At 39.4% G+C, this 72,089-nt stretch overlaps 2 protein-coding genes across 2 annotated transcripts; both read right to left on the bottom strand.

Moving 5' to 3' along the window:
• Window positions 1-31,660: 31,660 nt before the first annotated feature.
• On the bottom strand, window positions 31,661-52,326 carry LOC140015172 (uncharacterized). Its single transcript, XM_072067075.1, has 3 exons — window positions 52,191-52,326; window positions 50,807-51,956; window positions 31,661-32,183 (listed from the first exon to the last, which is right to left on the bottom strand). The coding sequence occupies exons 1-3, from the start codon at window positions 52,324-52,326 to the stop codon at window positions 31,661-31,663; spliced, it is 1,809 nt and encodes a 602-aa protein (XP_071923176.1).
• On the bottom strand, window positions 52,327-52,947 carry LOC140015171 (uncharacterized). The gene has a single exon (XM_072067074.1). It carries the CDS (start codon window positions 52,945-52,947, stop codon window positions 52,327-52,329), a length of 621 nt encoding a protein of 206 aa, XP_071923175.1.
• Between the last annotated feature and the right edge of the window lie 19,142 nt (window positions 52,948-72,089).

Here is a 72,089-nt window from a genome sequence, read left to right as displayed (position 1 = left end):
CATTGTCAATCATCAAAAATAGCCACAACATCTCATTCATATTAAACCAGAAAATTCCTCAATAAAATAAAAACTTCACCAAATCACTTCAAATCAAGAAATAAATCACACATTCCATCACTCAAGTCACCATTAGGCACAAAATAAACATCATTAGCTATAAGAGGATGTTCAATCATCACTTACCTAGTAAACAAGAGAAGAGGAGTTGTAGACCACCTTAGCTCTTCCAAAAACTTCACCAAACTCACCACTAACACTAAATGGAAAGATTGTATGGAGTGGAAACTAGTTTGTGTGATTGATTTGGATGATTTGAGCTAGTGGAAAGCTTGAAGATTGAAGAAGTTTTCTTCCTTCTTGGCAAGAGAGAGGGCCGGCCACAAGGTGAAAGAAAATGGTGATTGTTTTGTGAAATTTTTAGATATTTAACCAATTTTGGTCAAAAGTAAAAAAAAATGAATAGTGTTCTTAAGTCAAAACCAATCACCAAGTGACACGTGGCACTCCATTAATGCATTCCTATTCTTTCTTTTCTCTCTCACATCAATCATTTCACACACTCTACTTATCTCTTAACACCCGATAAATTTTACACAGTATCCGGAATTTAACCAAATTGGCCGAATTTTTCCGAACTTTTCGCACTAGTGGGTCCCACGTCCATAATATATTCTTAATTTTCTCAAAAACTAACCGATACTAGAAAAATCATTTAAAAGCTATATTTACTCATAAAATTTATTTGCACAATTTTTCGAATAAAGAAAAGGTGGAAAAACGTATAATTAAAAGAAATTAAAACCTAGAAATTAAGAAAATTACGGGTCCTCACACTCTCTCTCCCCCTTAAAGAAATTTCGTCCTCGAAATTTTCTTATTAGCGGAATCCACCAAATCTAAGGTACCCAACGGATCGTACCTTCTACGTCCTCAGACGAGTCAGGGACCTGATGGTGCTCCAGGGAATATACTCGAGCCGGTACTTTCGCTCCAGTCCCTTCTCCTTTCGACTGTCCAGGGTTGGTCTTAGCTGGTTGCTGAGAGTTAGTCTTGGTTGGTGGCGGAGTCCCTCTCCCTTCGCGCAGTCGTGTTGGACAGTTAGCAATTCGATGTTCGGCGCTACCACAGCGCAGGCATTTTCCTTCTTTCTTCCAACAATTTGCCTCCGTGTGACTTGGCCCTCCGCAATATCCACAGGGACCTCGAGTAGCAGTGACCGATCCTCCCGGTGAGACACCACTGGTCACCCCCGGTTGTCGTACTCCCCCGTTTCCTTTTCCACTCTTAGGGGGTGTGCTCTTATCTTCCTGTTCCGAACTGCTCCCAGGAAAGCCCCTTTTGTTGGTTTGGAAATTTCTAACTTGTAGCCTCGCATTTTCAACCCGTTGGGCTTTCTCCACAGCATCACTAAAGGTATTAAGTTGGGCTACCGCCAGATCCTTTTGAATTTCAACATTTAATCCCTGGATGAATCGCCTTATCCGTCTTTGTTCGGTTATAATCAGTTCGGGCGCAAACTTAGACAACCGAGTGAATTGACTCTCATACTCGGCTACGGTTTGTGTTCCCTGGCGAAGCCGAATGAATTCATCTTCCTTCTTTTCTTGGATGAGAGGAGGGAAAAACTTGGCATTAAATTCCCTCATAAAGTTCGCCCACGTCCTCGGGGTTTGTTCTCTTTCCCATTTCATTCGAATAACATTCCACCAGGAACGGGCGGCTCCCTCTAGTTGAAAGACAACAAAGGTTACCTGTCTCTCCTCGGTATAGTGTAAAGCAGCGAAAATATCGATCATCTTCTCCAGCCACTTCTCAGCTACGTCAGGATCAGGGCCTCCAAGAAATTTGGGTGGGGAGAACTTCTGAAATCTCTCAAGGGCTCTATCCTCGCCCTCTATGTGATTACCAGGATTCCCAGGGTTAGGGTTAGGGTTTTGACCTTGTTGGTGCACCACTTGGGCTAGCAAAGCAGTCATTTGCTGCATAGCAGCAGCTATTTGGACATTGGGGTCAACCCTAAGTTCAGGGTTTGGTCCAGATGAGGTTTCCCCAGTACCCCTTTCAGGCGTAGGTTGCCTATTTTCACGCCCACGGCCCCGTCCACTACGAGTGCCTTCCATTGGTCTAATAAATCTAGGGTCGAAGCGGGAATATAATATTAAACATAGGTAGACCAAAGCAAGTAGCAAAAGGTACGTACAGATCAAAAGTATACATATATAACATAGCTGTACCAAACAAGCCACACAGTAGCAATCAATTAGATACAAATATGAAAAATCCATGAAAGTAGCGGGGTTATCCAAAAGTATTATAAACACACTAGGTCACAAGTACAACAATCACACTAACGAAAATCTTTTCTCTCTAGAGCTCCGTCCTTACTCTACGAAAACCACACCGTTTATATCTTAATCAAGAGTGATCATGCTTAACAATACCCGTATAGACCACACGAAGTTCCATAGAATTACATTTCTAGTTCGCCCAATTCCTTTTAACCTAGGCCTTCACATCTTTCGTATCCGGGCGTAAGAATCCCATCTAAGATAATTCACAACTCGAGCCGGCCGGTCCCAAGAGCAAACCATCCTTATTAAAGATTCCTACCCGACATACATACCTAGCTTCCTCGAGTCCCATGATAATGATTCGTACACTTATCACATGCCCGGTTCATAACTTATGCTCAAACGAGCACTTAGACATATTCATGAAATTAGGACCACAACACCACTTGGCCCAGTCTCACTCCGCGCAGAGACCACGCGAAGTGGCGCTGATACCACTTGTAACAGTTCTCAGGGTCACATTACAGGGTACCTATCAGCTTGCCACCCGCACGCGGGCATCCCCTACGGAGAGTTTCGCTTCGTGACTCTTCACGAACGAGAGGCTCGGGGCTTTTCCAGACGAAGGACGTAAAGTCCCAACTGTCGGCATATGGCTCTGATACCACTTGTAACAGCCCCACTTTCCCCTAAGGCGAACCAAAGGGGTTAGCGGGCTGCCTGCCCAGCTCTCTCCAGGACTAACGATGCAGACTAGAACTATCTATTGCGATCCGGAACTTACAAACGAGCGTAAACAAGTCAAAATGAAAAAATAACCCAAAATAAGAAAAATGAAATCCGGAGTCGGCCATGATAGTAACCGACCCGTCAGAACCCAACCGAAAGAGCACGCAAACATTCACATCTGAACTTTAGCGATTAGAATCCAAAATTTCAATCCAAAATGACATACAAAAGTTTTCAAAAGTTAATACATATACACGGTTTGCCAAATCAAAAGAGAAAACGCCCCAAAAGTACACTTAGGGTTTTAATACATGAGCTATACAAAAGATATGTTCAACTAGCTCAATTTGGCAGCCATTTGTCAAATCCAGACCAAAAGGGTTTATTTTCCTGTAAGGAAAACAAAAAGGAACAGAAAGGGGTGAGCTTGCGCTCAATGAGGTACCAAACATATAGCAGAAAAATCATGGCATTTCACATTTAACAAATCAGATACACATGCCAGATGTAAAGCAAAGGAACCAATGATTCAAATCAGAAGGATACGGGTGGCTCTCAGGAGCCAAATTTCCAGCGCAGTACTTGATCCAAACCGGTTGACTCTCCGTCAACGTATATAGAACCAAAACGTCCGTAGACCCCTCTTTACACCGAATTCCATCCACCAAACACCCCTTTACCGGGCCCGCTCACCGTAACCGAACAGTAATGGTAATACTCGAGTATACCGGAATCAAGGGTCTCAATACCCAAAAATCCCCGAACAGACTACCGTGGTTCGTTATCTAATCGTCCAGGCCCTTGCCGGCCCGACTCGAATAACTTAGCCACAGGATTGAGCTCATAGGTCATAGAAATCCGAACAGATGCAGACACAGATAACGGATTCAGATACAGATACAAAATAACAGATTCAGATAGCAGATTCAGACGGCAGATTCAGATAGGCACTCAAAATTGGCATATGAACAGATAGAAGAACGAGTGTGATAAAGTACACCCTCGTCTCAAACAAATTTAACAGATTGCAGAGCAGAAATCAAGTTAGACAGAAATGGAGGGGAGTGGTACACTCACCGGCTCAACTTCAAAAGTTTTTACTTCCGATTGGCCTTAATCGCCAAGAAACCCTAAAATAACCAAAATAAACCAATTGAAGGTTTCACATCCGTAATCGAGTAAACACAATGCACATGAGGCTCGACTACTAGTCGTATGTCTCGCCAAATAATTACTAATGCTAGGGTACAAAACATGATTTTTTGGGAACAAAAGATAGCATAAAGACCTAGGTTCAATAACCCAAAAGCCCTTTTATTTCTACCAAAAGGCAAATCCAACTTAAAAGAACCAAACGGCCTAGAAAATCGGGCAGCACTTCCCCTAAATTTCTTACATTTCCAGCCATTAAGGCTTCATTATTTCCTCGAATCAGTCCCAACATCTCACACAAAATTCACCTCATTTCCAAAAGCCATTCACTAGGCCCAAAGTAAAAGTTAACTAGGAAATGACCGGAATAAAAGTAAGCCTTAAAACATACAAACAAGTACAATGAGACTCGATAACGCGTCATAAAGCCAAGCCAAACATAACCCCAGTAGGGTTTCATATGCATATATAGACATATAAGCAAACCAGAAAATCAGGAAATGGAACTCATTTGTCCCAACACCAAAAACAGTTTTGGCCTCCTAATGCGGTAATGGCACACAATGCGCTACGCTTATCGGATGAGGGTGTAAGACCCACCATCTCGAAGCTAAAATACAGGGCTACAACAATGTAGAAGGCCACTCAGTCCAAATCCTAGTACAACTAGGTCAAAAATGCAGAAAACCAACCCAGAACCGTAATTGCAGGTTCCCAAATCACACAATGCTGTAATTCGTCCAACTCAGTCTACACAGGTCCAAATGAATTGATTCCAAAGGCATATGATAGCTAAGACATCAAGATACATTTCATCAGAAGACACCAACATCCAAATCCAAAGTAATTCCAGTCAAAACAGACGATTACAATCACAGTTCGCACATTCTGATCACCCAGAACAGCAACAGTAAAAACGACATATCTCACTCTACACTAATCGAAATGACCTGATATTTTGTAGTCACTTCAAAATCATCAATACCTACAACTTTCATGTTTTGAGCAAAGTCCAATTCGGCCTCTAACCCTATGATCCAAAACCGGACAGAATTAGGGGTTATCAACCCTAACTTTTCTCATTTCAATCCAAACCCAAAATTGATTGCAATTATCAATAATTCACACCTACTAGAGTCATTATAAGCCATTGTCAATCATCAAAAATAGCCACAACATCTCATTCATATTAAACCAGAAAATTCCTCAATAAAATAAAAACTTCACCAAATCACTTCAAATCAAGAAATAAATCACACATTCCATCACTCAAGTCACCATTAGGCACAAAATAAACATCATTAGCTATAAGAGGATGTTCAATCATCACTTACCTAGTAAACAAGAGAAGAGGAGTTGTAGACCACCTTAGCTCTTCCAAAAACTTCACCAAACTCACCACTAACACTAAATGGAAAGATTGTATGGAGTGGAAACTAGTTTGTGTGATTGATTTGGATGATTTGAGCTAGTGGAAAGCTTGAAGATTGAAGAAGTTTTCTTCCTTCTTGGCAAGAGAGAGGGCCGGCCACAAGGTGAAAGAAAATGGTGATTTTTTTGTGAAATTTTTAGATATTTAACCAATTTTGGTCAAAAGTAAAAAAAAATGAATAGTGTTCTTAAGTCAAAACCAATCACCAAGTGACACGTGGCACTCCATTAATGCATTCCTATTCTTTCTTTTCTCTCTCACATCAATCATTTCACACACTCTACTTATCTCTTAACACCCGATAAATTTTACACTGTATCCGGAATTTAACCTAATTGGCCGAATTTTTCCGAACTTTTCGCACTAGTGGGTCCCACGTCCATAATATATTCTTAATTTTCTCAAAAACTAACCGATACTAGAAAAATCATTTAAAAGCTATATTTACTCATAAAATTTATTTGCACAATTTTTCGAATAAAGAAAAGGTGGAAAAATGTATAATTAAAAGAAATTAAAACCTAGAAATTAAGAAAATTACGGGTCCTCACATACTCTCTGGGTCAAGAAACTCTTAGGTGACGACAAGTGTCGCCACCACCACCTTTCATTTTTCTCTTTCTTTTCCTTGCTATTTTGAGACCTAAATTTCGGTCAAACTAGCTGGCAAATGAGAAGATATTTTGCTCAAGTATTAATGAGCTTGTATGGTAAGAAAGTGGTGGTCAAGTGGTGCGGTCAATCGGTAGTGCACGGTACTCGTCGGTTCGCGCCGTTTTTCTTAAAAACACATGTACTAGGGTTTTTACTTCCTATTTGCTACCCTTGTATCATTACTCCTAAACACATATTATTTCTCACTTAAAAGTCACTTTTAATCACCAAATTTGATCCTTGCTCCGTACCGAAAATTCATCCGGCGAAAAAATCGTGAAAACCCTAAGTTTGCTCCAATCTTGAAACCAAAAGTGAAAACCTTTACTTTCATGGTTCAATTGCACTTATTATGGGGTGCTTGAGTAGTAGGGCCATAATAAATGAATAATTTCCAAATAAAAGGAATTTTAAGAAAAATGTGATGAATTTTACAATTCCATAGAATAAAATTAGGGTTTTGAGTCAAATATGAGGGATTTAAACATAGTCACAAGTAAACTAGGGTTTTTGATTAAAATTTTAGGGTTTCTAGTCTTTTAAAACAAAATAATGTTTTAAAATAAAATGAACTAAAGAAACCGTGAAACAATAGCATCTTAAAAGTTGGGGTGTCACAGAATTGGCCTTGGGTTAAAACATGAAAGTTGTAGGGAATGATATTTTAGAGATGCCTCCAAAATTTCAGGTCAATCGGAGCAACATAGCTTGTGAAAAGACGGAATTACCTTTGTTGCCCTGTTTCTACCCGAATTTGAGAATTGCTTCTGTACTGGGTTATTTTGGTTGGGAATACTTCGGAATTAGTTATTGAGGCCTTCTGATGAATTGTATCCCTGTTTCTTAGCTTTCGGATGGCTTTAGAATTACTGGATTTGGACTTAGGTAGCCTGATTTATGATGTTTGCACCAGAATGCGATTTGTGAATCTGTTTTTACGGTTCTGGTGTAGTATATTGCATTTTTTACCTGGTTACACTCGAAACTGGACTGAGTGACCTTCTATAACATTGTAGCCCTATCTCTTAGCTTCGAAACGGTGTCTCTTGCACCTCCATCCGATAATCATAGTGCCATTGGTACCAAAACCGCAAAATGATGTCAAAAACTATTTTTTTTGGGTTAACACTTAACTCCATTTCCGGATTTTTCTGGTTTCCTCTAATGCTTATGTATGCTTATGGAACCCTATTTCGGTAGTATTTGGCATTGGTTTATGACTTGTAATCGAGTCTTATTGTGCTTATTGGAATATTTTAGGGCTTGACTTTCCTTTCCGGTCATTTTCCTAGCTAAATTTTGTACTTGAATGACTTTAAGCCTAGTGAACGGCTTTTGGAAATGAGATTATTTTTGTACAAGATGTTGGGACTGATTTGAGAAAATAATGAAGCCATGACGGCTGGAAAAGTAAGCAAATTTAGGGGAAATGCTGTCCAATTTTCTAGGCCGTTTGGTTCCTTTAAGTTTGAATTGCCTTTAGGTAGAAATGAAGGGCTTTTGGGTTGTTTGAGCCTAGGTCTTCATGTTACTTTTTCGTTTCCAAAAATGATGTTTTGAACCCTTGCATTAGTAATTATTTGGCGAGGCATACGACTGGTAGTTGAACCTCACATGTGCATTCTGTATACTCGATTTTTGACAGTGGAACCTTCAATTGTTTTACTTTGATTATTTTAGGGTTTCTTGGTGATTAAAGCTCTCTTGTGGGCAAAAACTTTTGAGGTATCTGTACTGACACCGGTGAGTGTACCACTCCCCTCACTTGTTGTTGTTTAACTCGATTTTTGTACATGCAATCTGTTATATGAACGACTGAACTATCTGTTTATTCTGTTTGAGACGAGGGTGTACTTTATCACACTCATTCTCTTGTCTGTTCATATGCCAATTTTGAGTGCGTATCTGAATCTGCTATCTGTATCTGTATCTGTTCTGACGTCGTTTGGAAGCTTGTATCCAACGGCCTTTCTGGGACCTCTGAGCTCAACCCCTGTGGCTAGTTACTCGAGTCGGGCCGGCAAGGGCCTGGTCGATTAGATAACGAACCACGGTGGTCTGTTTTGGGATCTTTGGGTACTGAGACCCTTGATTCCGGTATACTCGAGTATTACCATTTCTGATCTGATTGGATTTCGGGCCCGGTGGGGGTATGTGAGGTGGAAGGAATCGAATAAAGTGGAGTCTACGGTATTGGTTACTTCTGTAACGTTGACAGAGTGTCAACTGTTATTTCGATCAAGTTTCGGTGAAGCAAATGGGAATTTGGCTCCTGAGAGCCACCCGTATCCTTTCTGTCTATGGTGTTTGTTCACTTCTTTATTTGATGCACATATGTGATTAATTGAATATGAAGTTCCATGTTTCTTATTTGCTATTATTTTGGTAACTCATTGAGCGTAAGCTCACCCATTCCTGTCATCTTTGTTTTCCTTACAGGGAACCAGTTTTGGGGCTAAGATGTTTTGACGCACGAGTCAAGCTAGTTTTATTATAGTTTTGTAAAGCACCTCGATAGTTGGAAAACCCTAAATGTATTTTGATCTAATTATCTTCTTTTGTTCCGTAAATTACAAACGTATGTGTATAAAACTATTTACCCTATTCATTTATACTATTTGGATTGGAAATGTTTTCCCGAGTCATATGGCCATATCTGTATTCGTTGGGCTCCTGGCTGGGTGGTGATGTGGCAACCACTATTCATTGTGGTGTTGCTTTTCGTTTTGCCATTTGGCGACTCTAAATCGTTTGAGCGCGCTATTACCTTCCTGAACGTTTTCGATTTCTTTTAACGACTCGACTGAATCCTGGCGAGAGCTGGGCAGGCAGCCCACCGAACCCTTTGGTTCGCCTTAGGGGAAGGTGGGGCTGTCACAGTTGGTATCAGAGCTTAGGCTTCCGATCTCTGTAGTGTATCCCAGGCTAAAGTTTAGGAGGCCGGACTGTGGGATTTGATTTGATTTGACAGTTAAGGACTAAGTGCTCGTTCGAGCATAAATTATGAATTGCGAGTGTTATGGGCCTTTAATCCTTTCCGTGGTATTGGAGGATCATAGATAGGTACGTTGGGTAGGAATTTCGATTGTAGAGAGTTTACTCTTGGGACTGGCCAGCTCGAGATGTGAATTATCTTATTTCGGATTCTCGTGCCCGAGTACTCTAAAGTTGAGGTGGCGTTAAGTACTTGGAATTTTGATTTTGGAAACATGAACAGGCTTTGTCTGACTAGAATGAGCACAAGAGGTCAATGGACATCTAGTTTGGATAGTAAGTGACGTGAGAGACCATACGGGCTGATACTGGGACGACTTCACCTTTTCCTTTTGGTTCGCCCGTATAGTACTACCACCTGACATTAGTATATGTGTTTGTGTACATGGTTATCTGTCCAACTTGATATGTATTTGTGTACTTGCTTATCCGTCTTTTGATATGGCGTGTTATGTGCTATATGTTATTTGTGTAATTGGTATGATGGATTTTGTTATTTTAGTCAATTTACTGCATTCATTCATTAAAGTACCCTTTTGGAAAGAAAAGAGAGAGGGAGGAAAAAAAAACTATATATATATATGGAGGGAAGACGTAGTCGCGGACATGGTCATAGCTGTGGAACAAAACGAGACCGAGAGTCAAGAGAAGAAAGGGAGGAAACAACAGCTGAACAAAACATGGACCGAGAGTGCCACTTGTATTCAAGACTTTATTATGACCCATTGTTTTGCCCGACAGGCTACCATCTGAGTTCCAGCAATTCTGTGAGATGACACATTGGGTTGAGATGTATAAGGAAATCGTGGTTCTTCGAGACGAAATAGAAGTCCAAAAGAAACTAGTCGCATACTGGGAAGGCCGATGGAAGCACGAGTATTCAGAGAAAATTGAGCTCTTGCACAAGAACTTAGAGCTAAAAAGGAAATACGAAGGGATTTCCGAGGAGGCCTTAGCAATGGCACAAAGCACTACTTCTATGGGGGTTGCAGAGAAAACTCAAAGGACAAAAGTTGCAAGGCCACAAGTGAAGACCTTTCATGCAAAGAAAAGAAGCGCATCTCTTGAGAGTCAAAGGCCAGAACAGGGTAAGCGAGGTAGGTCATTTGCTAAGAAGGGTCGTGGAGAGGGTGGTGTGACAATCTGTGGTTATTGTAGAAAATCCAATCATATTGAAGTGGATTGTTGGAGAAAGGGGAGGAGATGTCTGCGCTGTGGGAGCCCTGAGCATCGGGTTGCTAATTGCCCGGGTTTATTGCACGAAAAGAAAGGAACCCAGCAGCCAACCCAGACCGACCCTGGACCGTCAACTAGAGAAGGGACTGGAATGAAGAGGACGTAGAAGGTACAGGCTACTGATTACCTTAGGTTTTGATAGATTTCGTTGATAAGAAAAAGAAATGAAGGTGTATGTGTGTAAGTGGATAAAAATATGGTATAATGGTAGTAAATATATAAGTGCAATTGGGTGCAATTCGTGAAGTAGAAAATAAATAAGTGATAGGGAAATAAGAAAAATGTGGATTGAGAAAAATATAAGTAGTGAGAGAGTATGGATAAAGAAAGTGAGAATGTGATATAATAAAAATGAGAGTGTATGAACCTAGAGGAATGCATCAAGTCGGGTACGGGAATGACTTCTAACTTCATGATTTTAATTTTCCCTTTGATTAGAAGGAAGAACTAGCGTGCTAAGGCTATTTTGTAGCCACACTCGCTCGTTTCCCTTATCGAAAGGGGACTCTCAAGCAAATGTACCCTATAACTAGCATGAGGATAAAAAACCTAAGATGAAGGGGAAAGGATTGGAGAAGCATGCCAAATGCTAAAAAACTAAGAAAAATGTATGAAATGTAGTGAAACATGCAAGTATGTACTAACGGGAGAGGATGGCCTATTGGGTCTAGCATTGGACTAGCCCTTTTCTAAAAATTCTCTCACAAGCATTGGACTTGCGAGAGCTCAAGGGGAAAGACCATGACCAGCGTTGGACTAGCCACGGTGACGCCACACATTCATTATAAACCAAATAAATCCTGTAAAGGCTAATAAAGCAAATAAACACATAAATCACATATTGCACATAACACATAAGCATGGTATCTAGATGCAAGACCCTAAGAAAGCAAGCAACACGTAGCACGTAAGCATGCAAATCACACTAATGAACCTATTACATTGGCTAACTAAAACAAATGGGGAAGAGGAAAAATGAATAAAAATGCTCTCCAAGCCCTATCTATTACAAGCCAAGAGGTGTACACATACCCTATAAATAAATAAAAGAATGACTTAATAAAAGCAAAAGTAAATGAAATAAATGAAAGGAATTAAGGAAAAGCAAGGAAACCAAAGTAGACATGCAATTCTCACTTAGCACGTTGGATCACATAGGGTCAAATAAGCTCAAAATAAGGGATAGAGTGTACCTCCCTTGAATTGATGCCCTAACGAAGTGAAATTACTAATTTACCCTCCAAAACAATAAAATGGTCAGGGTACCAATTTAATTAAGAACGTTAAAGAAAATATGCAAAACACAAGCTCACTTGGTCATAAAGCTCTTAAAATCACGAATTAAATGCAATTGAGACAAAGCATACTCGTTAATTGAAGCAAACAAACAACGAAGTTGCAAAATTAAAACTACCAAGGGCCCAAATTGTGGAAATTATTCAATTGATTGGGTCCTAGTAGCATAAACCAAAAACCAAGGGGTTGAAATACAATTTTCGAAAGGAATTTCATGCATGCAAGCTACGAAGAACTCATTTTCTTCAGCCGAAAAGCATTCTGCAATTTTTCCAGCCGCGGCTTTTCTTTCCATTTCATCATGCAGACCAGATTTTGATTCAAATACACGGCTTTGATCAGATATTTTTCAACCCAACATCACAACCTTAAGCTAAGCAACAGACTACATAATGATCACAATCCAAATGACCAGAAAAACTTGGAAATATATCATACCAAAATTCTGAAAAATACATGCAGAAATGGTTCGGCAGCCTGCTTGTTTATTTTTTTTAGCAAGGTGTTCGAACATGATTCAGGTGTTTTAGACCCTAAACATGCAAACTCAAACACTACTTATCCAATTTCTTCCTTTCCAAAACAAGATTAACTAGCACATTAGGTGACAAAGCTCAATTGATGAGCTGTTGCAGAGAAGAAAACAGCAAAGACATAAGAACGAATGCAGCAGCTTTTTCTACCTTCGGCCTAGATGTGTTTGCGTGTGAGAACTCAAACAAACTCTACGCATTTGACAGCCCAGACCGAATGCAATTCGCACAAAACAATAAGTCACCACCTGATCTACTCACTTTACAAGGCAAACAAGAGAAATAAATCAAACAAAAGGAGCCTGCGAAGCAAATTTTCTGCTGCAACATTCATCCAGAATTTTCCCGCAACTTTAAACTTTCAAATGCAAGTTTCATAGAAGACTTCAAACAAAATCCAGCAAAGACCATCACTCAATCACCATTTAACAACTAAACACTTTGGTTAACACATCACAGCCGAACATGCAACAAAAGGAGCAAAAACGCCCCCAAAAGTTCATGCAACTCAGCCGAAGCTGTGCTGTGTTTTTTTTTACAAGATTACCAAACATTTCCCCTGCTGCTGTCTAACTCAAAAGCCATATCCAGTAAGCATTAATCACAACGCAGACAAGAAAAACAGCAAAGGGAAACGCGCGGGTGAACTTGCAACCTGCTAAGTTTGTTCAAAAACTTGCCATGGATGTCAAACTCGTTGCCCCCATACAAATATGTTGCATCCGTCCCCAACCCAGCAAAAACATGCAACTCACATGCATTACTATGGACATACAAAATGATGAAAGTGACAACCAACGAACGAAGTGTCGGAAATTCAACTTGCTGGAATTGCGTGCTATTTTTCTGGTTTTGCTTTTATTCCTCACATGGACAGAAGCCATAAACTCAAACAATAATCCACGACACTACCCTAGACTTCTACCTCGAAACTCAGTCTAAATCAAGCCGCCAACTAAAGTTGAAAACTTTCTGAAATTTTCTTTCGGCCAAGACGCAAACATGCAAGATACCGACCCAGTACCCAAACTCCAGATTCATCAATACCCAAACAAGAATCATCAGCCATATTGAAGCAAAACTAAACCAGTAAACAGCCAAGAAATGCAAGCAAACGACTAAAGAAAAGTGCTTTCAACCTTAAAGGAAGAATACGATACCTTAATCGAGGAACGGAAAAAGGGCTCGGATGATTCGGCCAAACCTTCAAAGGAACGTCCACGGAAGAGCGGTGATGGTGATGCAATTACCTCTTTCCAATCCCAAATACCTCTTCGTCCCCACGGCTGAAACCCTTCTGGCTTAGCTTTCCTTCAGCCGTCAACAACCTCCCTTTCTGCTCCCGGTCTCCTCCCTCAATCTCTCACTTTATTTCTTTTCCAGCCGCCACAAAGCTGCGTTCTTTTTCTTCTAAAACCCTAGTCGCTCCTCTCTCTCAACCAGCCGTCAAGTCCTCCCTTTCCTCTTTTCCAAAAACCCAGCTCTCTTGTTTCCTCTTTTTTTTCTTTTTTACCCTCAGCCGTCCTCCCCAAAAACCTCAGCCGCTGTTTTTTTCTATTCTCTCCCTTACTCCCTAACCTTAGCCGTCCTCGTTCCTTTTATATGGGACCTATATCCCCTCAACCCTCACCTCAAAGGTGAGGATGAAGGGTTTATCTTTACCTTAACCCCAGCCATCCGATCCCTCAGCCATATTTTCCTCCTGAAAAAGGTATTCATGCCACTGCATGTACGACTCTCACACACATTTTTTTTTTTTTTTTTTAGCATTTCACTTAATTAAAATACAAAAATGACAATTTAAATAAACTTAAATAAAATATACAAAATTAGTACCCAAAAGATAAAAAATAAAAAAAACTAAGATTTTCCTCTTTTTCTTTTCTTTCTTTCTTTTTTTTTTAATAAAAAGAAATAAAACATATTTTTACTTACTTTTCTCTTTTTTTGGCAAAAATCTATGCTAAAAGTCTTATAATAATAAAAATAAATAAATAAATAGCTAAGAGAGCCCAAAATGAATACAAAATGCAACTAAAAATAAAATAAAATAAAAATAAAATAATAGATAATAATAATAATCTAAAAAATGCTAAAGTGCTATATAAATGCTAAAAGTCTAAGAACCAAAAATCATGGAATTAAGAGAATTATTACTAAAAATAAAAAGAAAATTAGGATAAAAATTATTTAAAAATTTGGTGTGTACAGGAGAAAGTGGAGTCTACGGTATTGGTTACTCCTTTAGCATTGACGGAGTGTCAACTATTATTTCGATCAAGTTTCGGTGAAGCAAATGGGAATTTGTGATACGAACTCGACCCAACAAGAATCTGTCTTGAAGAACCGAATCGATCAGGCAGCGGAAGGATCTATCTTGATCAGGTTATGAATACAAAGATGGAAAAACCTTACGACCTCTCTAATCCCCGAGATTGCGAACAATCTTGATATTATCTCAACCCACAAACTAACGGATTAGGAACCAAAGGTGTTGGTAGAATGGCGCCACAATTCAACGTGATCTTGAATTGATAAGCCAAAACTTGAACAAAGGAGATACAACTCACTTTGTATCAAGGAACGCTCCCAAAGGAACAAGAAAGAGAAAACTCTCAATTTTTATTCATCTCATAATTGTCTCCCCCGAATAGTTAAATAAAGTTGGCTATTTATAGCCTTACAAGACTCAAAACCCTAATCTAAATTGGAAACAATACAAGTTTCCTTATTTGACTTGACTTCTAAACTTGACACAATTTCCTAAACAAATTTGGAAGCAATTAACTGCTTTCCTAAAACTCTAATTCAACTAGAATAGGAACTAACTAATTCAAATTGGCTTAACTATGGTCAACATGACCTTAGCCTTTATTCCCTAATTCAAGCAACTTACTTAACTCTCAATTTGGAAATCAATCAAGATATCAATCAAGATTTGGAAATCAATCAAGATACCAATCAAGATTTGGAAGCCAATTAAAATTTGGAAAATTTGGATCTTCAATGATTCTCGAGCCCGATTGCACCATCAACCATCATTGGAATGTGAGGACTTGTAAAATGAAAGGAATCCATGCAAATCTTCATGTTCTCATCATTCCCCTCCTCTTGAAAGACGATTTGTCCTCAAATCGAGTGCTTGTTTACAAAGGAGTAACTCGGAGAATGTCTTAATATATGTAATCCAAGAAGCATGTCGCCAACTCAACTTGATTTTGAACACAAACCATTGCACATGCTCCATTTGTCAAAGAATATCTTCACCCAATTGTACTTGGCTAGAATTTGGAAGTTCAGTTTGGTTGATTCTTGGATTCACTTTTGGAAAGTAAATTGCTATTTTGAGAAGGTTTCCTAAATGTATGTTTGGATTTTGGCAGCTGATAATATGAACCAAGACTAACAAGAATTAGAAATCAAGAATGTGGAAATAAGATTCCAAATCCCTCTCAATTTTCAAATCCAACGCAAGGCTGCCTTTTTTTTTTTTTTCCTTTTTTTTCTAACTTGCCAATTCAACAAAACAAGGTAACTGCACTTCAAGATTGAAGAGAATGACTTTTAAGGTTTTCAAAATCTCAAGATTTTTTTTTTCAAGAACCCACTATGCAATCCAAGAACTTCAAGAAATTATCAAGCCAACTACAAGAAACAAACACAAGGTATGGGGAAAAAAAAATTTTCGGATGAACAGTACCGCTACAGTGTGGTGAAGAACAGTACTACTACAGTAGTGAACAGTGCTGATGAACAGTACCACCGTGAACAGTATTTTATTATTTTTTTTTTTTTTACTTTTGACGACTCGATGCAAGGTTAGGACTTCACTTGGAAGAAATTTAATGGGAGTTAAACCCTTGAAAAACCTGTTTTCAAGAACGTAATCACACTAAAAAATTCCAACCTCGATCAATCAAGGAGGTAGGTTAGACTCAAGTGATAAAATAAAATAAAAAAAAAAGAATCAAATATTTTTTTTTCCTTTTTAAATCAGAAGGTGGCAAGGGTTTCGATAGAAAAAAATAGAAAAATAAGAAAAGAAAAAAGGATATTAACCTGAATCAAGAGCCGAAGCTCTGATACCAGATGATACGAACTCGACCCAACAAGAATCTGTCTTGAAGAACCGAATCGATCAGGCAGCGGAAGGATCTATCTTGATCAGGTTATGAATACAAAGATGGAAAAACCTTACGACCTCTCTAATCCCCGAGATTGCGAACAATCTTGATATTATCTCAACCCACAAACTAACGGATTAGGAACCAAAGGTGTTGGTAGAATGGCGCCACAATTCAACGTGATCTTGAATTGATAAGCCAAAACTTGAACAAAGGAGATACAACTCACTTTGTATCAAGGAACGCTCCCAAAGGAACAAGAAAGAGAAAACTCTCAATTTTTATTCATCTCATAATTGTCTCCCCCGAATAGTTAAATAAAGTTGGCTATTTATAGCCTTACAAGACTCAAAACCCTAATCTAAATTGGAAACAATACAAGTTTCCTTATTTGACTTGACTTCTAAACTTGACACAATTTCCTAAACAAATTTGGAAGCAATTAACTGCTTTCCTAAAACTCTAATTCAACTAGAATAGGAACTAACTAATTCAAATTGGCTTAACTATGGTCAACATGACCTTAGCCTTTATTCCCTAATTCAAGCAACTTACTTAACTCTCAATTTGGAAATCAATCAAGATATCAATCAAGATTTGGAAATCAATCAAGATACCAATCAAGATTTGGAAGCCAATTAAAATTTGGAAAATTTGGATCTTCAATGATTCTCGAGCCCGATTGCACCATCAACCATCATTGGAATGTGAGGACTTGTAAAATGAAAGGAATCCATGCAAATCTTCATGTTCTCATCATTCCCCTCCTCTTGAAAGACGATTTGTCCTCAAATCGAGTGCTTGTTTACAAAGGAGTAACTCGGAGAATGTCTTAATATATGTAATCCAAGAAGCATGTCGCCAACTCAACTTGATTTTGAACACAAACCATTGCACATGCTCCATTTGTCAAAGAATATCTTCACCCAATTGTACTTGGCTAGAATTTGGAAGTTCAGTTTGGTTGATTCTTGGATTCACTTTTGGAAAGTAAATTGCTATTTTGAGAAGGTTTCCTAAATGTATGTTTGGATTTTGGCAGCTGATAATATGAACCAAGACTAACAAGAATTAGAAATCAAGAATGTGGAAATAAGATTCCAAATCCCTCTCAATTTTCAAATCCAACGCAAGGCTGCCTTTTTTTTTTTTTTCCTTTTTTTTCTAACTTGCCAATTCAACAAAACAAGGTAACTGCACTTCAAGATTGAAGAGAATGACTTTTAAGGTTTTCAAAATCTCAAGATTTTTTTTTTCAAGAACCCACTATGCAATCCAAGAACTTCAAGAAATTATCAAGCCAACTACAAGAAACAAACACAAGGTATGGGGAAAAAAAAATTTTCGGATGAACAGTACCGCTACAGTGTGGTGAAGAACAGTACTACTACAGTAGTGAACAGTGCTGATGAACAGTACCACCGTGAACAGTATTTTATTATTTTTTTTTTTTTACTTTTGACGACTCGATGCAAGGTTAGGACTTCACTTGGAAGAAATTTAATGGGAGTTAAACCCTTGAAAAACCTGTTTTCAAGAACGTAATCACACTAAAAAATTCCAACCTCGATCAATCAAGGAGGTAGGTTAGACTCAAGTGATAAAATAAAATAAAAAAAAAAGAATCAAATATTTTTTTTTCCTTTTTAAATCAGAAGGTGGCAAGGGTTTCGATAGAAAAAAATAGAAAAATAAGAAAAGAAAAAAGGATATTAACCTGAATCAAGAGCCGAAGCTCTGATACCAGATGATACGAACTCGACCCAACAAGAATCTGTCTTGAAGAACCGAATCGATCAGGCAGCGGAAGGATCTATCTTGATCAGGTTATGAATACAAAGATGGAAAAACCTTACGACCTCTCTAATCCCCGAGATTGCGAACAATCTTGATATTATCTCAACCCACAAACTAACGGATTAGGAACCAAAGGTGTTGGTAGAATGGCGCCACAATTCAACGTGATCTTGAATTGATAAGCCAAAACTTGAACAAAGGAGATACAACTCACTTTGTATCAAGGAACGCTCCCAAAGGAACAAGAAAGAGAAAACTCTCAATTTTTATTCATCTCATAATTGTCTCCCCCGAATAGTTAAATAAAGTTGGCTATTTATAGCCTTACAAGACTCAAAACCCTAATCTAAATTGGAAACAATACAAGTTTCCTTATTTGACTTGACTTCTAAACTTGACACAATTTCCTAAACAAATTTGGAAGCAATTAACTGCTTTACTAAAACTCTAATTCAACTAGAATAGGAACTAACTAATTCAAATTGGCTTAACTATGGTCAACATGACCTTAGCCTTTATTCCCTAATTCAAGCAACTTACTTAACTCTCAATTTGGAAATCAATCAAGATATCAATCAAGATTTGGAAATCAATCAAGATACCAATCAAGATTTGGAAGCCAATTAAAATTTGGAAAATTTGGATCTTCAATGATTCTCGAGCCCGATTGCACCATCAACCATCATTGGAATGTGAGGACTTGTAAAATGAAAGGAATCCATGAAAATCTTCATGTTCTCATCAATTTGGCTCCTGAGAGCCACCTGTATCCTTCCTATTTGAATCATTGGTTCTAACGACTTTACTTTACATCTGGCATGTGTACCTGATTTGTTAAATGTGAAATGCCATGATTCTACTGCTTTATGTCTGGTACCTCATTGAGCGCAAGCTCACCCCTTCCTGTTACCTTTGTTTTTCCTTACAGGGTTCCATGTTTTGAAACCAAGATTTTTGGAAGAAAAGAGTTGAGCCAGTTGTAGGACTTCTTTTGTTTATGCTCTTCTGTAACTAAAACCCTAATTGTATTTTGTATAGCGTGAATATTCTGGCTTGTATGTTGGTTCATTGGTTCAAGACTCCGATGTAAATCTATGTATAAGTATTTAATTGACGTCCCGTACTTCCGTATAGTTTGGTAAGCTCTGTTTAACCCTGGGTGGTCTTCAATTGTACGTTTTCGTTGAGTTCTCGCGCGTCCTATCTAGGGTTTGAGTGGCTCGACTCCGTAGTCCTGGCGAGAGCTGGGCAGGCGGTCCGCTGAACCCTTTGGTTCGCCTTAGGGTGAGGTGGGGCTGTCACAGTACCTCCCTTGAGTTGGGGCCCTAATGGAGTGAAATTACTTATTTACCCTCCAAAAACAAAGAAAAGGTCAAGGCATCACTTTAATTAACAAATAATCACATGAAATGGTAATAAACAGGAAATTGAATCACTCAAAGTATCACGTTCAAGAAATTTTGATTGCAAAAATTAAAGAATTTTGAGGGGTCTATTTATTATCATTACAAGAATTAAGGGTCTAAAAGGAAATAAATTAAAATCAGGGACCTAAGGTGAAACGTACCAATCGAATGATAAAATTCATAAGAAATGAATAAAACCCCATTTTTACAATTAAACGACAAAAATTCAAACATTCCACTAAAAATTCAAATCAAAGCTATAAGTCTATAAAAAGTTATTAAACCTACAAATTCATCCTAAAACTCCTTAAGAAGCTATCCAAAAACAAGTCAAAACATATTAAAGAGAAAATGGCGCATTAAGAGGACAAAATTGATTAAGTTATCCAATGAATTGGGCCATAATAGCATTAGATAGAAGCTAAGGGGTTAAAGTGCAACTTTCAGAAACTATTTCATGCAAACTTCATGCAAATGTTACAAAGAAAGCTTCTGCAACCGAAAGCTTGATGCATTTTCGTTGACAAACGCATATTTCTGGTCCAAATGCACGGCTTTGATCTAAACTTTTTCACCAAACATCAAAACTCTAAACTAAGCAACCAAATACCATTGTCTACTTCACCGAAATCAACAAAGGAAACTGAACATAAAATCAGCAAAAGAAGATGAATTTGGAGCAGCGAAGGTTTTACTCATTTGCAAAACAATGTCTATGCTATGGCCTGCTGTTATACCACACTTTGCTGCAATAAATTTCAGCAGACGCATACTATGGCATCACCATCCAATAACAAACAGACCCAAAAGAACAATCAGACCAAACTAGAACCTCAGCTACCCAAAATCCAGTTTCGTCAACATCGCTGCAATAGATTGGCCTTGTTGCAGCCTGATGCTACATCGCAAATTGCTACTTTAAAATGCAGGCAGGCATAGACATGGCATCATCATCACACAGCAAGCAAAAGCAGAAGAAATCCTAAGCCCAGCCAGAACTTCATCAATCCAAACAAGCAAAAATTAAATCCCAGAATCGTAATCTTCTTTGCAGAACAAAAACACGCAGGACATTGACTGAATTCAACTCTGGTAAACCAGATTTCCAGGACAAAACACACGATTAGGGACAAAAAATTTTCACCAGACATTAGCCATCAAATTTCATTTTCTCAGGGCAAGCTTGAACAACGAATTATGTAACAAAAAACAATCCATTGGGCTACCATAGAAAACAAAACAGCAAAACAGGATAATGGACAAAGTGCAGCACGATCGTTGACATATTTAGGGAAGATCTGGACTTGTGTGAGAGATATAAGGCAAAAGGGATTACCTTTGGCACCTTATGGAGTCCAGTGAACAGAGAAGGATCAAAAAGATTGCGTCCAGATACCAAATTTGAAGATGCAAATTTCTGGTGAGGAATTTTCGAGGGCGTAGGCGGTTGGCTGCTCAGTTCCACCAAAGGACATGGGTACAGACCCCTTCAACACAATCATAACATAAGCCTCAGGCTTGCCGACGAGTTTGGCAACAGCAGAGGTGGCCTCAGACAGAATGGTGGAGGTGTCAACGCCCTCCAGCTTGACGTTTGTGGACAGGTTCAAGCACGGCTTTTCCCTCTTCTCTGCGACCGCTCTCTGCTGCGATTTCAACCACAGAAACCCTCCGTCCCCTCGCTCTCTCCCTTTTTCCAGATCCTTCCTCATTTTTTCCAGATTTTCCAAGCCCTTTTCTTCCTACAGCCGGCTAACCCCAGCTCTCTCTCGCTCTCTTAGTTTTCTTTTTCTATCTAAACCTAGCCGCTGTTTACTCTATTCCCTCAACCTCCCAGCCGTCACTAGCCTCTAGATTTTTCTCTCACTGCCCGAAGCTCTATCTCCCGCTCTAGCTCACATATTCACCACGCTCTCCTTTTCTAAACCTAGCCGCCACCTCCTTTTTCATCAGCCGTCAGTCCTTCTTTTCACTCTCCCGCCGTCACCAGGTTTTCTTCAGCCGTCCTCTCTTCTATCAGACCCCAGCTCTCTCTATCTGTCTCCCTTTTTTGCCGTCCAATCTGTCTACTCTCCCCCTTTTCACTGCTTTTCTTTTTTCCGCCGTCATGCCCTCAGCTGCTAACCCCCTAGCCGGTTCTCTCAAAGCTCCTTCTATCTCTCAGCCGTCATCCCCCCCCCCTCTCTTTTTTTCAGCCGTTCCCTCCTGCTTTTTGTTTCTCTTTGTCTTCATCCAACCCCAAAACCCTCTGTTTTTAGCCTCATCTTTTCTCTCACGAAGCTCCCCTCTGATTTTCCTCTCGCCGCTCCCTTTGTTCCCGGTTCTCTGTTTTTCCTTTTCTTTCTTTTCTCTAGCATCTCCGTCGTTTCCCTTTAGCCCCACAGCCGCCGACCCCTTTGCCTATTTCCTTTTTTTCTATTTTTCTTTTTGATTTTTTGTTTTCCATCCCACAAAATCTTGGGCCTCCAAGTGTCTCTAACACCTAAGCCCTTAGGTGCTTTGTTGTCTAATACTCAAGGGGACACTTGTCCCCATGCATGCCCCCTCCACTTGTCATTTTTTGCTTTTTTTCTTTTTCTCTTTTTTTTGAAATTTAGTATGAAGACAAAAATAAATAATAAAATAAAATGAACTAGAACAAAAATAAAATAAAGTAAAATAAAATAAAAACCCTAGAATTGAAACAAATAAAGAAAAAATTAAATTAATTAAACCAATAAAGTTAAAAAATAAAAAATTTGGTGTCTACAGTTTGCCCCTCTTTGTCTGAGTTTCAAAGAAACTTGAGACAAAAACGTAGACACCAAATACTTACCTGTGTCATTTGGCTGCCACTATTCGAGCGACTTTCGTTTTTTAAAATGAGGACTGACCCCTTTAACAAAAAATTTTAAAATGGGACTGACCCGAACGAGAATTTTAAAACGGGACTGACCCGAATCAGAAATTTAAAACGGGACTGATCCGAACTCAAAAATTTAAAACGGGACTGATCCGAACAGGAAATTTAAAACGGGACTGACCCGAACAGGAAATTTAAACGGGACTGACCCGAACAGGAAAATTAAAACGGGACTGACCCGAACAGGAAATTTAAAACGGGACTTACCCGAACAAAATTTAAATCATGGGACTGACCCGAACAAAATTTAAATCAAGGGACTGGCCCGAATAAAATTTGAATCATGGGACTGACCCGAACAAACTTTTAAATCATGGGACTGACCCGAAAAAAATTTAAATCATGGGACTGACCCGAACAAACTTTTAAATCATGGGACTGACCCGAGCAAAATTTAAATCAAGGGACTGGCCCGAATAAAATTTGAATCATGGGACTGACCCGAACAAACTTTTAAATCATGGGACTGACCCGAACAAAATTTGAATCATGGGACTGACCCGAACAAAAATTGAATCCTAAATCTAAAATGTCTCTTATGAGGCTTTTTGGTCCCAATCACACGAGTTGTGATGGCCAATAAGGAAAATTCTCATAGAGGTCACGGGTAATACAAATGAAGACCCAAATATGAGTGCAAGTGTGAAAATGTAAGAGGAATGCAAAAATAAAATAAAATAAAACAAAAATACAAATGTAAGTGCATGTGTGCAAATGTAAGAAAAGTGCATGTGTGCAAATGTAAGAAAAGTGCATGTGTGCCAATTGAGAAAATGAAGGTGTATGTGTGCCAATTGAGAAAATGAAGGTGTATGTGTGCCAATTGAGAAAATGAAGGTGTATGTGTGCAAGTGGATCAAAATATGGTATAATGGTAGTAAATGCATCTAAGTACAATTGGGTGCAATTTGTGAGGTAGAAAATAAATAAGTGATAGGGAAAGAAGAGAAAGTGTGTGAACGTGGCATGTGGAGTAAAAAATATAAGTAGTGAGAAAATGTAGATGAAAAAATGATATGGTAAAATGGAGGTGCATGATCCTAGAGGAATGCATCAAGTCGGGTACGGGAATGACTTCTATCTTCATGATTTTAATTTTCCCTTTGATTAGAAGGAAGAACTAGCGTGCTAAGGCTATTTTGTAGCCACACTCGCTCGTTTCCCTTACCTAAAGGGGACTCTCAAGCAAATGTACCCTATAACTAGCATGAGGATGCAAAAACCTAAAATGAAGGGGAAAGGATTGGAGGATCATGCCAAATGCTAGAAAACTAAGAAAAATGTATGAAATGTAGTGAAACATGCAAGTATGTACTAACGAGAGGGGACGGCCTATTGGGGTCTAGCATTGGACTAGCCCTTTTCTAAAATTCTCTCACAATCATTGGACTTGCGAGAGCTCGAGGGGAAAGACCATGGCCAGCGTTGGACTAGCCACGGTGACGCATTCATCCATCACATTCATCTATGACTATAGAAAGCAAGTAGACATGCCAATCACCTATAAACACGTAGCACATAACACTTAACATGCTCGACTAAATGCAAGAGCCTAAGAAAGCAACTTAACACGTAGCCACAAAAGTAAGCAATCAAGCTAATGAACCTATTACATTTGCTAACTAAAACAAATGGGGAAGAGGAAAAATGAATAAAAATGCTCTCCGAGCCCTATCTATTACAAGCCAAGAGGTGTACACATACCCCATAAATAAAAGAATGACTTAATAAAAGCAAAAGTAAATGGAATGAATCAAGGAAAAGCAAGGAAAACAAGCAAAGTGGACATGCAATTCTCACTTAGCACGTTGGATCACATAGGGGAGAGACAAAAAAAGATAAAAGAAGTCATACCTCCCTTGAGTTGATGCCCTAACGAAGTGAAATTACTAATTTACCCTCCAAAACAATAAAATGGTCAGGGTACCAATTTAATTAAGAACGTTAAAGAAAATATGCAAAACACGAGCTCACTTGGTCATAAAGCTCTTAAAATCACGAATTAAGTGCAATTAAACAAAATATGGTAATTAATTAAAGCAAACAAGCAATGAAGTTGCAAAATTAGAACTGCCAAGGACCAAATTGAGGAAATCATTCAATTGGTTGGGTCATAGTAGAACAAGGGGAGACTTGGGGGGTTAAAGTGCAATTGTTTTGGAACTTTGCCATGCAAAGCTTCATGCAGAATTACGAAACATTTTCTGCAAAATAAGAAGCATTCCTAATGCTAGCTTTCTGCAACCAATTTCTATTCAACTTCAACAACCGAATAAGTGAAAACTGCTGCATTTTTGCTTCTACCATTTTTGCTGCAAATGCAATGGGTTTCTTGAATGCAATCCTAAAGTAGCTAACATCTCATCTAATCAATCAAAACCACCGACATGGAACTAACGACCACCACAGAAATCAACAAGTCAACAACTTAAAGTGAGGTAATGTAAATTCCAGCAATCTTTCATGCAAATGTCACAATGAAAGTTTCTGTAACCGAAGACATGCGTCTGCAACTTTAAGCCTTCAAAATGCGGATTTTATACAAGACTTCAAACAAGTTCAGCAAAGACCATCTCTTAACACCACCCAAAGCTTAACACAATCCAATCATGAACACTAAACCATTAAAACCAAACGAGACACCAAATGAGCAACATAGAAGCAACAACCAGATTCTTGGGTTTATCTTTGACAAGCTCCGCATGAGTCATCCAAACCAAAAAGCTACCCATATCACAAACTCAATCAAGCATCACATAACCCTAAATCCAGATCTACAAATGATCCTAATCAAAACAAGACCATGCAACCCCAAGTTTCGAACAAAAGGATTGGCAAATTAAGCTAGCATGGAGGAACCAGAAATGAATGGAAACAGAAAGCGTAGACAGCCACAGCAAACAAGAAATTCAAAACGACGATTCAACAAAGAACGAAAAGGAAAGGGACTAAGACACCAATCTAGGAGAGTACCTGCCCGAGCCTTTGTGGATGAAAATCCGGACAGGAGAACGCCGTGAACGAACTGCTGCAGTCGTCCCTTTGCGGTTTCGAAACCGCACCAGTGGAACCGAGCTGTGGATTTTGGAGCTGAATTTGGGAGCCTTCCCAACGTTGTTTGTGAAAGTAATCTGAACAAAGCTTCTTCTATTAACTACCTAATGTGTGCAGAAACTGAAATCTCCTCCAATTGAGCAATCAGAAAAGAGATAATCATGCCGCGAGCTGTGCCGAAAACCAGCCCGTTCGGATGAAATTTTTTTGCAGAAAAATGTTTCTGGTTCTGGTTTTTTCCCTTCCAAACTCAGCCGTCGTTCTACTCTTGGACTCTCCCTCGATCGTTTCTTTTTCCTCGGCCCAAAGTTCCCTTCTTTCTTCCCCGGCTTCCTTGTTCTGTATCTCTCTCGCTCAGTTCTCCTTTGCTGGTTTTTCTTTTCTTCTCTCATACACACATTCCCTCTCGCTAGACCTAGCCGCCACTCCTTGCTTTCCCTAGCCGTCATCCCATTCTCCCATCTTTTTCTTCGTTTCTTTTTTCATCCAGCCGTCATTCAAATCCCTCTCCTACCTTTTAGATTCTCTGATTCTCTCCTCCAAAACTCAGCTCTCAGTTCCGTTCTTTTCCTTTGGTCGCCGACCTTTACAGACTTCCCTTGCTTTCTGTTTTCCTTTTCTTCCTCGACCAGCCCATTACTAGCTTAGCTTTTCCTCCCATTGCCCGTAGGTTTTTTCTTTCTTCAAGCCGCCAACCCAGATTCTAGCCGTCACCCTCTCTCTTCATTTTTCTCTCCATTCCTCCAACCTCAGCCGTCATATGTTTTATTCTCTCAACTCTCAGCCGTCACTCCTCACCCCTCGCTCCTTGGCTGCGGTTGTTTTCCCACAGCTTTTATACCAGCAACTTACTCCCGAAACCTAAAATCTAAGGCACACAAATAAACTCCATTTTTGCACATTTTTACAACCTTAGATCTTCATGATTTATGACAAACCTTGGATCAAGCTAGGGACTTTTGTTGGAACGAATCAGACGGAGGAGAAAAATGGAGTGAATAAATGAAACTGGAATTGTCTTCGCAGCTTTGTACCTTGTGCTTGCAAAAATGAAGGCAAGGGTTCGGATCCTGTGTGGCTCACACCCGTGTGAGCTTGCTCTTTTTTTTTTTATAATAACTTAATAAAAATGAAAATAACATCAAATAAAATGAGCAAAACCGGGAATAAAAGATAAAACGCCAAAAGATTTTTCTGCTTGTTGATTTTCTTTTTTTTTTCTTTTTTTTTTCCTTTTTCCTGAAATTTAGTATGTAAAAGAAAAATGCTTTTAACCTTAAATCAAACAAAAATAAGAGACCCGAAGACAAAATAAATAATAAAATCAGCATAAAAATAAAAAACCTAAAATTGAAACAAATAAAGCTAAAATTAAATTAATTAAACAAATAAAGTTCGAAACCAAAAATTTGGTGTCTACAGTCGTGAATTCTAGAGAGACTTGACGGCAGCTCTAGTCTATATGCCACCGCGCCTATCCTCTGCAGGATCTTGTAAGGTCCGACGAACCTCGGTTGCAATTTCTTTCCTCTACCCGCCGTGACACTCCGTAACGGTGTAACCTTGAGGAAAACACGGTCTCCAACTTCGAACTCTAAGTCTTTTCTTCGGTTGTCAGCGTAACTCTTTTGTCGGCTTTGAGCAGTTTGGAGTCGTTGCCGTATCAACTTGACCTTTTCTCGAGCCTCTTCCATCCATGGAATAGTGGTTGGATCCAGTGCCTTCCTCTCGCCAACTTCGTCCCAGTAAATTGGTGACCGGAATTTTCGTCCATATAGTGCTTCATATGGAGCCATTTGAATCGACGAATGGTAGCTATTGTTGTATGCAAACTCTACTAAGGTCATGTGTTGACCCCAGTTGCCTCCAAAATCCAGAATGCAAGTTCGTAGCATGTCCTCGAGAGTTTGGATTGTCCGCTCCGATTGTCCATCCGTCTGAGGGTGATAGGTCGTGCTCAAGTTGAGTTTCATTCCTAGAGTTTCTTGGAACTTCTGCCAAAAGCGAGATACGAACCGGGGATCTCTATCGGAAACGATGCTCACAGGAACACCGTGTAGCTTTACAATCTCATCCATGTACGGCTGAGCCAATTTGTCCATGGAATACTTCATGTTTACCGGCAAGAAATGAGCCGACTTGGTTAATCGATCGACGATCACCCAAACGGCATCGTGTCCTCGCTGCGTTCGCGGCAAACCTGAAACGAAGTCCATGGAAATGTTTTCCCACTTCCATTCAGGTATCTCAAGGGGTTGTAACAAGCCCGATGGTTTTTGATGCTCTGCTTTAACTTGTTGGCAAACGAGACATTTTTGTACGTACAGAGCAATTTCCTTCTTCATATTGTCCCACCAATAGGTTCCTTTTAGGTCTTGATACATCTTGCTACTACCCGGATGGATTGTATACTTGGATCGATGGACTTCCTCTAGAATCTCCGTTTTCAATGATTCATCCTTCGGCACCACTAGTCGGTTTCGGTATTTTAAAATACCTTCAGGACCAAAATGGAAGTCAGTGGTTTCTCCTTTTCCCACTTTCTCTCCCCATTTCTGCACCAGTACATCTTCCTTTTGAGCTTCTTTAATCCTTTCCAAGAAGGTGGAAGTCACTTTAATATTGCCAAAAATCACCTTATGGCTCCCAAGGCAGGGTTTCCACTCGCAAACCGACTCGAGCAAATTCCACTCTTTAATCATTAATCCTGCTACTTGCGCCTTGCGACTCAAAGCATCGGCCACTACGTTCGCCTTTCCTGGATGGTAGTTGATAGTACAATCGTAATCCTCCAGAAATTCCATCCATCGTCGCTGCCTCATGTTCAATTCCTTCTGGGAGAAGAGGTACCTCAAGCTTTTGTGATCGGAGTAAACCTCGAAGGTTACCCCATATAGGTAGTGTCTCCACTTTTTAAGAGCGAAAACAACGGCATCTAGCTCCAGATCATGCGTCGGGTAATTCTGCTCATGAGATTTTGACTTCCACAAGGCAAAAGATATCACATTTCGGTTTTGCATTAATACACAACCCAGGCCTTCTCGTAACGCGCCAGTATACACAACAAACCCGTCACCTCCGTTAGGTAAGACTAGAACTGGAGCCATGGTCAATCTCTTCTTTAATTCTTGAAAACTTGTCTCACTTCGGGCGTTCCATAAGAACCGACCATGTTTCTTCGTCAAATCGGTTAGAGGACCGGCTAGTTTGGAAAAATCCTTGATGAAACGCCGGTAATATCCAGCCAGTCCTAGAAAGCTGCGGACCTCTGTGGGAGTTTCTGGCCTCTTCCAATTCGTCACAGCCTCTACTTTTGCCGGATCAACCGAGATACCTTCGTGGGAAATTACGTGTCCCAGAAAAGCAATTTTCTCCAGCCAAAATTCGCACTTGCTGAACTTGGCGTACAGTTGATGGTCTCTTAGGGTTTGTAAAACAACCCTCAAGTGCTGCTCATGCTTTTCACGCGTCTTGGAATAGACCAGAATGTCATCGATGAAGACCACGACAAAGCGATCTAGATAGGGCTTAAAAACCCTATGCATTAAATTCATGAAGGCGGCAGGAGCATTCGTTAATCCAAAGGGCATAACTGCAAACTCGTAATGCCCGTATCTTGAGTTGAAAGCAGTTTTCGGTATATCTTCCTTCCTGATTTATAACTGGTAATATCCTTTGCGGAGATCTAGTTTTGAGAAAATCACCGCTCCGTGCAACTGGTCAAACAACTCATCTATGTGCGGCAGTGGATACTTATTTTTTACCGTGATATTATTCAGGCCCCGATAATCGATACACATCCTCAAACCACTTTCTTTTTATTCACAAACAGTACAGGAGCTCCCCAAGGAGACCCACTCTCTTGAATGAATCCCCGCTCCAGAAGGTCCTGTAATTGTAACTTTAGCTCCTTGAGCTCAGCAGGAGCCATTCGGTATGGTGTTTTTGAGATAGGTGAGGATCCTGGTAGCGGTTTATTTTGAATTCAATCTCTCTTTCCGGAGGTAAGGCTACTAACTCATCAGGAAACACGTCCGGAAATTCCTTTACTATGGCCACGTCCTCTACCTTTACTTTATCCGAAGGGGTATTAATCAGAAAGGCCAAAAATCCTTGCGCCCCTCTACTTAACAATTTCCTAGCCCGAATGCCCGAAATCAAAGTAGATGAGGCTAACCGACCCCTGATATCCAACCTTAAGGTCGCCTCACCAGGAATGCGGAATTCTATCACTTTCGTTTTACAATCCAGTTGGGCATTATACTTGGCTAGCCAGTCCATACCCAATATCACATCATACCCTTTAATAACCAAGCTTATCAAGTCCCCTAACAATCTCTTCTCTCCTACCCACACTTCACAGTCCCTATAAACCATACTAGTAACCAACCGTTGATTCCCCGTAGGTGTACTAACTTCTAGGTCGTATGGTAAACTAACAGGTTTTATATCGATGCCACACATGAAATCAGGGTTAACGAAAGAATGAGTGGCACCAGGATCAATTAAAACTTTGGCAAAACGGTGGAAAATAGGGATCGTACCTTCTACGACCTCTGAGAAATCTGGGACCTGTTGAGGTTCTAATGAATATACTCGAGCTGGCACCTTAGGTTTCGTCCCATTCCCCTTATCCGGTCCTGTATTGGTCCTTGGCGCGATTTGAGCTCCCTTTTCGTCTTGCTTTAAGAGTGGACAGGTAGCAAGCTTGTGCTCTGCGCTTCCGCAACGCAGACATTTACCTCCCTTCTTCCAGCAATTGTCTTCAGAGTGATTCGGCTTTCCGCAGTACCCACAAGGGCCGCGGGACGCCGAACCTGAACCCTTTTGGAAGTTTCCGCCTTGGCCTCTCCCGGCTGGGCCACCCCTGGACTGAGCCCCTCTGCCGGAACCTGACTGTCGTCCACCTCCAGCTCCGCGTCCGAACTTGGAGGGGGTACCTTTATCCCCTTGTCCAGAGCTGCTTCCAGGAAAGCCCTGCTTTTTCGCCTGGAAGTTCCGCACTTGCACCCTGGCGCTCTCTACCCGTTGGGCCTTCTCAACGGCCTCGCTAAAAGCATTGATCTGGGCCACCGCGAGGTCCTTCTGAATCTCCACGTTTAGGCCCTGGATAAAACGCCTAATTCGCCGTTGCTCTGTCACAATCAACTCAGGCGCAAATTTGGACAGGCGGGTGAATTGACTCTCGTATTCCGCCACAGATTGAGCCCCTTGGCGGAGTCGAATAAACTCATCTTCCTTCCTCTCCTGAACTAGAGGAGGGAAGAATTTCACTTTGAATTCCCTGATAAAATTCACCCAAGTCCTGGACATTTGTTCCCGTTCTCATTTTTGCCGTATTACGTTTCACCAGGAACGGGCCGCCCCTTCTAACTGGAAAAAGACAAAAGTCACCTGCCGTTCATCGGTGTAGTGCAAGGCTGCAAAAATATCGACCATCTTTTCGAGCCACCTCTCGGCAACATCCGGATCGGGCCCCCCAATAAACTTGGTGGAGCAAACTTTTGGAATCGTTCGAGAGCTCTGTCTTCACTCTCGACATGGTTGCCAGGGTTTCCAGGGTTAGGGTTTGGGTTTTGGCCTTGTTGCTGCACCACTTGTGCGAGCAGGTTAGTCATTTGCTGCATAGCAGCAGCGATTTGCACATTGGGGTCAGGGTTAGGTCCAGAAGAGGTTTCCCCAGTACCCCTATCCGGTGTGGGTTGTCTATTACCGCGCCCACGCCCCCATCCACTACGTGTGCCTTCCATGAACTTTACTTGGTCTAGACAAACGTACTAAACCAAAATAAGAACAATGCATGTAAGTAAAACCCAAAACTTTTCCAAGCAGATATATACATTCCAAACAAGGTAAACAACACACATAGCAACAAGCAGTCAAGTCAAGTACAGTCAAGTCAAGTACAAACATGGACAATCCCCAAGGGAATGGCCTCATCAAAAGACATATACACGTAGCTAATCTAGCCATACAAAACGATTAGCTAAGGCTCTTTCCCTATCCGCCCTATGTACAGAAACAAAACTATCCAAAACAAACCCTAGGAGTCGTGACCTAGTCCGACGACGAGCTAGTAGACCCACCGGACGGAGTGGATCCAACCCCAGCCTCAGGCCCAGCACCAGAGTCCTCGTCACTCACGCCCTCGACCACGGCCGCGCAAAGGTTCAAGATCGATGCGGTTCGAACCTTAACCTTTCGAGCTCTCTTGGACTCGCACTCACGCGTCTCCCTAAGCTGAGTGCAGAGGTCATCAACCCTATCCTCTACCTCAAGCACATCATACTCTAGCCCCTTAATGCGCTCGGCCTGTCTCTCATTGGCCGCCCTCAGCTGGGTCACCTCGGCCTCAAGTCTAGCATTCTCTCCGGCCAACTCCTTACGCTCCTCGGCCACGACAAACACTAGAGCGTTAGGGTAAGCATACTTATGTCGACACTCACACCGTCGGAGACGATTAGACGGGCTCCAACGCATGACGGCCCCTCCTGGCCGTATCTGGTATGGTATCACGGGGAGCGCTCCACGAGGTCTCTCGCCCGGAGGACTATCACTAGGCTCACCCTGTCCGGCCATCCTACACCAAAAGAGCAATTAACCATAAATAAGCTTAAAGGCCATAAACAAACAACCCTCAAATCAAGCATTTCTTTTACACCTAGGCTAATTCAAACCTAGGCTCTGATACCACCTGTGACAGCCCCACCTTCCCCTAAGGCGAACCAAAGGGGTTAGCGGACTGCCTGCCCAGCTCTCGCCAGGACTAATGGTGCAGTTAGAGCGATCTATTGCGTTCCGGAACTTACAAACGCGCGCACACAAGTCAAAATGTCAAAACAACCCAAAATAAAAAAAATGAAATCCGGAGTCGGCCATTAATAGTAACCGACCCGTCAGAACCCAACCAAATATCAAGCAAGCATTCACATCTTGAACTTTAGTATTTACAATCCAAAGTTGCATACAAAAGTATTCAAAAGTGGATACATGTATGGTTTGCCAAATCAAAAGAGAAACAGACCCAAAAGTACATTTAGGGTTTCAATAAATGAGCTATACAAGCGATATGTCCAACTAGCTCACTTCGGCAACCAAATATCAATTGCAGTCCAAAAGTATTTATTTTCCTGTAAGGAAAACAAAAGGAATAGAGTGAGCTAATTGCCCAGTGAGATAATACTACTCAAGCAACCAAGTTCATATAAGCATCAAGCTTTTCATTTCAATACATCAAAAGTAAACAAAGGCACACATTAATGGTGGTGATAAAAGGATATGGGCGGCTCTCAAGAGCCCTTTTCCTCGTTTGCATTCTTGATCGAAGCTCATTGACCTTCCGTCAATGTTTAAGAGTAACCAACCGTAGACTCCACTTTACTTCCATTCCTTCCACCCAACATACCCCTACCGGGCCCGAACTCCAAACACTTGCACTGTGGTATTACTCGAGTATACCGGAATCGAGAGTCTCTCATACTACAAGATTCCATATAACATTTCTCCAAGGATCATTAATTGGCACGACCAAGCCCTCGCCGGCTCGATTCAATCAACTACCAATGGGGTTGAGCTCAAGGATAACAATTGTAGTCGTTGGATACTCGTCCAATCGACATCAAGTCAAGTACTTTCATTTCATGTAACATTTCATGTAACATTCCAATAACATGAGAAACAATAAGTGAGAGTGATAAAGTACGCTCTCACTTCAATCAATTAACATTCAACTCATCAAGTTCAAGTATCAAAGCTATATAGTAACACATAAGTGAGTAGTACACTCACCAAGCTTGCAAATGGTGTTTCATGCACTTCCGTCAAAAGAACGTCGTGAACCACCGTCACGCCCTAAAACATGCAAACAAGTACAATGAGACTCGATAACGAGTCATAAACCAATGTCAAACACGACCCCAATAGGGTTCCATAATGTGAGAGCCCGTAATTTTTCCATTTTAGGGTTTTATTATATTCAATGGCTTGTTTTCTGCATTTTCGTGATTAGGAAAAATTCTAGATCTTTTTAAGGAGTAGATATAGTTTTTAGATGATTTTTCTAGTATCGAATAGGTTTTGAGAAATTAAGAGTGTATACCGGACGTGCGACCCACTAATGCGAAAAGTTCGGAAAAATTCGGCCAACTAGGTTAAGTTTTGGATACTGAAATTAATTTACCAGGTGTTAAGAGATAAGTAGAGGTTGCAATTTGGATTGGTGTGAGAGGAAACAAAGTGATAGACTTGCATTAATGGAGGTGACAAGTGTCACCATTGGATTGGTCCTTAAGTAAGACTACTATTCCTTTTCTTACCATTGACCAAATAAATAAAAAAAAAATAACCAAAAATTCACCATTTTCTCTTCATCTTGGCTGAGCTCCTTGAGCAACAAAAGAAAGAAAACTCTTCAAGATTTTGGCTTCAATCTTGCTTCAATCAACTTACTCAACCATCCAACCTTCATTTTGCTCCATAAAACCACTTAAGGGAGTGATAGTGAAGTGTTGTGTGGAGTTATTTGGAAAGCTAAGAGGACTTGTTGCTCTCTCTCTCTTGTTTCTAAGGTGAGTTGTGAAGAACCACTCTCCTCCCTTTATTGATGCTTAAATCATGCTTAGTGGTAGTATGAGATGCAATATTATGGATTATTTCTTTATTTGTGGTTGAATTGATGAAGTTTTATAATTTTTGGGGATTTTTCTGTTTTAATATGAACATGATTGTGTGACCATATATGATGATTGGAAATGATGTTTAAGGACTCTATGAGGTGGAAAAAGTGGTTAATTGCAAACAATTTCTGTTTTGGAAGAAATCTTGGAAAGTTAGGGTTTATGATGATAACATTCTGCCCGGTTTTGTATCTCCTAGTTAGAAGCCGAATTGGCCTTCACTTAAAACATGAAAGTTGTAGGGAATGATATTTTATAGGTGACTGAAAAGTTTCAGGTCAATCGGAGTAGCGTAGCTTGAGAAACGTCGAAATTACCCTTGCTGTTCTGGTTTTACCCGAATTGGAGAATTGCTTCTGTAATTGGTTATTTTGGTTAGGAATGCTTCCAAATTGATTGTTAAGGCCTTCTGATGAAATGTAGCCCTGTTTCTTAGCTTTCATCTGGTTTTGGAATTTCTGGATTTGGACTTGGATAGCTTGATTTATGATGTTTCCGCTAGAATGCGTTCTGTGAATCTGTTTTTGTGATTCTGGTGTAGTATCTTGCATTTTTGACTTGGTTACACTCGAAAATGGGTTGAGTTACCTTCTGGAATATTGTAGCCCTATCGCTTAGCTTCGAAACGGTGGGTCTTGGACCTTCATCCGATAATCGTAGTGCCTTTGGTCCCATTACCGCAAAATGGCGTCAAAAACTATTTTTTTCAGGGTTAAAGCTAGTTCCATTTCCGGATTTTTCTGGTTTCCTCTATTGCTTGTGTGTGCTTATGGAACCCTATTTTGGTAGTATTTGGCATTGGTTTATGATTTGTAATCGAGTCTTATTGTGTTTATTTGAATAGTTTAGGGCTTGACTTTCATAGCCGGTCATTTCCTAGCTAAATTTTGTACTTGAATGCCATTAAGCCTAGTGAACGGCTTTTGGGAATGAGATTATTTTTGTACAAGATGTTGGGACTGATTTGAGGAAATAATGAAGCCATGATGGCTGGAAAATAGGTAAACATAAGGGATATGCTGCCGAAATTTTACTTGAAGGCTAGTTGGATTTACTTGTGATTTGAGCGAACGGCTTTTGGGTTGTTTGAGCCTAGGTCTTCATGTTACCTTTTCGTTTCCAAAAATTCATGTTTTGCACCCTTGCTTTATTAATTATTGGGCGAGGCATACGACTGGTAGTCGAGCCTCACATATACTCGATTTTTGAAAGTGGAACCTTCAATTGTATTCCTTGGATTATTTTAGGGTTTCTTGGTGATTAAAGCTCTCTTTTGGGAGGTATCTGTACTGACCCCGGTGAGTGTTCCACTACCTGCTATCCGTTATGTGAAATATCTGAATATCTGAAATACTTGATTTATGACTGTTGGAGCCAAATACTGTTTTGATAAAAGGAAGGCGAGGGTGTACTTTATCACACTCGTTTTCTTGTCTGTTCATATGCCAATTTTGAACGCGTATCTGAATCTGCTATCTGTATCTGTTTTTGTATCTGGATCTGTATCTGTTCTGACGTCGTTTGGAAGCTTGTATCCAACGACCTTTCTGTGACCTCTGAGCTCAACACCTGTGGCCAGTTACTCGAGTCGGGCCGGCAAGGGCCTGGTCGATTAGATAACGAACCACGGTAGTCTGTTTTGGGATCTTTGGGTATTGAGACCCCTTGATTCCGGTATACTCGAGTATTACCCATTCTGATCGGATTGGATTTCTGGCCCGGTGGGGGTATGTGAGGTGGAAGGAGTCGAAGAAAGTGGAGTCTACGGTATTGGTTACTTCTGTAACGTTGACGGAGTGTCAACTGTTATTTCGATCAAGTTTCGGTGAAGCGAATGGGAATTTGGCTCCTGAGAGCCACCCGTATCCTTTCTGTCTATGGTGTTTGTTCACTTCTTTATTTGATGCACATATGTGATTAATTGAATATGAAGTTCCATGTTTCTTACTGCTATATGTCTGGTACCTCATTGAGCGCAAGCTCATCCCTTTCCGTTCCTTTTGTTTTCCTTACAGGAAAATAAATACTTTTGGACTGGATTTGACAATTGGTTGCCGAATTGAGCTAGTTGGACATATCTTTTGTATAGCTCATTGATTGAAACCCTAAATGTATTTTTGGGTCCGTTTCTCTTTTGATTTGGCAAACCATACCTGTATCCACTTTTGAATCACTTTGGTATGCCACTTTGGATTGTATCTGCTAAATTTCAACATGTAAATATTTGCTTGATGTTTGGTTGGGTTTTGACGTGTCGGTTACTATTCATGACCGACTCCGGTTTCGATTTTTTTATTTTGATATTTTCACGTGGTTACGCGCGTTTGTATGTCCCGAAACGTATTAGATCGCTCTAAACTGAACGACTGAGTCCTGGCGAGAGCTGGGCAGGCGGTCCGCCGAACCCTTTGGTTCGCTTTAGGGAGAGGTGGGGCTGTCACACATAAGCATATACAAGCATTAGGGGAAACCAGAAAATCCGGAAATGAAACTAGCTTTAACCCTGAAAAAAACAGTTTTCGACCTCATTTTGCGGTAATGGTACCAAAGGCACTACGATTATCGGATGTGTAACGCCCAAAGACAACCTAAGAGGGGGGGTGAATTAGGTTGATTAAAATCTTAATCAAATTTATGCAATTTTTTGCTTAATAAAAATTTACCTTCTTTTCTAGTAATGATCAATCAAGTAGATTAGAAGAAGAGAGCAATATTGATTCGAAAAACAATTATAGATAAGCAATGAGAATTTTATTAAACAAAAAAGAATAAGATAGAATATCAAACCGATTGTCTACCAAGCTTTCCTCAAACTTGAAGACCAATCACTAGGTTGAGCAACTTCTCTTTGATGAAAGATGATCAACTAGATGTACAATGGAGGGAGCACTTCCTCCTTGCCCTAAGCCACACTTAGACAAGCTAAGAAGTTTTACAATCACTCAGATAACCCTCAACAAAGCTACACTAAAGAAACTTTCAACCACAAAAGAAATGCTCACAAGAAATTCACACCACTTGGAGAACAAATCTAGCTTTGGAGACTATTTTCTAGCTAAAATATCTCTTGAGATCTTGTAAACAAAATGTGCAAAAGTTCTTGTCTTGTTCAGAGTCGTTTGTATTTGAAGGGGACCTCAAATGGGCTTCATTAATGCTTCCAACGGATAGAAGGCAGATGAAGAGTCAGCTAGCCGTTGGGGATGTCGGACGTCCTACAGCTTAGTCATCGTCCGATCCCATCGTCCGTAAATCAGTCAAGTTTTTGTTCGGACGTCCGATGGGATTTTATCGTCCGAGCTTCTGTGTCCGAACGTCGTCCAGAGAGCTATCAAAGCTTCGTGGAATTTTTAGGACGTCCGATGAGATTGATGTGCGTCCGAAGCATGCGTCCGATCCTTCAGGACGTCCGATGCTTCCTTACGAGCGTCCGACAGTATTTCCTTCTTGATGTTCTTCATCCTTTCGGACGTCCGACAGATTCCTTCAGACGTCCGATATGAGTGTCCTGTTTTTGCTTCTTCTTTTGGTTGATATTTATTTCTTGACATATTCGTACCTGATTCTTTGATAGACAAAAAACACTTATATTTGAAGAGAGTTAGATAAACATTTCAAAGAACATCGTGATCATCAAAACCAAGAATAACATTCTCCCCTTTTTTGATGATGACAAAACAATGGTTTGAAATGCGATTTGATGATTGCAAAATAAGCTCCCCCTTTCTCAATTGACAAAAACTCCCCCTTACTTAGTGAATCATAGAGCAAAAATTTGAAAAACTCCCCCTCACTTGGCTACCCAACCGAATTAATCAATTATCCAAAAACATAACCATTAAGCAGCCAACATCCAATATTTTACCAATTCAATCCATCAAGCCAATTCAATTTCAATTAAATCATCAATCAATCCAATCCAGTCCTCTCCCCCTTTTTGTCATCACAAAAGGTCAATCAATCACATATATCACGGAGAACCAAAAAACATTCATCACATCCACACATTCATCATTCAACATACTTAAAATCCATCCACATATCCATAACCATTACAGCCATAATCATCCATGAAAAAGTACTAAACGAACATAACATAAACATAAGCATTATATCTACATATCCATTGTTGAACACCACAAACACTAAAAAACACATGAAATAGTCAAACAAAATGCAAATGTCCCTATGGTGAACTAGGTGGATCCAGGTGTCCTTCGAAAAAGCTGATATTGGGAGAGGTCCTCCTCTTCAGTTTCTTCATCATCTTCAGCAGCTTCTTCAACTGGTGCCTTGCCTTTATCTGATGTGGAAGGGCCATGAGGAGTCACAGGAGTTGATGAGTTCGGGTCTGGAATTGATGAACTTGGATCAGTGGGGCGTGGCTCTTTGCCATGTGAAACTTCCTCAACCACAGGTGGGGGAAAAAGAAGGTTCTTTTTGTCTAGGTAGGCTGTTTGATGCTCAGAGGACATGGTGAGCATTAGACCATGTTCTAGAAGAAGAACATGCTGTTTGAGTTCACGAAGGAGCTCAATCACTTCATCATTGGAGGAGGAAGATGCCTTAGTGGCAGACTTCCTGGGATGAATGGGAGTGAGTGCAATAGATGAAGGATTGTGTAGTGGATCATGTGCAGCCTTAGACCTAGGTTCACTGGATGATGCCCCCTTATAAGCCCATAGATTATCCTTAAAGACAAGATTTTTCCTTTCAAAATATCCTTTGGTAAAGGCATAAGAAGATGCTTCTTTAGGACAAACACCAAGAATTGGTACTTTGTAAAACTCAAAAATATTTTGAAGAAATTTTCCATAAGATAATTTTCTGCGAGAATCAGTGGCATAGCGAAGTAAGAACTTGCACATGACAAAACCAAAATCAATACGAATCTTTTCTCGAAAACAGTAAAAGAGATACAACTCCATTTTGTTTGCATCTGTTCTATGGCCATCAGTAGGCACAAGCAGGTTTGAAATGATTGAAAAAGCAATTAGATTCACAGGGGCAAGATCATTCAGTTTAGCATCAGCAGGGGCAGAAAAACTTCGTTTAAAATAAGTCAACATCTTAGCCCCATCAAAATGATTATCAGTAGTAGGATGCTCTTCATAGGAAAAGAAATTTGCAATTTTACTCTTGCATCCAGGTTCAATAGTAGTTTTTAAAATATCATTCACAATTTCAGAATCAAAGACTAAGTCTACCCCATTAACCCTGGACATAATCTCAGTTTGGTTAGTGCCTTTCCTAAGATTAGCAAAGAATTGATACAACATTTCAGGGTAATAAACATTGGCCATAGAAATGAGATGTGACCATTTCTGGAAAGCAAACAGACTCAGAATGGATTCTAAACCTATTTGGCGAAATTCAGAAGAATTTATAGTGCGTTGAGGAATGACACCTTTCTGGGATATCCAGGAGTGTTTGTCTTTTGCAGCATCATCAAAGAATGTAGGGAGTGTGGTTGATTTTGGAGGCGGTTGAGATGAGGTTCCCTGTCCAAATATAGGCTGAGGGGAGGGTTGTGGTGTAGGCTGTGACATTCGACCCTTTACAGCTCCTCTCTTGAAGCGTTTGGATGATCGTTTGACCGTAGGAAGATCATCATCCTTGTCCCTGAGTGGGTGTTTGCGTCTGGCAGTGACCTTCCCTCCTCTTAGATTCACCATTGTACGAAATGTGTGGAATGAAGGATGCAAATGATGCACACAGTAGTATGGAAGTGAATCACACAGAATTTTTGGGACAAACAGGCCTTGAACAAGATTTGACAGAGCGATTTTGAGAAAGTAGGGTTTTGAGGAAAATTTGGGAATTTACGAAATGTTATGCGATTCGGTGAAATGATCAGGAGAAATGATTCGCAATCAATCAGGAAAAGTTTTGTTTGAGTCAATTTGGGAATGAGAGCTTCAGAATGGTATGAATTTGAGGGTGAGAGATGAAAGGGTTTTCGTCCGAGAGGAAATAGAAGAAGAGGAGTTTGAAGCAAATGACTAAGAAAGTTACTTTTAAAAAATGAGTCGTTGTACTGTCGGACGGCCGAACGAAGTCGTGCGTCCGACAGTTTCGTCCGAACAGGTGCATTCTGGGAAAATAGCTGAAGAACATCATCGGACGTCCGTTCATCCTCTTTCGGACGTCCGAAGGCTATGAAAAATTTAAGATGATTTTTCGATTAACCCTAATTTTGATCTTAGATGAATAAATTGATCTAATGGCAAAGCTTTGGTAAAAATATCAGCAAATTGATCTTTAGAACAAACATAATTTACACAAATTTCACCTTTTTGAACAAGATCACGAATAAAGTGGTGCTTTATATCTATATGCTTTGTCCTAGAATGTTGAATTGGATTTTTGGTCAAATTAATAGCACTAGTATTATCACAGAATATAGGCATGCAGTCATATAACAATCCAAAATCATTCAAGGTATGCTTCATCCATAAAAGTTGAGCACAACATGCACTAGCGGCAATATATTCCGCTTTGGTTGTAGACAGAGATATTGCATTTTGCTTTTTGCTAAACCAAGAAACTAAGCAATTACTAAGGAAGTGACAAGTTCCACTAGTACTTTTTCTGTCCACACGACAACCACCAAAATCCGCATCCGAATATCCATATAAAGCAAATTCACAAGATCTAGCTTACCAAAGACCATAGTCTAATGTACTTTTCAAATACCTAAAAATTCTTTTAACAGCATTTAAATGTGATTCTTTTGGACAAGATTGAAATCTAGCACATAAGCAAACAGCAAACATAATATCAGGTCTACTTGCGGTTAAATAGAGTAAGCTTCCGATCATACCTCTATAGTGCTTTTCATCCACATGATTACCTTCTTCATCTTTGTCAAGTTTTGTAGAAGTGCACATTGGAGTTCCAACTTGCTTTGAGTCCTCCATGCCAAACTTTTTCAACAATTTCTTGGTATATTTTGCTTGATTTATAAAAATTCCCTCAAGGGCTTGATGTATTTGAAGTCCAAGGAAGAAATTTAATTCTCCCATCATACTCATTTCAAATTCACTTTGCATAATGGTGGAAAAATCCTTGCATAGATACTCATTAGTAGCACCAAAAATAATATCATCAACATATATTTGCACAATAAGAAGGTCATTTAATACTTGCTTAGTAAAAAGTGTGGTGTCCACAATACCTCTTTTGAAACCATTTTCAATCAAGAAACCACTTAATCTTTCATACCAAGCTCTTGGAGCCTGTTTTAAACCATATAATGCTTTAGATAGTTTAAACACATGACTTGGAAATTTTGTATTTTCAAAACCGGGGGGTTGATCCACATATACTTCTTGATCAATAAAACCATTTAAAAAGGCACTTTTAACATCCATTTGAAACAATTTGAAACCTTTGAAACAAGCAAAAGCAAGAAGCATTCTAATAGATTCTAATCTCGCTACGAGAGCAAATGTTTCATCAAAATCAATTCCTTCTTCTTGTGCATATCCTTTAGCAACTAATCTGGCTTTATTTCTTACAACAACACCTTTATCATCCAATTTATTTCTAAATATCCACTTTGTGCCAATGATAGGTTGATTTTGAGGTCTATCAACAAGTGTCCAAACCTTATTTCTCTCAAATTGATTAAGTTCCTCTTGCATAGCCAAAATCCAGTTATCATCCTTTAAAGCATCATTGATATTTTTGGGTTCAAAAAGAGAAACTAAAGCAAGATTGTCTATCAATTTTCTAGATGAGGAACGAGTCTTTACCTTTTCGGATGGATCACCAATTATAAGCTCTCTTGGATGATTTTGGCTAAATTTCCAAGCATTGGGAAGGTCTTTGACTGAATCATCATTCTCATCTTCATCACCCTTTTCTTGATCATTATGAGCTTCATCCATCATTTCCATTGCTGCTGGTTTAGAAATTCCTTCATCACCAATTTTCAGCTTTTCCATTCCTTCACGAACACCTGCATCATCATCCTCACACGACCTTTTGGAATTATCATCATTAGTTTCATCAAATGTTATGTGAATGGCTTCTTCTATCACAAGAGTCCTTCTATTAAAGATTCTATATCCTCTTTTGTTCTCACAATAACCCAAAAATATTCCTTCATCAGATTTTTTCTCAAACTTACCAAGATGTTCCTTTAGATTTAAAATAAAACATTTACAACCAAAGACTTTGAAATATCCGACCGTAGGTATCTTATCAAAAATCAGTTCATAAGATGTTTTATTCAAAATGGGTCTCAAAAGGATTCTATTCATCACATAACATGCAATGTTTACAGCTTCAGACCAAAGGTATTTTGGCAAACTACATTCACTTAACATAGTTCTAGCAGCCTCTTGTAGTGTCCTATTTTTCCTTTCTACAACACCATTTTGTTGTGGAGTTCTTGCAATAGAAAACTCATGGGTTATGCCATTATGATCACAAAATTCTGGAAAACCACAATACTTGAATTCCGTTCCATTATCACTTCTAATCCTAACAATTTTAAAGCCAAGCAGATTTTGCACTTTAGCAAACAATGAAGTGAAATTCTTGAAGGCATCATCCTTATGAGCAAGAAATATCACCCAAGTATATCTAGAATAATCATCCACAATCACAAAGCAGTATTTCTTACCTCCCAAGCTAGTGATTTGAGTAGGACCAAATAAGTCAAGATGCAAGAGTTCTAAAGGTTTAGAAGTTGATACACACTTCTTTGGTTTAAAAGAAACTTTTGTTTGCTTTCCAAATTGACATGCATCACAAATTTTATCCTTTTCAAAACTAATTTTTGGCAAGCCTCTAACCAGTTCCTTTTTCGAAATTTCCTTTAGTAAATTCATGTTAAAATGACAAAGTCTCCTATGCCACAACCAAGGATCATCATTTGAAGCTTTAAGACATTTGAAGCTAGATGAATCAATTTTATCAAGAACCACAATATATATGTCGTTAAACCTCTTACCTTTGAACACAACATTATATTTGGAATCAAGCACAATGCATTCATGCTTTTTAAACAACACATTCAAGTCTTTATCACACAATTGACTAACACTAAACAAGTTATAACCTAAGTTATCAACTAAGAGCACATTATGAACAAAAGTTTCACCATCCTTACCAACATCACCTATTCCAATTGTCTTAGCTTTCACATCATCACCGAATGTCACCTTTCCACTTGATTTTGATTTTAGCTTTATGAACAAAGAGGGATCACCGGTCATATGCCTTGAGCAGCCGCTATCAATAAACCATTTGGACTTGTTTGAGCCTTTTTCCTGAAAAGAGAAAATGTTTGGTACCTTTTTTAATTTTTGGGTCCACAATAGTTAGCATTGTATCTCACTAACCACATGCATTTCATCCCTTTGTTCAGATTTCTTTTCACATAGCAATCTCCTTTCAAATGCCCTTTTTGACAACAAAAACTCACACATAATGGAAGAGTCCTTAACATGTACTGGTTTGACATATCTCAATCCACTTCTTCTATATGTTGTGAAACCATGTGCATTTTTGTTGCTTGCTAATGTTCTTTGATGAGCAGTAAGAAAGGTAGATGACATGTTCTTTTTGAGAAAATCTTGTTTTCTTGCTTTCAAAGTCTCATCCAAGTTGTCCATTCTTTTCTTCAAATCACCATGTCTTTCCTTCAGCATATTACAAATATTTGTCTTTCTATCAAGCTCATTTTGAACATTAAATCCTGCTCTTACAAGACAATCATTGTCAGTCTTTAGTTGTTTATTTTGTTGAAGAAGACTTGTATTTTCATGAATGAGAAAAGCAATTTTCTGTTTTAGCTGCTTGTTTTTATCATAAGATTCCTTCAAGGCATTATGCAATTTTTCAACAAAGGATTCAAGATCATCATCATCATCATCATCACTATCAGATTGAGAGTGTATGGAAGTTACCTCATTATCTCCAATAGCCATGAAGGCCATTTGAGCTGATTCTTCCTCTTCTTCAACTTCCCCTTCGGAGTTGCATTCATTCCAAGTAATCTGGAAGTTGTTGAATCTTGGCTTTCGATCAGCTTTCCCATCTTTCATTTTCTTCATGGGGCATTCGTTTGCATAGTGTCCAGGCTGTCCACATTCATAACATTTGTCCACTTGCTTCTTGTTGAATTCTTGTTTTCCTTTGTTCCTTGCATTTGATGAATAATTCTGAAATTGATTGCTAGGTCCTCCCCTTCTAAACTTTCTTTTATTCAAGATTCTCTTGAAGCCTCTTGTGATGAGAGCAAGATCATTATCATCACCATCCGAGTCTTCATCATCCAAGTGAGCTGGATCATCTTCACTTTGAGTAGTCTTTAGAGCAATATTTCTCTTTGCTCTAGCATCCTCTTCCTCCTGCACTTTAGATTTCAGTTTCAACTCATAAGAGGTTAGTGAGTTAATGAGAGATTCAATAGGCACAGAATTTAAATCCTTAGCCTCCTCTATTGCAGTCACTTTATTTTCCCATTCTTTGCCCAATGCATTGAGAATTTTCCTGTTCTTCTCTCCTAAGGTGTACTCTTTGCCCAACACCTCGAGATCTTTGATCAAGTCATTGAACCTGCAATACATTTTGTCAATATCCTCAAGAGGTTCAATTTTAAATGATTCATATTTTGTGACCAAGATAGCCTTTTTCTGTTCTCTCACGTTGTCACCACCCTCATGGATTTCTCTTAGCTTATCCCATATTTCTTTGGCCGATTTACAGCCTTTTACTCTAATTGATTCATTTGAATCTAAGGCACTATAAAGAACATTCATGGCTTTGGCATTCAATGTGAGATTAGTCCTATCTTGAGCATTCATTTCAGCTCTCATTTTTGGCCGAAGCAAACCTGTATCTGCATCAAGAAAGTTAGCTTCATGCGGTCCTTCACTCACAATAAACCATAGCTCAATATCAATAGATTGCAAAAAAATAATCATCCTTTCTTTCCAGCTAATATAATTGGAGCCACTGAACATGGGAGGCCTAGTAACAGATTGCCCCTCAACAAACATAGCATGACTGGTTGTCATCTTTACTCCAAGCCGTTTGAACTTAATCTCTAGGAGACCAAGCTCTGATACCAATTGTAAGGCCCAAAGACAACCTAAGAGGGGGGTGAACTAGGTTGATTAAAATTTTAATCAAATTTATGCAATTTTTTGCTTAATAAAAATTTACCTTCTTTTCTAGTAATGATAAATCAAGTAGATTAGAAGAAGAGAGCAATATTGATTCGAAAAATAATTATAGATAAGCAATGAGAATTTTATTAAACAAAAAAGAATAAGATAGAATATCAAACCGATTGTCTACCAAGCTTTCCTCAAACTTGAAGACCAATCACTAGGTTGAGCAACTTCTCTTTGATGAAAGATGATCAACTAGATGTACAATGGAGGGAGCACTTCCTCCTTGCCCTAAGCCACACTTAGTCAAGCTAAGAAGTTTTACAATCACTCAGATAACCCTCAACAAAGCTACACTAAAGAAACTTTCAACCACAAAAGAAATGCTCACAAGAAATTCACACCACTTGGAGAACAAATCTAGCTTTGGAGACTATTTTCTAGCTAAAATATCTCTTGAGATCTTGTAAACAAAATGTGCAAAAGTTCTTGTCTTGTTCAGAGTCGTTTGTATTTGAAGGGGACCTCAAATGGGCTTCATTAATGCTTCCAACGGATAGAAGGCAGATGAAGAGTCAGCTAGCCGTTGGGGATGTCGGACGTCCTACAGCTTAGTCATCGTCCGATCCCATCGTCCGTAAATCAGTCAAGTTTTTGTTCGGACGTCCGATGGGATTTTATCGTCCGAGCTTCTGTGTCCGAACGTCGTCCAGAGAGCTATCAAAGCTTCGTGGAATTTTTAGGACGTCCGATGAGATTGATGTGCGTCCGAAGCATGCGTCCGATCCTTCAGGACGTCCGATGCTTCCTTACGAGCGTCCGACAGTATTTCCTTCTTGATGTTCTTCATCCTTTCGGACATCCGACAGATTCCTTCAGACGTCCGATATGAGTGTCCTGTTTTTGCTTCTTCTTTTGGTTGATATTTATTTCTTGACATATTCGTACCTGATTCTTTGATAGACAAAAAACACTTATATTTGAAGAGAGTTAGATAAACATTTCAAAGAACATCGTGATCATCAAAACCAAGAATAACAGGATGAAGGTGCAAGACCCACCGTTTCGAAGCTAAGAGATAGAGCTACAATATTGCAGAAGGTCACTCAAACCAGTTTCGAGTGTAACCAGGTCAAAAATGCAAGATACTACACCAGAACCGCAAAAACAGATTCACAGAACGCATTCTAGTACAAACATCATAAATCAGGCTACCTAAGTCCAAATCCAGAAATTCCAAAACCAGCTGAAAGCTAAGAAACAAGGATATATTTAATCAGAAGATCTCAACAACCAATTCGGAAGAATTCCTAGCCAAAATAACCAATTCCAGAAGCAATTCCCAAATTCGGGTAAAACCAGAACAGCAAGGGTAATTTCGACTTTTCTCAAGCTACGCTACTCCGATTGACCTGAAATTTTCAGACACCTCTAAAATCTCATTCCCTACAACTTTTATGTTTTAAGCCAAGGACAATTCGGCCTCTAACTATGAGCTACAAAACCGGGCAGAATGAAGAATAATGAAACCCTAAGTTTTCAATTTCTTTCCAAAGCAGCAATTGCTTGCAATTAACCACTTTTTCCACCTCCTAGGTCCCTTACATACCATTTCCAATCATCATACATAGCCACACAATCATATTCATATTAAAACAGAAAATCCCCCAATAATTACAAAACTTCATCAATTCAACCAAAAATCACAAAATAATCCATAAAGTTGCATCTTATACCACCACTAAGCATAAATGAAGCATCATTAGAGGGAGGAGAGTGGTTCTTCATGACTCACCTTAGAAACAAGAGAGAGATAGCAACAAATCCTCTTAGCTTTCCAAATAACTCCACACAACACCTCACTATCACTTCCTTAAGTGTTTTTATGGAGCAAAACCAAGATTGGATGGTTGAGTGAGTTGATTGAAGCAAGATTGAAGCCAAAAACTTGAAGAGTTTTCTTTCTTTTGTTGCTCAAGGAGCTCGGCCAAGATGAAGAGAAAATGGTGAATTTTTGGTTATTTTTTTTGATTTATTTAGTCAATGGTAAGAAAAGGAATAGTAGTCTTACTTAAGGACAAATCCCATGGTGACACTTGTCACCTTCATTAATGCTTGCCTAACTTTTGTCTCTCTCATACCAATCCACTTAGCATACTCTACTTATCTCTTAACACCCGGTAAATTAATTCCAGTATCCAAAACTTAATCTAGTTGTGTAACGACCCCATTTTCCCCTTAGGCGAACCAGAGAGGTCAACGGGCCGCCTGCCCAGCTCTCGCCAGGACTCAATCGTTCACTACAATCCTCAAATAAATTACAAGAATAAACCTCAAATATTACAATATAAATCTCCAATATTTAATTACATGGTCCACAAATATACATCCAAGTCTCCAATAATTACATGTCACAAATGCAGCGGAAACAATTCCTAACTATACATAAAATGATTCCAAATCAAAACTGTACAAAACATAGGCCATCCAATCACGTGCACAAGTACTATAAGTCCTTCCTTCGCCTTGAGCCCTGTGGAGGGGAATAAAATAGTTTTTTTGGGGTGAGCTAAAAGCTCAGCGAGTAACCAGCAAAATCATTAAGCACATATATTTCACAATGTTGCATTTCGATGATTTCGATGATGTCATGATTCCAAGATCACATGTACGTTTATTGCTCTCGTGAGCCAGTGAAATCATTGCACTTGAACACCCAACGCTCAAATATATCATTTAACATTAACTCACGAACTCACGAAAGTGGGAGCAACATTGGTGCTCCAGATAACCATGAACATGAACCATAAACAAGGTGGAGACGTTGGTGTCCAGCACAAGACTTTCCCAGAACTCATTGAAGCCAAATCATGTCATGAATTCACATGCAAGCACGCATGATATGCAATCGAATAATTAATGCAAGAAACATTTCACAAATAACTTTGGAAATAGTTTAGGGTCACTCACCTCCACGGCTCAGAACCCATCCGTCATATACCATTATCTTGTCCGAATCCAAGCCCTAAAACCCAAAACAGATTTGATGTCCTTTTGCGGTAATGGTACCAAAAGCAGTACGATGGTCGGATGAAGGTGCAAGACCCACCGTTTCGAAGCTAAGAGACAGGGCTACAACAATGTAGAAGGCCTCTCAGTCCAAATCCTAGCACAACTAGGTCAAAAGTGCCAAATACCAAACCAGAATTACCAAAACAGGTTTGCAAAACGCAGAAAACTGTAATCGATATAACTCAGTCCATACAAGTCCAAATGCCGAAATTCCAAAGGCATAAGTTATTTAAGACATCCAGCTACATTTCATCAGAAGACACCAACTTTAAAATCCAAACCAATACCAGTCCAAACAGGCAATTACTATCGCAGTTCGGACATTCTGTGCACCAAAAACAGCAACAGTAAAGACGGCATAACTCACTCTACACAGGTCCAATTGCCCTGAAATTTTGCAGGCACACTAAACTCATCAATACCTACAACTTTCATGTTTTGAGAAAAGTCCAATTCGGCCTCTAGCTATGACCTAAAATTTCGGACAGAATAGGGGTTCAAGAACCCTAACTTTTCACATTTCATTCCAAATCCAAAATTGATTGCATTTAACAACAATTCACACCTACTAGAGCCAAAGCCCCTTATTACCAACCATCATACTAGTCCAAAACATCAAAATCATATGAAACCAGAAAATTCATCATAAAATGGAAAACTTCACCAAATCAAGCCAAACCAAGAAATAAATCATATAATCCAACACTCAAGCCACTTCTAAGCATAATATAACCATCACTAGGTGTAGTAGGGTGTTCAAGCATCACTTACCAAGAAATTAAGAGAGATAGAGAGGTTGGCCACCTTAGAGCTTCAAAACAACTTCACCAAGTCACTTACTAGCACCTAATGGAGTGATTTTATGGAGCAAATCTAAGTTTAATTGGTTGGAATGGAAGATTGAGATAGTTTGAAGCTTGTAAATTGAAGAAGTTTTTCTTCCTTGTCCAAGAGAGAGAATCGGCCAACAAGAGGTAAGAAAGAATGAATTTTTAGTCAATTTTTGAGATATTTAATCCATGATAAGAAAAGTCAAAAATGTCCAACAAGTGGACCAATCACATAGTGCCACTTGGCACTTCATTTAATGCCTTCCTATCACTTGGTTCCTCTCACATCAATGCCATGTCACCCTCTACTTATCTCTTAACACCCGATAAATTTCCACCAGTATCCGAAACTTAACCTTATTGGCCGAATTTTGCCGTACTTTTCGCACTAGTGGGTCCCACGTCCAAAATATATTCTTAATTTTCTAAAAACTCACCAATACTAGAAAAATCATTTGAAAACGATATTTGCTCATAAACTTTATGTGGGAAATTTTTCTAATCAAGAAAATGTAGAAAATGCGGGCGTTTAAAAAAATAAACCCTAGAAAATTAGAAAATTTCCGGGTTCTCAAACTCATTTTTTTTCGGGGCGTCACAAGTTGGCCGAATTTTTCCAAACTTTTCGCACTAGTGGGTCCCACATCCGGTATACGCTCTTAATTTTTCAAAACCTATTCGATACTAGAAAAATCATCTAAAAACTATATCTGCTCCTTAAAAATATCTAGAAATTTTTGCTACTCACGAAAATGCAGAAAACAAGCCATGAAAGATGATAAAACCTAGAAAATGGAAAAAATTACGGGTTCTCACACTACTTCATCCCAATGAATCGGAGATCGACACCTTCTCCCATACAATGCTTCATAAGGTGCCATTTGAATCGAGACGTGATAGCTATTATTATACGCAAATTCTACTAAGGTTATTTACTGGCTCCATTTACCTCCAAAATCCAATATACACGACCTCAGCAGATCGTCCAAAGTTTGAATTGTCCTTTCTGACTGCCCGTCGGTTTGGGGATGATACGCAGTACTAAATTTCAACTTGGTCCCCAATGACTCTTGAAACTTCTGCCAGAAACGTGAGACAAATCTTGGATCTCGATCAGATACAATGTTTATAGGAATACCATGCAATCTCATGATCTCTTCTGTGTACAACTTAGCCAATTTCTCCAAAGAAAAGCTCATGCTCACAGGTAGAAAATGTGCGGACTTAGTAAGCCGGTCAACTATCACCCAAATTGCATCAAATCCTTTTTGGCTTCGAGGCAACCCCGTTACAAAATCCATCGTTATGTGTTCCCATTTCCATTTGGGAATTTCTAGAGGTTGCAACAGACCAGAGGGTTTCTGATGCTCAGCTTTTACTTGTTGGCAGATCAAACATTTATGTACAAATTCCGCCACGTCCTTTTTCAAACCGTCCCACCAGTATAACCCCTTCACATCGTGATACATCTTATTCACTCCTGGATGTATAGTATACCTCGATCGATGTGATTCTTCTAGAATTTCTCTCCTTAATCTTTCATCAGCCGGAACTGCAATTCGATCTCGAAATCTCAACACTCCTTCAGACCCTAATTTAAAATCTAGGGTTTCCCCTTTTTGCACTTTCTCTACATTCTTCTGGATTGTAGGGTCCGTTTTCTGGGCTTCCTTAATACGCTCTAATAATGGTGACTTTAATGTCAAGTTCCCAAATAAAATCTTCAGTTTCTCCAAGCGAGGGTTCCAACTACTAACCTCTTCTAACATGTCCCATTCTTTAATCATTAACCCTGCTACTTGGGCCTTTCTACTTAGAGCGTCTGCTACCACGTTGGCTTTTCCTGGGTGGTAGTTAATCGAACAATCGTAATCCTCTAAAAATTCTACCCATCGCCTCTGTCTCAAATTCAATTCCTTTTGGGAGAACAAGTACTTGAGGCTCTTGTGGTCCGTATAAACTTCAAAAGTCACATCGTACAAGTAATGTCTCCATTTCTTTAAGGCAAAGATCACTGCAGCCAATTCTAGGTCATGCGTTGGGTAATTTTGCTCGTGAGGCTTCAATCTTCTAGAAGCATAAGCCACTACCTTACCTTTTTGCATCAAAACGCAGCCTAGACCTTCTCTAGAGGCATCGGAGTATACGGCATAACCTTCTACTCCGTCAGGCAATACCAAAACAGGAGCGGATGTTAAACGTTTTTTTAACTCCTGAAAGCTTGACTCGCACTTTGGAGTCCAGATAAACTTGTTACCTTTCTTGGTCAGCTCGGTCATAGATCCAGCAATCTTCGAAAAGTCCTTGATAAATCGCCTATAGTAGCCTGCCAAACCCAAGAAACTTCTAACCTCTGTTGGAGTTTCTGGCTGCTTCCACATCGTAACTGCCTCAACTTTTGCCGGATCTACGGCAATTCCCTCTTTCGAGACTTTGTGCCCTAGAAAAGAAATTTCATCTAGCCAAAATTCGCACTTACTGAATTTGGCATACAACTTATGCTCTCTTAGTATCTGCAGGACTATCTCCAATTGCTTAACATGTTCTTCTCGAGTCTTAGAGTATATCAGGATATCATCAATAAAGACTACAACAAACTGATCCAAGTACTTCTTAAAGACTCGCTGCATCAAATCCATGAAAGCAGCTGGTGCATTAGTTAATCCAAATGGCATGACTACAAATTCAAAATGTCCATATCTTGTATTAAAAGCAGTTTTGGGTATATCTTCCTTCTTAATTTTCAACTGATAATACCCTTGCCTCAAGTCCAACTTAGAGAAAACTACTGATCCTTGTAGCTGATCAAATAAACTGTCAATCAACGGTAGAGGGTATTTATTCTTAATTGAAATCTCATTTAACCCTCAAAAATCAATACATAACCTCAAGCTTCCGTCCTTTTTCTTAACAAATAGAACGGGTGCTCCCCATGGTGAATCACTCTCTTTAATAAAACCTTTCTCCAATAGGTCCTGCAGTTGAATTTGTAACTCTTTTAGCTCTGCAGGAGCCATTCAGTACGGAGTCTTAGAAATCGAAGCCGTTCCCGGCACTAAGTCAATCTTGAACTTCACTTCTCTCTCGGGCGGTAATGTTTTTAGTTCTTCAGGAAAAACATCTGGAAATTCCCGTACCACTGGTACATCTTCTAACTTCACTTGGTCACTGGGAGCGTTAATCAGGAAGGCTAAGAAACCTTGCGCTCCTTTGTACAACATTTTTCTTGCCCGTATTCCCGAGATCATAGCAGACGATGCTAACCTACCTTTCACATCTAGCTTCAGGGTTACTTCCCCGGGAATCCACAATTCTAACACTTTTGCTCTACAATCAAGCTTGGCATGATGATGGGCTAGAAAATCCATTCCTATAATAACATCATACCCTTTTATGTCCAAACTTATTAAATCTACCAGCATTTTACACTCTCCAATCCAGAACTCGCAGTTCTTATAGGCTAAGCTAGTGATTATATTCTTATTACCCATAGGTGTCCTAACTTCAAGATCAAAGGGTAATCTAACAGGTTTTACATCAATTTCGGACATAAAAGTTGGATTCACAAATGAATGAGTTGCACCAGGATCAATTAGTACTCTAGCTAATCGGTGAAAGATGGGAAGAGTACCTTCCATGACTTCCGAGGAGTCAGGTACAGGTTGATCGTCTATAGCATACACTCTGGCAGGAACTTTCGGCCTGCTCCCTCCAGAAGTAGCTGGTCTAGCGCTCGAGGTAACTCCTTCTTACATTTTCGGGCACCCGGCCATCTGGTGCTCGCTGTTTCCGCACTTCAAGCACTTTCCTTGTTTCCTCCAACAACTGTCCTCAGTATGGCCAGTTCTCCTACAATACCCACAAGTTGCCTGGGGAGTGGTCACACGACCTCCTTGCGAGGCGTTCCTAGGTTGCCCCCCTTCCGTTTGGTCCTCCTCTAGCTCCATTATCTCTCCCCCCTGTGCTTCTTGTCCCAGCTCCTCTCGCTAAAGTGCCTCGTGGTGCTCCGGGACTATTCACTCCTCTCGTTCCTCGACCCACTTTGGCCGGTGGAGCACTTCCATAAGTCGGCTCCCGACTACTGCTAGGGGCAAATCTTTTCTTAGCCTGAAAAGATTTTACTTGAGCTCGGGCAACTTCAACCCTTTGAGCTCTCTCGACAGCATCGGCAAATGTGTCAATCCGAACAGCAGCTAGTCCTTCCTGGATTTCCACGTTTAGTCCCTGCACAAACCTCCTTATACGCCTTTGCTCCGTGGCTACCAATTCAGGAGCAAAACGGGACAATTTTGTGAATTGGACCTTATATTCGGCGACACTCATCGCCCCCTGCCTACACTTGATGAAGTCATCCTCTCTTTTCTCTTGGATGAGAGGTGGAAGAAACTTGGCGTTGAACTCCCTTGCGAAGTTCGCCCAGGTCCTAGGAGTATGGTTCCTATCCCAATTAACCCTAACTAGGTTCCACCAGGAACGAGCAGCTCCTTCAAACTGGAACGTTGCGAAAGTCACCTGTCTTTCTTCCGTATAGTTTAGGGCTGCGAAAATGTCGGAGATTCTCTCCCACCAACCTTCGACTACCTCCGGTTCGGGTCCTCCATAAAATTTGGGAGGTCCGAACTTCAAAAATCTCTCTAGTGCCCGATCCTCAGTATCGACTGGGCCTCCTTGGTGATGCACCTGTCCAGAGGCTTGGTGCTCAGTCAAGCGCTCTAAGACATCAGTGATTCGATTGATTGCGGTGGCCACTTTGTCTCCGGCCATGCCCCCTTGACCTTGGTCTTGATTGACCTCAGGTTCCCTATCACTACCCACTTCGGGATGTTGTCTAGTTGGTCTCCCACGTCCTCTACCTATCACTTGTCGTTCCATAGCCTAGTTATGCCTATTATTGAAAAATAAGGCAATTAGGCGAGAGTATTATTTATTATTATTGTTATTATTCTCTTTGTAAATAAAATCAACAGGAAAATTGAGAAAATGGAGAACAAAATGCTTAACGTAGATTCACATGTAAGGGTCATACAATTAGCAGGTCAGGACACTTTCCAAAAGTAGGGCACATGAGTTTAACAAAAATATATACAGATAATCCCTTAAACAAAAATTAGGGATGTGGTGCCTCAAAAGTAGGCCATCTAGCTAGACAAAATTTGATGACCTAAACTAGTGTCCCTCTGTCTAACCCTACATATCTAGTACAGTCAAATCAGAACTAGCCTAACCCTCAGCAGGGCTACCAGGAGCAACGTCCTCCTCCGGATCCTCCTCAACACCTGCCTGATCATTACCCTAAAGAATACTCGTGGCCTCATCCATCATCATAGTGGCATCTGTGAGAACCCGTAAATTTCCTTATTTCTAGGCCTTATTTTGATTCTTTGCACGCCTTTTATGCATTTTCTTTATTAGAAAATTTTGTAAATAATTTTTATGAGTAAATATAGTTTTTAGATGATTTTTCTAGTATCAGTTAAATTTTGAGAAATTAAGAACGTATATCGGACGTGGGACCCGCTAGTGCGGAAAAGTTCGGAAAAATTCGGCCAGTTAGGTTAAGTTTTGGATACTGGGTTTAATTTATCGGGTGTTACGAGATAATTAGAGGTTGGTATATGGATAAGAGTGGAGAGACAAAAGGATAACCATGTATTAAATAGGGTGACAAGTGTCACCATAAGATTAATTCTTACTTGTTGACCACTATTCATGCCTTTACCAAATAAATCAAAATTGACTAAAATTACCCTTTAATTTCAAGCTTCTTGGCCAAACCTTGCAAGAGGAAAAGAAGAAAAACTCTCTCAATTTTCTAGTCTCCAATCTTGCCCAATCTTTCAATTCAACCGTTTAATCTTCAAATTACTCCATAAAACCTCTTAGTTTAGTGAATTTAAGCTTGGTTATGAAGTTGTTTGGAAGGCTAAGGTGGTTAGTTGCTTCCTTTCTTGTATTTTAAGGTGAGTATCTAAGAAACTCCTCTTTTGTTCTTGATGATGTCTAATTAATGATTTGTGGTAGCCTAAGAGATGATTTGGTGGATTATATCATGATTTTGGTTGAATTTGGTGAAGTTTTATCATTATTCATGATTTTTCTGATTTAATATGATTCATATGGTGTGGCTTTGTATGATGATGGGAATTGATCTAGAATCAAGCTAGAAGGTGTAAATTGTGGTTAATTGCAGGAAATTTCTGTTTTGGAAGGAAATTGTGAAAGTTAGGGTTTCATTCCTCCTCATTCTGCCTGGCACTTTTCATCATAGTTAGAGGCCGAATTAGCCTTGGGTTAAAACATGAAAGTTGTAGGGAATAATATTTTAGAGATGCCTACAAAACTTCAGGTCAATCGGAGTAGAGTAACTTATGAAAAGACTGAAATACCCCTGCTGCCCTGTTTCTACCCGAACTTGAGAATTGCTTCTGAAATTGGGTCATTTGATTGGGAATGCTTCTGATTTGGTTGTTGACGCCTTCTTAAGAAATGTATCCTGGTGTCTTGGATTTCGGATGGCTTTGGAATCACTTGATTTGGACTTAGGTAGCCTGAATTACGGTTCGTTAACCAGAATGCGGTTTGTTAACCTGTTTTTGTGGTTCTGGGTTAGTATATTGAATTTTTGACCTGGTTGCACTCGAAACTGGACTGAGTGGCCTTCTTCAACATTGTAGACCTATATCTTAGCTTCGAAACGGTGTGTATTGTACCTCCATCTGATAATCTTAGTGCCAATGGTGCCAAAACCGGAAAATGATGTCAAAAACTGTTTTTATGGTTTAGCGCTTAATTCCATTTCCGGATTTCCCTGGTTTACTCTAGTGCTTTTACATTCTTATGGAGCCCTATTTTGGTGGTATTTGGAATTGGTTTATGACCTGTAATCGAGTCTTATTGTGCTTATTTGAATGTTTTAGGACGTGACGGTGGTCCAAGACGCTCTTTGGGCGGAAGTTTATGAAATATCATTTGCTTGCTTGGTGAGTATACTACTCACTTGTTTGTTTACAATGTGGCTTTATTATATTGAACTTGATGCCTTGAAGGCTTATTTTCTCCGTTGAAATTGATTAAGTGAGGGTGTACTTGATCGCCCTCACCCATTTGGTATCTCATATGACTGTCTACTGTTTTACGGTAATGATTGAATGATACATGAAATACTGAATTTGGTGTCGCTTGGACAAGTATCCAACGACCATTACTGATACTACTGAGCTCAACCCCATTGGTAGTCGATTGGATCGAGCCGGCGAGGGCTTGGTCGTGAAAATTGACGAGCCATGGCGACTGTTATATGGAATCTTGTAGTAGTGAGACTCTTGATTCCGGTATACTCGAGTATTACCAAATTTCTACTGTTTGGAGTTCGGGCTCGGTAGGGGTATGTTGGGTTGAAGGAATGGAAGTAAAGTGGAGCCTACGGTTGGTTACTTTGTAAACATTGACGGAGGGTCAATGAAGTCCGATCAAGTATACGAGCGAGGAAAGGGGCTCTTGAGAGCCGTCCGTATCCTTTTACCCATCTTGTGAATGTGTGATCTTGGTTTATTTCTTTCTTGACCGCTTTATGCCGATATGACTTGGTTGCTTGAGTGATAGTATACCACTGGGCGTAAGCTCACTCTGTTCCTTTTGTTTTCCTTACAGGAAAATAAATACTTTTGGACTGGATTCGATAGTTGGTTGCCGAATTGAGCTAGATGTACATATCTTTTGTATAACTCATTGATTGAAACCCTAAATGTACTTTTGGGTCCATTTTCTCTTTTGATTTGGCAAACCGTACATGTATAAACTTTTGAATAACTTTTGTATGCCACTTTGGATTGTATATGCTTAATTTCAACATATAAATGTTTGATTGATGTTGGACGAGAATTCGGACAGATTCGGATTTCAAACGGCGAAACAAAATTTTTGCCGGCCGTATTATGACGTGGCAGTTACTGTCCATGACCGGCTCCGATTTTCATTCTTTTTTTTTGTGATTTTGACTTGTTTACGCGCGTTTGTATGTTCCGGAACGTATTAGATCGCTCTAAAATGAACCGTTAGTCCTGGCGAGAGCTGGGAAGGCAGTCCGCTAACCCCTTTGGTTCGCCTTAGGGAAAGGTGGGGCTGTCATAGCATCAGCCCTGATACCAGCGCTCCTATCACGTACCCCCTCAGCTAATCGAGTCAATCGAGACCTCTATCTCTCTATCTCTCCACGAGCAGCCTCCAACCTAGCATGCTCAGCTGCTATCCTCAGCTCTAACTCGGCTATGCGGTCGAACTGAGTGTCCACCATGATACTCAACTCCTCGACATCCTGGGTCAAGGTGTGGTTAGCGTCCCACAACTGGCGGCGCTCATCGTCTAAGGACAGTACTAACTCATTAGGATAGGCATATGTGACCCTACATTGGCATCGAGGATACCTATCAGCTGGGGTATATCGTACACGAGCTCCTCCGCCTCGTGGCCTATAAGAGATGGACCTAAGAGGCTCTATGTGTCCATTAGTCACTCCATTACCATTAGCATGTCCATTTCTGTTCTCCATACCTGCAAAATAACCAAAACCCAAAGATTAAAACTTAATTAGCTAACTTGCTCAAGTACTACTTAAAATATATCTAATGGTCTCATTTCTTACTTCTAGAAAGGATTAGGGTTTCTAACACATCTAATATGTCTTTCAAATAACTCTTCTAACCTAGGCTCTGATACCACCTGTGGCGACCCCCCACTTTTCCCTAAGGCAAACCAGAGGGTTGGCGGGCCGTCTGCCTAGCTCTCGCCAGGACTCACGCAAGCAAGCTAGTAAAGTCCTTCCGATGTATAACCTAATCTATTACAACATCGTTTCCCTCCAAATAGGCCGATAACTAAAACCACATTAACTTCAGAGATAACATCACTATAAGATAGCTAATCGTCGATTCTTAGGATACCTTCCCGATTACAAACCATGAAACAAAACATACAATTCAAATACATTCGTACCAGCCAAATAACAAATTCATACAAGCCACATAACCAATCTAGGGTTTGCACTTTTCCAGCTTCAAGTGGCAACCCTAAACAAAAGCTACATTGTTTAGTACGAATTACAACCATACAAAGTAAAATTAGAGTTCAAATCTTTCTCAAGTGCCAGGACCTGTCAAGGAAAACAAATAACGTGGGGTGAGCTAAAGTTTAGTGGTGCCCCGAAACATGCAATCACATAAATCAAACAGCGAGTAATAATTTCAACAAAATTAAACAATTAGGAAAGCGTATAACAGCACAAGGTAGGATACAGGGGCTCTCAGGAGCCATTCTCCACGCTTGATCAAAATTTACCGTAGTCGACCCTCCGTCAACTTTCACTACTTACGGTCCTTGTAGATCTTTTCACTTTTTTTTTCTTAACTCCGACCACCAATCATACCCCTTTACCAGGCTCGCACGCCAATCACGAATGAGAGTGGTAATACTCGAGTATACCTTTTTATAAACTAGTCGAGGGATTCACCCAACGACGTCACAACACGTAGTTACCAGGTCAGGATAAGAGGCCCTCCCACCCTAAGGTGTGGTACATTCCCCTGCCTGGTGATTTAGTACTTGACATAGGATAAGAGGCCCTCCCACCCGCAGGTGTGGTACATTCCCCTACTCAGTACCTAGCAAGTGCGAGCAAGATATTCGCAAAAACATTTCAAGCAAGTCACCACTCGAAAGGCTAGTGTGATAAAGTACACACTGCTCACTTCGATGGATCAGAAACCATTTTTCAAATTATCACGTATCGAGTCAAGAAAGCACTTTAACCAAATAAGCATAGAACAAGCAGGGACACTCACCAAAAGTGAAGTCACAGGTCAAGCTGGGAATCGAAATCCGCGTCCTCGCTAAATCCTAGAAAACCAAGTTTTAAAACTATAAGTTTTACTATACAAGTTCTTGGTTTACGTATATAAAAAAAATTTTCTAGTATATGACTAGTTTATTTTCTCGAAATAAATCAACAATCCACTTAAAGTTAAAACTAGTAAAGTAGTAAAATATTTCGTATAGTTTCCTTAAAAATACTTTTCTTTCTAGAGGTGCAACTAAATCTAATTTACTTGAAGTAAGTTTTCTTGCCGAGCAAATTTTCTACGCTTTTTAGTTAAAATTATTTAAATCTCGTGTTTTTGACAATTTCCCTCTAGAACAACTAGTCAGGGACAATTTTTTAAGAAAAGAAAATAAAATAAAATAATACCTAGGGTTTTAAAAACTAGTGCAATCATTTTCTAGAAATAATAAGGCTAGTTTAAGCCAAAGAAAGAAATAACTAGTCTGCAAGGTTTTAAAAATTCCCGACACTTGAATTTCTAACATTATCGTGCTATACTAAATTTTGTAGTTCAATACTAGGGTAAAATATATTCACGTAGCTTGATTTAAAAATACTCAAGTTCACAGGACCAAAATGGACTTCACGATTTCAGTTCACATGCACATTGTATCCCAGTTGGCCACTACAGCAACATTATATTTCAAACAGCAATCTCGCTAGGACTTCGTCAATCATTAGCCCTAGGTCTCAATAAATCCATTTCAAATCGGAATTTGAACAAAATAAGTCCAAGGCATCCAACACAATCCCATCAAGATTCCAACTTTTGTAAAATGTATTCAAACGACCAAGGCTTCATCAATCATTAGCTCTTGGTATCCAACAATTATTTCTTACACAATTTAGCCAAAATTTCAAATGTTTAAAGTCACTAATGTGACGCCCCGAAAAAAAAATGAGTTTGAGAACCCGGAAATTTTCTAATTTTCTAGGGTTTATTTTTTTAAACGCCCGCTTTTTCTACATTTTCTTTATTAGAAAAATTCCCCAGATAAAGTTTATGAGCAAAAAAATAGTTTTAAAATGATTTTTCTAGTATCGGTTCGTTTTTGAGAAATTAAAAGCGTATTTTGGACGTGGGACCCGCTAGTGCGGTAAATGCATTATATTTTTAACCACTTGTTGGAATTTTGTATTAAGTGATATTAGTTTACAATGTGTTAAGATATTTGTCTTGGAGAGACAAAAAGATAAGTTTTAAACCTAAAGGTGACAAGTGTCACCACTACATTGGTTTTGACTTAAGAGTTACTATTCATTTTTTTTGACTTTTGACCCATTTGAGTTAAATATCTTCAAAAATCACTAAAATTTCACCATTTCTTACCCTTGGTTGGCCGGCCCTCTTAGCTCAAGAAGGAAGAAAGTTTCTTCAACATTTCAAGCTTCCAACTAGCTTAATCTTCCAAAATCAATCACATAAATTAGTTTTTACTCCATACAATCTTGCCTTTTTGTGTTAGTGGTGAGTTTGGTGAAGTTTTTGGAAGAGCTAAGGTGGTCTATAACTCTCTTTCTCTTGTTTCCTAGGTAAGTGATGGTTGAACATCCTACTACACCCAATGATGCTTAAGTGATGCTTAGTAGTAGCTAAAGTGATGGATTATGTGAATTATTTCTTGATTTGAAGTGATTTGGTGAAGTTTTTATATTTATGAGGAATTTTCTGGTTTAATATGAATGAGATGTTGTGGTCATCTATGATGGCTGTTAATGAGTGGAAATGACTCATGTGGGTGTGAATTGGTGACAATAGCAACCAATTTTGGGTTTGGAAGAAATTCTGGAAAATTAGGGTTCTTGGTTGAACATTCTGTCCGAAATTTTAGGTCATAGATAGAGGCCGAATTGGCCTTATCTCAAAACATAAAAGTTGTAGGGAATGACATTTTAGAGGTGCCTAAAAAATTTCAGGTCATTTAGAGTAGTGTAGAGTGAGTTATGCCGTTTTTACTGTTTCTGTTCTGGGTGATCAGAATGTGCGAACTGTGATTGTAATCGTCTGTTTTGACTGGAATTTCTTTGGATTTGGATGTTGGTGTCTTCTTATGAAATGTAGATTGATGTCTTAGCTACCGTATGCCTTTGGAATCAATGCATTTGGACCTGTATAGACTGAGTTAGACGCATTACAGAATTATGTGATTTGGGAACCTGCAATTACGGTTCTGGTTTGGTATTCTGCATTTTTGACCTAGTTGTGCTGGGATTTGGACTGAGTGACCTTCTACATTGTTGTAGCCCTGGTTCTTAGCTTCGAAATGGTGGGTCTTGGACCTCCATCCGACAATCGTAGCGCCTTTGATACCATTACCGCAAAATGACGTCAAAACTGTTTTTCTGGTTTTGAGCTTAATTTTCATTTCCGGACTTTTCCCTAGCTTGACTTGTCTTTGTACTTCTTGGAACTTGCTGAATGACTATTAGATGAACTTGTTGTTGTGTGTGTACCTTTGGGACTGGCTGAGGAAATAATGAAGCCTTGATGGCTGGAAAAGTAAAGAAATTCAGGGGAAGTGCTGTCCGAACTTTGAAGGGATTTGTTTGCATTTGAGTTTGTGATCTAAGACTTGGATTTGAGCAAGGCAATGTTATATGCTGGATGATTTCTGAGCCGTGGAGGTGAGTGACCCTAAACTATTTCCAAAGTACTTGTGAAATGTTTCTTGCATTAATTATTCGATTGCATATCATGCGTGCTTGCATGTGAATTCATGACATGATTTGGCTTCAATGAGTTCTGGGAAAGTCTTGTGCTGGACACCAACGTCTCCACCTTGTTTATGGTTCATGTTCATGGTTATCTGGAGCACCGATGTTGCTCCCACTTTCGTGAGTTCGTGAGTTAATGTTAAATGAAATATTTGAGCGTTGGGTGTTCAAGTGCTATGATTTCACCGGCTCACGAGAGCACTAAACGGACATTTGATCTCTGAATCATGACATCATCGAAATTATCGAAATGCAACATTGTGAAATATATTTGCTTAATGATTTTGCTGGTTACTCGCTGAGCTTCTAGCTCACCCCAAAAATATTTTATTCCCCTCCACAGGGCTCAAGGCGAAGGCAGGACTTGTTGTGCTTATTCACGTGAATGGATGGCCTTTATGTTGTACAATTTGGATTTGTAATCATTTTATGTATAATTGGGAATTGTTTCCGCTGCAATTATGACATGTAATTATTGGAGACTTGGATGTATATTTGTGGACCATGTGATGTATATTTGAGGTTTATTCTTGTAATTCGTTTGAGGACTTTAGTGAACGACTGAGTCCCGGCGAGAGCTGGGCAGGCGGCCGCCGAACCCTTTGGTTCGCCTTAGGGGGAGGTGGGGCCGTCACGACTAACATGTATTTGAAACCAAGGACAAGATTTGCAACAACTTCTTATCCAAGATTGCCACCAATAATCTCATTACACGTACACAAATGCAGATTAAACATTTTCCAGCAATTTATATTCCAAAGTATCTGTTCCAATGCCAAGAAATTCCATCGACTAAACCGCAAGGGGTTTATCCACCAAGTAACTTCTATCTTAACATTTCAGCCATAAAACCAAATTGTCTCCCCAAAATTTCACATGCATGACCATCTTAATATATTCGGAAGTGCCATCAACAATAATATGACATTTCACAGTGAATCAAACTTTAATGTAACAATTTGGAACCCAAAATTCGCAAAAGAAATCTAGAAAAATTCTTTCTTCTTCCCTCGGTTAAACTGATAAAATTTCAGCAGCTATGTTTCAACATTTTTGGCCAATTCTACCAGCAGATCAAGTGTTTCACAACTGAATATCTTACAAAACTTAAAACAACATATTTCAGGCATTTCCAACCATTATGCTCCAAGGAAAAATTTCAGAAGCAAGCTGAAATTCCAACTCAACTCTCAGCTACCACAAAAAATTTCCAGCAACTAATTGGTCATAAAATCCAAACTTTTCCTCGGCTGAATCATTGTGTTAAGTACCCAAAACTAACATGCAAGGCTACTTAATGAAATTACTTATCATTTCCAGTTCAAATCAAGTTCGGTCAGCAACTATAATCATCCACAATTCCAGAAATTCTGTTCACTACCCTCGGATGAACTTGCATGTAGCAGTTTTCTGTTTCATTTTTTTTTCTTGCTTAGCCGAACTAATGAACTTCATGCAAAGCTTAATCACCTAATTCTTAGTTAGTTAATCACGTTTATAAGCTCAGATTACTACAAAGAGACAGAATTAAAGCTGCATTTTCGTTTCAGCTTCTCGGCAATTCCATTTTCTTCCTAATCAGATTTTTCTCATGCTTTGATTTCATCATCCGAACACCTAGACTTCACATGCATGGACATAAATAGCTTAATTTACCCTTGATCAACGTATCTCAGTCCAGAAATTACCTCACAGTGAAGCTCGCTCACGCGACAGAACTGAAGTTTTCTTTCCCTCTCGGCTCGCTCGTAAACTGGATGTGGTGGTCCTGGTTGCGGTGGTGCAGCTGTGGTGTTGCGGTTAGGAGTGATTGCAGCTGGTTGAGGGTGAAGAGAAAGAATGAAACTTATGCACTGCCTCTCTCTCTCTTTCTCCCTCTCGCTTCACCTTCTCGGACAGAACATAAAAGTTACAGCTCGCAACTCGCATGGCTTCCTTCCGTTTCTCTCCTCTCGGCTTGCAGAATGCAGCTCTCTCTCTTGGTCAATGATCACGAGGTAAGGGGGAATGGTGTGGGATAGTTGTGGTTGTGGTTGAGTGTGACAGCCCCACTTTCCCTTAAGGCGAACCAAAAGGGTTAGCGGACTGCCTGCCCAGCTCTCGCCAGAACTAACGGTGCAGTTTAGAGCGGTCTATCACGTTCCGGAACTTATAAATGCGCGTAAACAAGTCAAAATGGAAAAATAACCCAAAATAAAAAAAATGAAATCCGGAGTCGGCCATGAATAGTAACCGACCCGTCAGAACCCAACCAATTATCAAGCAAACATTCACATCTTGAACTTTAGCAATTACAATCCAAAGTGTCATACAAGAGTTTTCAAAAGTTAATATATACACGGTTTGCCAAATCAAAAGAGAAAACGCCCCAAAAGTACATTTAGGGTTTCAATCAATGAGCTATACAAAAGATATGTCCAACTAGCTCAATTCGGCAACCAATTGTCAAATCCAGTCCCAAAAGTATTTATTTTCCTGTAAGGAAAACAAAAAGGAACAGAAAGGGGTGAGCTTGCACTCAATGAGGTACCAGACATATAGCAGTAAAATCATGGCATTTCACTTTTAACCAATCAGATACACATGCCAGATGTAAAGTAAAGGAACCAATGATTCACATAGGAAGGATACAGGTGGCTCTCAGGAGCCAAATTCCCATTTGCGTCACCGAAACTTGATCGAAATAATAGTTGACACTCCGTCAACGTTACAGAAGTAACCAATATCGTAGACTCCACTTTCTTCGATTCCTTCCACCTCACAAACCCCCACGGGGCCCGAAATCCAAACACTTGCACTGTGGTATTACTCGAGTATACCGGAATCAAGGGTCTCAATACCCAAAGATCCCAAAACAGACTACCGTGGTTCGTTATCTAATCGACCAGGCCCTTGCCAGCCCGACTTGAGTAACTAGCCACAGGTGTTGAGCTCAGAGGTCACAGAAAGGTCGTTGGATACCAGCCTCCAAACGACGTCCGAACAGATACAGATACAGATAACAGATTCAAATTTTACATAGTAAATTGGCATATGAACAGACAAGAGAACGAGTGTGATAAAGTACATCCTCGTCTCAACTAGAATAAACAAATAGTACATTCGATCATATCACAGATTGCATATACAGACCCCAAGTTAATCAACAAATAAGGGGAATGGTACACTCACTGGGGTCAGTACAGATACCTCCCAAAAGAGAGCTTTAATCACCAAGAAACCCTAAAATGATCCAAGGAAAACAATTGAAGGTTCCTCTTTCAAAAATCGAGTATACAGAATGCACATGTGAGGCTCGACTACCAGTCGTATGCCTCGTCAAATAATTACTAAAGCAAGGGTGCAAAACATGATTTTTGGAAACGAAAAGGTAACATGAAGACCTAGGCTCAACAACCCAAAAGCCCCTCGTTCAAATCACAAGTAAATCCAACTAGCCTTCAAGTAAAAATTTCGGCAACATATCCCTTGTGTTTACCTATTTTCCAGCCATCATGGCTTCATTATTTCCTCAAATCAGTCCCAACATCTCGTACAAAAATAATCCCATTCCCAAAAGCCATTCACTAGGCTTAATGGCATTCAAGCACAAAATTTAGCTAGGAAATGACCGGATATGAAAGTCAAACCCTAAACTATTCAAATAAACACAATAAGACTCGATTACAAGTCATAAACCAATTCTACATACTACCAAAACAGGGTTCCCTAAGCATACACAAGCAATAGAGGAAACCAGAAAAATGCAGAAATGAAGTTAGTGTTAACCCGGAAAAAAATAGTTTTTGACATCACTTTGCGGTAATGACACCAAAAGCACTACGATTATCGGATGAAGGTAAAAGACCCACCGTTTCGAAGCTAAAAGATAGGGCTACAATATTACAGAAGGTTACTTAACCCAGTTTTGAGTATAACCAGGTCAAAATTGCAATCTACTACACCAGAACCGCAAAACAGATTCACAGAACGCATTCTAGTGCAAACATCATAAATCAGGCTACCTAAGTCCAAATCCAGAAATTCAAAAACCAGATGAAATATAAGAAACAGGGATACATTTAATTAGAAGACCTCAACAACCAATTCGGAATCAATTCCAACCAAAACAATCAATTACAGCCGCAATTCTTACATTCGGGTAAAACCAGGACAGCAAGAGTAATTTCGACTTTTCTCATCCTACACTACTCCGATTGACCTGAAATTTTTCAGGCACCTCTAAAATATCATTACATACAACTTTGATGTTTTAATTCAAGGCCAATTCAGCTTCTATCTATGAGCTACAAATTCGGGCAGAATGAAGAACATCAAACCCTAATTTTCCAGAATTGCTTCCAAAACAGAAATTGGTTGTAATTACCCACTTTTTCCACCTCCTAGAGTCCTTATACATCATTTCAAATCATCATAGATAGCCACACAATCATGTTCATATTAAAACAGAAAAATCACCAATAAATAGAAAACTTCACCAATTCAACCAAAACTCAAGATGTAATCTATAAAGTTTCATCTCATACCACCACTAATCATAAATTAGGCATCATTAGAGGAAGGAAAGTGGTTCTTCACAACTCACCTTAGAAACAAGAGAGAGAGAGCAATAGGTCCTCTTAGCTTTCCAAATAACTCCACAAATCAACTCACTAACACTAAGTGAAGAGGTTTTATGGAGAGATTGCAAGATTAAATGGTTAGATTGTTGAACTTGAGCAAGATTGAAGCCAAACTTGGAGAGCTTTCTTTCTTCCTTTCTTGAGAGAGAGGGCCGGCCACTAAAGCTTAGAAATGAAGCTTATTTTGGTAAGTTTTTGGTTTAAATTAGTCAAATGGTAAAACAAGTAATAATGGTCAAAAGGTAAACCCAATAGCCAAGTGACACTTGTCACTTATAAATGCAGGTCTATCACTTTGTTTCCTCTCACACCAATCCAAATTGCAACCTCTACTTATCTCTTAACACCCGGTAAATTAATTCTAGTATCCAAAACTTAACCTAGTTGGCCGAATTTTTCCGAACTTTTCGCCCTAGTGGGTCCCACGTCTGGTATACGCTCTTAATTTCTCGAAACCTATTCGATACTAGAAAAATCATCTAAAAACTATATCTGCTCCTTAAAAATATCTAGAATTTTTCCTAATCACGAAAATGCAGAAAACAAGACATGAAAGATAATAAAATCTAGAAAATGGGAGAATTACGGGTTCTCACATTGAGGCTGAGGTAGTGGAGAGGAAGTGATTCGCGGTTGAAGGAGTGATTGAGTGTTTGAGAGGAGAAAGGTTTGCATTCGGCTGAATGGAAATGTTGGTGCTTTTATGGTTGGCCGAGGGAGTTTTGATGGTTGCATGGTAAATTTTGAAATGGTGGAGGGTTAATTTGGTCTTTTCACCTCTTCTCCGAATATCCACTTAAATCCTCATTCTTAATCTAATTCCACAATTTACCCCAAATGTGATTTGAATGCCTAATAATATACTAAATTCACAAGAGTTCAATTATCGAAATTTTAACGTCATACGTATACTAAGTGTACTTGTAACAAATCTTATTCTAAAATTTATTGACTTCGTCTTAGGGCTAAGGTTCTGGTTAACACTTAACGTTATGAACACTTAAAATTAGCTATCGAAATTCAAAGAATTTATAGTAAGGCAATAAAATTAATCTAACTCAAGAAATATTAATTTAACTTAACAAAACAAGTAATTTAATATTTTAGCACAATTATATTGTTTATCACATAAAATTGTTTTTCCGCACCTATTTAAAATAAGTATAAGTAATGCTAGAATTTATTAAAGAATCAAAAGTGCAAATGCAATATGCATTGATATCTATATTTATTTTTTCGAGGTTTTCACAATAAACCCAAACCACATATCACTAATGTAAAGCCATAAGACTTGAAAGTAATATAAGAAACACTTGGGCTAAGGGTTTAGACAACCCTAAGGTCCCTTATTAACCCTTAAAGCAACCCAATTCCAAGAAAGCATAGGGACCTAAAATTTGAACAGCATTTCCCCTTAAAATTTCAGATTTCCAACCTACAATCAATCACTTATATTACTCCAACACAACCACAATTACATTTGCAAGTCATAGGCCATTCAATACCCCTTATTAGGGTTACAATACCCTTCAAACAAAGCCAATTCAAGAGTCCCACAATGACCCTAGAAAAGCCCCAATTCCAAACCCTAAATCTGAAATTTTCCGTACAAAGCGGAAATTTTTCGCAAATAGCTACAATTAACACTCCATAAGTTCATTCTAAACCATACCAAGCCATCATCCATGGCCAAACAACATTAAACATATAAAAAAAGAAAAATTATGAATAAAAATAAAAATTCATCAATCTCTACCGAAAGTCATGAAATCTTCCACAAAATCACTTCTTTAACTAGCACAAGTCACTAATTGAACATTATCAAGAACAAAAGAAAGATTCCTTAGCTACTCACCTTGTAAATTCAAGAAAAGAAACAACTTAGCACCTCCTCTTTCCAACCCACTCCACCAACTTCTTCAATACTACTTAACAAGGGATTTTTACGGAGAAATTTGGAGTTTTACCGGTTAGATTGCAAGATTGGAGTAAGATTGTGAAGAAGAAAGTTGAAGGTTGCTCTCTTATTCTCTCTTGAAGAGCTCGGCCAAGAAGGAAAGAAATGGAATGAATTTTGGGTCAATTTTGGTTTTTAGTAAAGTTGGTGAATAGTGGTCAAAATCCAAGATGGTATCACAAGGTGACACTTGTCACCTTTTTGGTTCAAAGCTATCCTTTTGTCTCTCTAATGTTAATCCATCTAGGTAACCTCCAATTGTCTCTTAACACCTAGAAAATTAATCCCAGTATACCAAACTTAATCTAATTGGCCGAATTTTACCGCACTTTCCGCACTTGCGGGTCCCACGTCCGGTATACACTCTTAATTTCTCGAAAACTAACCGATACTAGAAAAATAATTTAAAAACCACATTGACTCATAAAAATTATCTAGAAAATTTTCCTAACAAAGAAAATATAGAATTAGTCTGCAATTAAATAAAATAAAATCTAGAAAATAAGAAAATTACGGGTTCTCACACACTCTCCCCCTTAAACGAATTTCGTTCTCGAAATTTCTCACCTTGATTCACAAACAGTTCAGGGTATTTCTTTTTCATTTCTTCTTCCACCTCCCAGGTAGCCTCCTCAATTCCGTGATTTCTCCACAAAATCTTCACCAAAGGTATTCGTTTGTTTCTCAGCTCTTTAACCTTTCGGTCAAGCAACTGTACTGGCTTCTCTTCGTAGGTGAGGGATTCATCTATCTCGACTTCCTCTGGTTGTAAGATATGAGATGGATCAGGATAATACTTCTTAAGTATCGAGACGTGGAAGACGTCGTGAATTCTAGATAGACTTGACGGTAGTTCAAGTCGATACGCTACTTTACCAACTCTCTGGAGAATCTTGAAAGGTCCGACGAATCTCGATTGAAGTTTCTTTCCTCTACCCGCCATGACGCTTCGTAATGGTGTGACCTTAAGGAAAACACGGTTCCCAACTTCGAACTCCAGATCTTTTCTTCGATTGTCCGCGTAGCTCTTCTGTCGGCTTTGAGCTGTTTGGAGTCTTTGTCGTATCAACTTGACTTTTTCTCGTGCCTCCTCCATCCATGGAATAGTCGCTGGATCTAGAACCTTCCTCTCGCCGACTTTGTGAGAACCCGTAAATTGCATTTTCTAGGTTTTCGCATTTTTCATGACTTGTTTTCTGCACTTTTTGTATCCGGAAAATTTTCTAGATAATTTTTATGAGTAAATATAGTTTTTAGATGATTTTTCTAGTATCGAATAGATTTTGAGAAATTAAGAGCGTATACCGGACGTGGGACCCACTAGTGTGAGAAGTTCGGAAAAATTCGGCCAATTAGGTTAAGTTTCGGATACTGGTTGAAATTTATCGGGTGTTAAGAGATAAGTAGAGGTTGAGATGTGATTGATGTGAGAGGGACTTAAAGGATAGAGATGTTTTAAAGGAAGTGACGAGTGTCACCTTAAGAGTGGTTGTAACTTATGACAACTATTCACCTTTTTGACTTATTTGACCAATTGATTAAATATCTCAAAAATTACCACAAAAATCACCATTTCTTACCTCCATTGTGGCCGGCCACCTTGAGAAAGGAAGAAAGAAAAACTCTTCAAAGTTTGGCATCCATCTAGTGCAAATCATCCAAAGCAATCACTTAGACTTGTTTCTACTCCATAAAATCTCTTCTTTAGGTGTTAGTAAGTGGTTTGGTGAAGTGTTTTGGGAAGCTAAGGTGACAACCAACTCTTCCTCTCTTGTTTACTAGGTGAGTGGTGATTGAACTTTCTCCTTCACTTAATGAAGCTTAATTAGTGCCTAGTGGTAGTTAAAGTGATGAATTTTGTGGTTTACTTCTTGGTTTTGGATGAATTGATGAAGTTTTCAATTTATTGATGAATTTTCTGGTTTAATATGAATGTGATGTTGTGGCTATCCTTGATGATGGGAACTGATGTTTAATGACTCTAGGAGGTGGAAAAAGTGGAAGATTGCAATTAATTTCTGTTTTGGAAGAAATCTGGAAAATTAGGGTTCTTGGTTCTTCATTCTGTCCGAAATTTTTGGTCCTAGATAGAGGCCGAATTGGCCTTACCTCAAAATATGAAAGTTGTAGGGAATGAAATTTTAGAGGTGCCTACAAAATTTTAGGTCAATCGGAGTAGTGTAGAGTGAGAAAAGTCGAAATTACTATTGCTGTTCTGGTTTACCCGAAATTGGGATTTGCGACTGTAATTGGTTGTTTTGGCTGGAATTTCTTCCGAATTGGTTGTTGAGGCCTTCTGATGAAATTTGGCCCTCTTTCTTAGCTTTCAAATGGTTTTGGAATTTCTGGATTTGGACTTGTAGAACCTGAGTTATGATGTTTCCCCTAGAATGCGTTTTGGTGAATCTGTTTTACGTTGTTGATGAAGTATCTTGCATTTTTGACCTGTTTGCACTCAAAACTGGGTTGAGTGACCTTCTGTGATGTGGTAGCCCTGTCTTTTAGCTTCGAAATGGTGTGTCTTTCACCCTCATCCGATAATCGTAGTGCATTTGGTGCTATTACCGGAAAGTAAAGTCAAAACCTGTTTTTTTCAGGGTCAAAGTTAATTGCATGTCCGAAATTTCTGGTTTTCTTTAATGTTTGTATATGTTTATGGAACCCTATTGGGGTCATACTTGGCATTGGTTTATGACTCGTTATCGAGTCTCCTTGTACTTGTTTGCATGTTTTAGGGCTTGCTTTCATTCCGGTCATTTCCTAGCAAACTTTTGTACTTGTCCTACTTTGAGCCTCGTGAACGACTTTTGGGAAATGAGATGACTTTTGTGTGAGATGTTGGGACTGATTTGAGGAAATAATGAAGCCTTAATGGCTGGAAAAGTAAGAAATTTAGGGGAAGTGCTGCCCGATTTTCTAGGCTGTTTGGTTCTTTTAAGTTGGATTTGCCTTTTGGTAGAAATGAAAGGGCTTTTGGGTTGTTGAACCTAGGTCTTCATGTTATCTTTTTATTCCCAAAAATCATGTTTTGTACCCTTGCATTTGTAATTATTTGGCGAGGTATACGACTAGTAGTCGAGCCTCATGTGCATTTTGTTTACTCGATTATGGATGTGAAACCTTCAATTGGTTTATTTTGATTATTTTAGGGTTTCTTGGCGATTAAGGCCAATCTGAAGTAAAAACTTTTGAAGTTGAATCGGTGAGTGTATCACTCCCCTCCATTGCTGTTTAACTTGATTTCTCGAGTATTACCATTTATGTTCGAATACGGTGAGCGGGCCCGGTAAAGGGGTGTTTGGTGGACGGAATTCGGTGCGAAGTGAGGTCTACGGACGCGTTGGTTCTATATACGTTGACGGAGAGTCAACCGGTTTGGATCAAGTATTGCGCTGGAAATTTGGCTCCTGAGAGCCACCTGTATCCTTCTGATTTGAATCATTAGTTACTTTACTTTACATCTGGCATGTGTATCTAATTTGTTAAATGTGAAATGCCATGATTTTCTGCTATATGTTTGGTACCTCATTGAGCGCAACCTCACCCCTTTCTGTTCCTTTTTGTTTTCCTTACAGGAAAATAAATAATTTTGGACTGGATTTGACAAATGGT

The sequence above is a fragment of the Coffea arabica genome, chromosome 10e, assembly GCF_036785885.1.
Source record: "Coffea arabica cultivar ET-39 chromosome 10e, Coffea Arabica ET-39 HiFi, whole genome shotgun sequence".
Classification (NCBI taxonomy): domain Eukaryota; kingdom Viridiplantae; phylum Streptophyta; class Magnoliopsida; order Gentianales; family Rubiaceae; genus Coffea; species Coffea arabica.
Note: the sequence above shows the minus strand (reverse complement) of the source record. Positions and strands in the feature narration are given on the sequence as shown.

Coding starts and splice junctions, on each gene's coding strand:
- LOC140015172 (XM_072067075.1), bottom strand. CDS start 52,326: ATGGCTCCTGCAGAGCTAAAAGAGTTACAAATTCAACTGCAGGACCTA. Junction 51,957..52,190: donor GGACGGAAGCTTGAGGTTAT/GTATTGATTTTT, acceptor CTAATGCACCAG/CTGCTTTCATGGATTTGATG. Junction 32,184..50,806: donor GAAGAATCACATCGATCGAG/GTATACTATACA, acceptor CTTTTGGTGTAG/GATGGCCGGACAGGGTGAGC.
- LOC140015171 (XM_072067074.1), bottom strand. CDS start 52,947: ATGGAAGGTACTCTTCCCATCTTTCACCGATTAGCTAGAGTACTAATT.